The sequence below is a fragment of the Argentina silus genome (genome assembly GCF_951799395.1).
Source record: "Argentina silus genome assembly, chromosome: 2".
NCBI classification, from domain to species: Eukaryota; Metazoa; Chordata; class Actinopteri; order Argentiniformes; family Argentinidae; genus Argentina; species Argentina silus.
In genome coordinates, this window is record NC_139656.1 from 18,114,741 (window position 1) to 18,176,387 (window position 61,647).

A 61,647-nucleotide genomic window follows, 5' to 3' on the forward strand; every position below is an offset into this window, starting at 1 on the left:
TTGCCATGATTTAGAATGCTAGTGTTATGAGACAGTGTGTGCCCTCGTGGAACCTTTATTTGCTTTTGGAGACACTAACTGGTGATCGTTTTGAACCTCTTCAGACTGTTTATTCTGTCTGATAAGACTGCATTGCTGATCGCGTTGGCCACGGCCAAGCGTTTGAGTGAATTGGTCCTTCCTACATGCACTCAGTTTGCCTCTGGCGACCCTAAGGTTATGTTACGTGCTACTACCGCGTTCGTTCCCAAAGTCATCTCAATGACGTACCACAGCCAAGCTGCCATACGGCTCCCTTTCAATTCTCTGCCCTTCTCCTCTCCAGAGCAGAAGCATCTGAACATCCTCTGTCCTGAACATGTTTACATGGCCAGGAGGGCATCATTCCGGGTTTGTGTTTGTGATCAGATGTTTGTCTGCTTTGCGAACTCTGTAAAGGTTCTACACAACAACTCTCCCATTGGATTGTGGGGCCCATTGTTGAGGCTTACAACTGTCGAGCATTGCCCCACTTTTGGGCATCTGTGTGTACTCCATCAGTGGATGTGACTGCACCCTCTGTGGTGCACACTGTCCTTAGTACTGGTTTGGAGACTGGATGATGTAGATGGGGTACATTCTTGTATTCATACAGGTTTCTAGTTCGGACAAGGCAATCAGGGCGTTTTGCAGGGTCCCAGACTGAGAGTCCACTGAAAGAGTATAAGCACTACATTGACAGTGAATGGTAATATAAACTACAGGTTACGGATGTAACCCAGGTTCTCTGAAGGAGATGAGGGAGACTCTTCACACCATTGCGTGTCTCACTTTGAGCTTGTGAGGCTGGATAAAATGGGCATGCTTTCTAGGTTGTACCAGGTGTGATTGTATAGTGGTCTTCAGCGAATAGGCTGTCCCATAGTGAGGGGGTCTCCCTCATCTCCTTCTGAGAACATTCGTAACCTCTAGTTTATATTACCGTTCACTCTCAATATTGTGCTTATACAAACCGCTGGCCATTTATTATGAAAGACCATCATCACAAAACCTATTACAGGCAAGCAGTAAGTGGATAACGTCACTAATAAACCTGTCATTTTTATCTTCCCTTCCAATTGCATGTCTTTATATCTTGAGTGTCCTTCAAATTAAGTAAAAGCCAACACTTAAAATGGGACTGTAAGCAGACAGAAATGGCCAGAAATGGACAGAAGTATCGCAGCATGGATGGGCACAGGCAAGGTGCTATTAGGCTTGCATGAAACACACAGTGACAAGATAACCATCTCAATTAACCATGGGCTGGGATGATGCCGATCATACAGAAGCTCATTTAAAAGGAATTGGAAACATTTACATTAATGTTTCGGAGGAAAATAAGGCTTTAATGAGGTGTGATTGCTGGGTTGGACTGAGATGCATGGATGTAAGGACGTTTGCGTGATCTGGTGGCAGTACATTGCCTTTCATTATGCTGCTAAACAAGTTAGTTTCAGTTGCTTAATGTGGATGTCTCCTCTGATTGTGTGTCTGAGAATAAACTGTTTTATTGGAAAATGTTACTAGTAGCTCCACAAAGTTGATCTTGTTTGGACAAATTACTATGTTGTTATAATGACATATCTAACCAAACGACATACTATCTAGTCTGACCAACTTATCTCGTTATAATGGTGGTAAGTGGTTCGAACAAGATAGTTGTGTCTCATTCATTGATATGCAGAGCACATTATGGTTCCGTTGTGATTGTCAAGAAATTACCTGATTGGATAGATAGGGGCACACTTTCCCAAACCCATGAGCAAAAGCTTATTTTGTGAAAAAAAGAAAGAAAAAAAAATGGCTGTGTGGTCTAAGAAATTGATTAATATCATATCATGAGTCATACAGTCAACATTCAAGCCAAAATCTGATGTGAAGAATTGTTACAAAAAAAAATAAAAGTTCCATAATGTATCTTTAAATGAGGGGGGTAATGCCCTTTAAGACACACTTAAGAAAAAAATCTAAGACATGGACATCCACAGAATTAGACCCAGAGCGTTGAGAGGTATGTGGCGTGGATTACAGACAATTACGGATTATAAGGGGAGACCTGGCAGTTTGTGCGTTGATGCTTCACTTCCTGACGAGCTCAACTCCTTTTACGCTCAGTTTGAGGGAAGCAACAAGGAGTCCCCCACAAAGGCTTCCGCTACCCACGAGGACTTTGTGCTATAGATCACTGTGGCCGATGTAAGTAAAGCTTTTAAACGTGTCAACATCCAAAAAGCACATCGGTGGGGCTATAGTGGAGAGTCAGCATCTTCAAGTTCCTCTGTGTCCTCATCACTGAGGACCTAACATCGTCACACCACACTCATACAGTGATCAAGACAGCACATCAGTGCCTGTTTTTCGGCACCTGAGGAAATTTCAGCATGGCCCCCCCAGATCCCCACAAACTTCTATAGGTGCACTATTGAGAGTATCCTGTACCGTAAGGCTCTGCAGAGAAACGGCCCAGTTCATCAGGGGCCGTGAGCTCCCAGCCGTTCAGGACATCTATTCCAGGAGGTGGAAGAGGAAGGCCAGGTAGATTATAAAGGACAGCAGCCATCCCAGCCACACCCTGTTCTCTCTGTTACGATCTGGCAAACGGTACCGGAGTATCCAGTCCCGGACCAACAGGTTCCGAAATAGCTTCTACCCGCAGGCCATAACCCCCCCAGAACTATACCTCAGGCCTCCCTTCCCGGTACTATACTTCAGCCAGAGAGAGTAGAGTTCCACAACGGTTACTACTGTTCTACCCTAGCCAGTGCTAATTACCACAGTAGCAAGGCATTCATTGTTTAATGTCACAGGTTACCGCAATACCCAAATGATGCAGTACATGCAAATTAAGTAATTACTCTCTAATTAGCAACCCGAAAGTACACACTGTAAATGTAGGCCTAAACTACAGCAAGCCTCAAAAGGTACTGCACAGGCAGCACAGCACATTGGTTTAAGACAGTGAATGTCCAATACGAAGTAGGGAAGACCAGGGACAAATGTAACGGGTCAATTGTAACACCCTGCTTTTCTCCAATCAGAAACAAGTTAGAGAGATGAAACCCACTCAATACATGCAAAGTTATTTTTACTCCCTTCATGAAAACGTACAGTCAAATATCTCACCATCTGCAGGTTTTATTGGGAAAAGTTATTTTCAGGGGTAAATGTAACTTGTAATGTAGTTATTTCAGGTGTAAATGTAACTTTTTTGTTCTACAGTATTTTTCTTCTTCTTCTTTCTTTCTCCCGGTCTCCCCTACACACAGTACCAAGTAGGCAAACATAGATAGCACAGTCACACGTGGGAAAAGTGACAGGCTGGGAGAAAGCAAAGAGCTAGAGAGGACCATCATCAGACCTAACATCAGTAACATCTCAAATAGAACACAAGTGGGTTGTCTCTCTAAACAGCCAATTGAGTGTGCCGCCCCTATCAGTCTCTTTCTCTATCTCTCTCTCTCCATGGGTGATCATCCAGAGGTGTCCAGTACCACTTTTGACGACGATGGAACGAATAGCAGCACAAGGCAGTTGAGTGTACTGATCAGTGGCGTTATCTGCAAAACACTCACTCAAAATGCTCTACATTGACTTTCCATTTTCAGGATCTGTGTGCATGGCTGCCCTCTTCATAGCCTCCCCCATCGCCAGCATTCTCTCTCTCCAGGGTAAGCTCCAGTTTCTCTGTTGTATACCTCCGCTAGTCAATCCAATGGAAGGTCGTGGCAATGGCACTTTACTAGCTATATAGAGTCGTACGGCATGTAGGGTGTAGGATAGCCACATCAGCTATTTTTCCTCTTCACGAGGGCCACCAATTATGTAGGTACTTTGACTCCTTTGAGGTACAGTATATTGAGAATATTAGCATTACCTACTGTATGTATTTCCAGTGTGCATATCCCTCTATCCTGCATGGGTTAATAATTATCTCCAGCCAAAGACAGAGAAAACAACATACCACATCACAAAACAAATACCTCATATTCAAGTCTATATTTTAACATGTAGAACAGTCCTATGTTATACAAAAAATGCAATCTTTGCCATCATACATCATTGATGGAGTTTACGTACCATCCATTCAGCAACATATTCTAACTCTCTATCTAAGAGCAAGTAGCAGATTATTGTGGTGGGTTTGTTGACCCTCCACAACCCTCCAAATGTTGCTTGGTCATGTGATCAATAACGATGAGCCACAACTCTGACACTATCACACTGTAGGCAGAAACCAATTTCTGTTGGGAGCTCGCAAACCTAGATGCAATTTGATGAGGGGAAGATTTCTGAGAGTGGGTATGGCTGAATCATCTCCATCTTTCAAATTACAGGTTTGACGTCTGAGAGATTTAGTACTAGTGAGTGCTCTCTAACTTTTCCCCCTCTCTTCTATCTGCCATTTTTTGACATGACTAATGGTTGCTGTGAGGAATGCTTCCGCTGCAAAGAAAGAAAAAAACACCACTCTGTAACACAACCTCCTCTCACCTTTCCCACTTCAAATTCTTCCACCGGAACAGCAGTAATCCAAATTGTAAGATCCTCACTTGAAAAGATCAATGTTAATATCCCACCTGACATACAGTAATAATAAGGAACAAGAACACAGAGGTTCACATACTTTGGAAGCAGATGGAAGAAAAGGCTGGTACCTTTAGTGCAGTTCTGGCATTTAAAAAACAAAAAGCAACTGCATGTCTCTGACCTTTGTCTGCTGTACAGTATATGCATGATAAATAGAATCTCCCCAGATCTTACATCTGCATACTGTATCTACATAATACACATTTCAACCAATCGTCTCCAATTTCTAGCAAACATTATCCAACCTTAGATAGAGGTTACTGTATTTCATATTTTAACAATCAAATGGTCAATACACAGACATTTTAAAACAATTTGATGTGATGATGCTTTAAGTTCTCCCACATCTAAAGCGCCTGTGTCTCCAGCAAACCTGAGCACCTCTGCAGACAGCCCCTGCTATAATCTAGCAGAGCCCAGCTGTTCCAACAGAGCATGGCAAGGCCTTTATTACCCAAGGTTCATAGGGGGCCGCCAGCGGCCACCTAGATCTTTTCTTTATCGCCCTGGCCCAGTGGAGCATGGGTTTCAGGCACATGAGGCTGCAGGAGAGTGAGGGAAAGACGGAGAGAGAAATGGAGGAGAGATCCCAGGCAACTTTAAAACATTCCTTGAACGAATGAGAAAAGAAAATAACATTAAACCATCCTCAAACGATCTTCTGTATGTATGAAAATATGCCAGAGCAATGCATGGCTAAGGAAAAGGCCAGCACCTAAAGCAATTTTACGTTTTAAAACCCTCAACCCCAACTGCACATCTCAGCCTTTTGAAAAGCTAGATAAAGAACATCAGTGGCAGATATGGTCACAGATGCATCTTTAGAGGCTGGTGATAACTCAGGCTAAGTGTACTGAAGGAGCAGCATTTGTTCCATAAGCTCAAATCATTTTCTTGTTGTTGTCCTGCGGTCCTGCCAAAAAACCCTCCTTTCTAAATCTAGTTGTTAATCAGCATCATAGTCTTTTGTTCCCTATTTTTTTCCCTATGCACAAAGTCAATGTTTTTCAGTGTTATGCAGCCCCAGATGGCAGAGCAATGGCCCACCATTATATGAAATCTTAAATCCTTCAGAAGTCATTATGGTTGCTGCCCCCCTTACATCTCGTTCAATGCAATTTCATCTTGTTTTGCAGAATTGAGACAAAACTGTCATTGCAGGTAATTTCTAGTAGTAGTCATAATAATAATAATAATAATAATAATAATAATAATAATGATAATAGTTTATTTGAGTAGGGACAGATTCTGTACAATTAAACATTGACACATTGAGTAATCAAATGTCAGATGCCTTGCACCATCATGCTTTAGCTTGTGCTAATTTTCAGCATCAGTCAATGTAAACAAATCACCATACATGGGTATACAGTGCCCTGATTAAGTAATGGGACAGTGAAGCATTTTGTCTTCTTGAATTGGATCAATCTAAACAATTATTACGAGGTTAAAGGTAAGATTCTCAGCTTTTATTTGATGGTATTTGTGTACATATTGGTTTCACCATTCAGAAATTACAACACTTTTTAGACATAGCCCCCCTATGTTAGGCCACCAAAAGTGATGGGACAGATTTATCAAATGTCCAAATTAAGCACTCATGTTTAGTATTTGGTCGACAATGCAATAACTGCCTGATGTCTGCGATCCATTGACCCCACCAGATGCTTGGTATCTTCTCTGGTGCTCTGCCAGGCCTGTACTGCAGCCATCTTCAATTGTTGTTTGTTTTGAGGATGTTTTGCCTGAAGTCTCCTCTTCAGGAAATTAAATGCATGTTCAAAAGGATTTAAATCTGGAGACTGACTAGGCCAGTCAAAAAACGTTCCACTTTTTGCCTCTGAAATACTCCCTAGTTGCTATTGCAGTAGTGTTTGGTCATTGTCTTATTGTATGAAGAAGCTCCATCCAATGAATTTGGAGGCATTTGCTTGTACTCGAGCAGACAAGCCGTACACTTCAGAATACATTCTGCTGCTGCCGTCAGCAGTTACATCCTCAATTAAGTTTTAACCAGGTTTAGTGGCAGCTATACATGCCAAAACCAGAACACCCCCTTCACCATGTTTCACAGTTGAGGTGGTATGCTGTAAATCTTGAGCAGATCTTTTTTTCTCTTTCCACTTGCAATCACTCTGGTACATTATCACATTCATCGTATCTGTCCACAAGACCCTTTTCCAGACCTCTGCAGGCTTATGAGGTACTTTCTTAGCAAACTGTGACTTGACCATCCCTTTTGAGGATAACTAGTGGTTTGCACCTTGCAGTGAACTCTTTAGATCGGCTGGTGACGTATCCTGCAGATGGTAGTCTATACTTCCTGGAGAATGTTCCTGATCTGTGGGATAGTTGTTTTGGGGGTTTTCTTAATTATGGTGAGCATTCTTTGGTCATCCACTGTAGAAGTCTTCCTTGGCCTACCAGCCCATTTGTGATTGCAGGGCTCACCAGTTTTTTTTTCTTTTTAATGATGTTTCAAACTGTTGATTTTGGCAAGCCTAAAGTCTTGGCTATGTGAATGTTCACATTTGAATGTCATATTTGTGGGACAGGCATACAAACTCGATCATTGCATTAGTTCTGAAAAAAGAAAAAAAAAAAAAACGGCCCAAGCGCAACTTACTAGCGCCATCTAACAACCGAGCTCAGTGTGTGCACAAGCTCAGTTTTAGCTTGTCTCAATTCACTGCGACGCTCCGCAGAGGCACGAATGAAGCGCACCCAATTGCCGCATCGTCACACAAAACATATTTAGCTTTATCTGTAATTACATGCTCTGTGCCAAGAGAATACTTTATCCATAATTCTTCATGTACAATGTCATTACATTCAAGAAATTAATACATTTAATAACTGTAGTTGACTATTACTACAAAATAAACTCACAATCAGAGTGTCTCATGCAATGAAACTAACACCTCAGGGCATAGATGGATGATGGGATAGTCCAGTTTAGATAGATTTCTGTCATCTATGGGCCATGAGCATCGAGAGCCATGACATTATCCAGTGACAATTAACACAGCATGTCATAAAAAGCAAGTGACATTTTTATGGGTCAATCATAATGGCCAGCCATAGAGAATAACTCGTTGTGGCATATTTATTCCTGGGCCATCAAAGTAGCGAAGACACCTTTGCGAAGACACGGACTGAGGTCTTTTCCAAGAAACTCAATGCCTCTGCAGGGTTTTGACTTAAATCACAGACTGACTCGTTCACCCTCCAGCTCTGCCCATTTATGACGGCTGTCATATTTTAATGAGCGGGCCATGAACGCAAATAGACGACAAGCATATTCTGGGACAACAAATCATGGCTGATCTTCAGTTTAGCTTTAGTATCTAAGATGATCTAAGATGAAGACAGGCATCCCATGGTGCTCTATTATCCAGGGTGTTAAATGAGACTGGGGAAATAAGAGTGTATGAGGTGTCAGATGTAGTGTGGATCCCAGCAAACATGGAGTCTTTGGACCCCATGCTGAGTGTGTGAGAGCCTGGATTAGACCTTCCATTATAGCCTCTCCGGTTATCCTATCAGCCCTTCAGTGGGGGTCCCTCACCTCTCAGAGCTCGACAACAGCTCCTGTGAAGGGCTACGGACATGTTAAACGCTGCCAGGGGGACTTGGCAGTGATCCTGAAGCTTGGCGAAAAAACACTACAAATCTAGTCGTCTATTTTGTTCAATGTTTCCATCTTGTTGGTATGAGGTAAAAGAGTGTCACTTTGAAAAACACATCACACCTCTGAGGCTCTAATATTGAGGAACAAGAGGACATTCAATATGGCTTGATTAATGTAAGCATAACCATGGCAGTTTATGTTTAGATACATACAAGACAATTCAAATGTTTCCTCCGAACCACACCAGTTCAATATAATCACAAAGGTGTCATGAGGTAGGGGGTTTAGAATACTCAATGCTACCATGCTGCTGCTGAGTTTTAGCAGCAGAAACACTGGTCTGTGTAGGGCTATCTCTGCACATGGGGGATACACCAGCATCCCTGTCGCTTCTACGTCGTCGTCCCCCATGCGCGACTGGTGGAGTGAGGGACAGTTGGAGGTCATGGCAATTACTCTATGTTGTTCCATAGTGCACCGTGGGAGGCATACATAATTCATGGTGAGGCTTTCAAATTAAACTTGAAGCGCTATATGCATTTGCCATTACCAGAACCCACCGAATAAAAGTGGCCACAAAAGCAGTTTTGGCCAGAAAGCTGCACACAAGTGCAGAGACACTTAAAGCCACAGTAAACACAAAACACATATGGCCCATTGCCCCCCATACATCAGTCTTACACACGTACAGATTCAGACACACATCTCTCCTGACTATTAAGGAGCTGGTGGTGGACTTCAGGAAGAAAGGCCGGGAACAGGACCCTATCACCATCAACGGGTCCACAGTAGAGAGGGTTTAACAACTTTAAGTTCCTTGGCGTCCATATCTCCGACGACTTCACCTGGGACGAGCACACAAATCAGGTGGTGAAAAAGGCAAAGCAGCGCATCTTTCACCTCAGGCGGCTGAGGAAGGTTGGCATGGGGCCCAAGATCCTGCGGACCTTCTACAGGGGCACTACCGAGAGCATCCTGACGGGATGCATCACTGCCTGGCACAGCAACGGCACCGCCCTCAACCGCAAGGTGCTGCAGAAGGTGGTGCGGACAGCTGAGCGCATCAGTGCATGTGAGTTTCCCTCCATCCAGGACATATACAACAAGCGATGTGTCAGCAAAGCGCGGAGGATCATCAGAGACCCCAGGCACCCCAACCACAGCTTGTTTGAACTGTTGCCGTCCAAAAGACGGAGCCTCCTCCGGAGCCTCAGGGCCAAAACTCAGAGGCTCACCAACAGCTACTTCCCCCAGGCCATCAGGCTCATGAATAAGCCTACCCCAAACTCATGACTTTACCCCCATCACACCCACAGAATCGACTTACCAGCACACAGTCACTTTAAACAACCACCTCTTACACTAACGGTACAGTGCAATAATAATGACATTCCACTGACCCACTTTACTTTTTTACTTTTTACTATTTATATTGCAATTATGTCATGTCTATTGTCTTATGTGTCCAACAATCGTCACTGTCCAACTGTCTCACTTATCTTGTACTATGTGACTTATTGTCTTGTTGTCTTGTCCTTATTTATTGTCTTATTTGTCCTTATTTATTGTCTTATTGACTTATTATTTCATTGCACTACTCCGTATTTGTATTATTGTATTATTTGTATTATTTGTATTTTGTATGCTGCATTGTCATGGAACTGAGCCAAAGAATTTTACTCCCTGCACTCGTGTATGAGACGTAACAATAAACTTGAAAATCGAACTTGAAACTGTTAGGAAGTGTGATTTCAAGGTCGACCCATGGTCAAACACATCACAGCACCATTTCAGAGGCCATTAAAACCCTCTTACTCTCCTAAGCACTTGTTCCAGGCCTTCAACATAGATTCCTCTATCTACGACATGGCTCTCTAATGAACGCTATGATGATCTTGAGGAGTACCAGGATGAAGTGAACCCCAATATAGTTACCCTGATGGATGGCCTCTATAATGATTGACTCATTTCTCACAAAATGTAGTTATGCAATATGAAGAGCAAAGGCTTTGATGCATTCAAATTGGTTGAAAAAGAGATAAGACAAGTAATTGATGGTGACATGGTGGTACTGTACTTGATTTGCTTTTAGTATTTCAACGATACAATCCATCAGTGATCGATAATCCAGACCTCAGCTCAGGTGACAACACTTTGGAGGGTGAAGGAAGAGGAAGGTTAAATAAGATATGAGATAATATTTTTAAAAATGCATGAGTGCTGTTGTTATTCTCTTTTGTTTAATACTTTCATGTACTGTATGTCACCTACAGTCTGTCCTGATGAATACGTTTGAACATTTTCACCTTATATTAGATATCATTGTGGACTTATTCAAAATGCATCTATAAAATTTATTTTATTATTACTATTTTTCATGTAAGATGTCTTCCCATTTCATCTAATATGAGGAGCAATGGCTCACACCTAAACAATATAAATGGCACTCTTAAAAAATCTATCTATCTTCAGAATATTCACCTACAGTACATCCAATATGAGAGGAAATTCACATGATTGCCCACTTAGTGAAAGGAGAGTAAAAGCATAGTGAACACTCTGTAACATCCCCTACTGTGATTATGGGTAGAGAGACAGCCAATAAAAATAAACTATTTTTTCTCAATCTCATTGAAACCCTTATCCAAATATGATTAACTCAGCCACACTAAAGCGCTGGTGGCAATGAACGTCAATCTGATGAACGGAGGAGGAATATAAAACCGGTGAGCACTGCTTTGAGAAATGACGGACTTGCTTTGAGGACTTTTCCCCTCTCAGGACGAGCTACTCATTACTTCCCAGACCATGAAGATAGAGCACTCACCTTTTAACAAGCCCCAGTAAATGTCACACTTCAATTTGACAGGAGCACATTTTCAACTGAGGGGATTCCGGAGGGTGTCGGAAAAAAAAGCTGTCTGCAAATCATCCTTTTAATGCTAGCCATGAGCTATGATTCCCCTAAAATCATGGCAACCTGAGACAGCAATCCATTTGGTAAATTTTGATAGCAGTATAGAGGTCATCGATTAACCCTCTTCAATAACTCCACACTGTGAGAGGAAAATTGATCTCCAGGGGCACTGTCATCAGACTTTCCTGCAGTATCGGATGATGATGATAATACTGAAGAGTGACTGAAACAGTCAGAGGACAGGGGTGCACATTAAGAATGACAATGTTATGCCTCTGATAGCTGTGCTGATGTATCAGCTTAGGGTGTGAATGATTTGTCTGACCTTCCAAACCAACCTCTATTTTTGGATATAATGTCGATCACATGGTAATGGGGAGTTTGAGGTCATATGAGTCTAGTTTAATCTACGTAATATAAATGTACTAATAGTTGGTGGGGAGATTTAAAGGTCTTTCGATACACATACGGTAGGGTAGACTGCTTTACTTAGAGATCAGACCTCAAAGATGGAAAGACAGTAGTTGATGGGAACAACTAGAGCTCTTGTCATGATGTATGCTTTTTACAAAAAATATGTTGGCTTTTCATATGTGAGCTAATCTGTTCAGAGCAATGCAACAATTGAAGTGTGAAATTGCAAACCAATCATATGAACTGACTTGCTTAATGTAAACTGTGAACTTGAGAACTGGCCATTGAAACCACAGTCTTGAGGCTCTAACCAAAATATGAGGAGGAATATAACCTTTGAACCACTACATCTAAGTCAAAACAATATGCTCTAAGAAGATAAACATCTGTGTTTGAAGACATTACTGAAATTATTAATTCAAACTTCGTGTTTCCGATGGAAAAAATGACCTGATGACAACATTCTAGCAGTGGTTGCCTTAGAAACAGACAGTGCAAAGATATATCTTATATAGACATCTGAGTTATCCACACAAGGTCTCTCTCTGTTCTCTCACTGCTAATAAGCCTAGCCAGTTCACCCGTGTTCAGTTTATACCGAGCACATCCATTGTGCTACACACAGAGGCTTTGTAGGACAGATCTCCTGGAGAGATACAGATCAAAAGTGGGGCCAGTCGGGGTGAGGCGCTCTCTACTTGAACACCTTCCTTTGCCTTTTGGCAGACCTCGCACTGTCCAGCCAGATCAATTTCTCCCCTCAGCAGGCTGCTAAGAGAAAGAAAGGAGACTCTGCAGGATGGGAGCAGCTCAGACCAAGTTACCCACAGGACACCCTTATTTAACCAGGTATAAGGATTTTGCAAGTGGAAATATTGGTGGGGTCACCCCTCTGAACTCGACTTCATACTCCAGAACCTCTGTCTTTGAGTAATGACTATCTCTGGTGATGTGCTGCTCTTCAGTCGTTGAGTAAAAGGCAGGCCAGTCACTTATAGGATATGTGCATCTGCACACGATAATAGTTACCGGTTTAGTGTGTGTGCATGCACGTATGGCAATAGCAACCGGCAGAGAGCTACAAAAAGGAAGATCGCTTTGCTAGGTGGTAGGTTTGTTGGGGGTGGGGAGGTCGTATAACCAAACCTTCGGGTTCAACCCGAACGTTGCAGTTTCAACCCGAACGTTGCAGGTTCAAGTCGACTTACAATGACAAAAGACCTGTTATTAGATGTCAAGTCTATTCTTGACCTCTCATGTCAGATGACATACTCTTGTTTTGACAGAGGTAACAGTTTGCATAGCAGAGCAGCCTCATTATGACAAAGGTGTCATGACAGTGTAAAAACCTTCATACTTGTCTCATCTCATGATTACGACACTGTCATTTCCATGTTTTACTGATACTGTCATATAAACGACCAATACTGATAAAGTAATTACCATGTCACTTCAGAAAAGTTTCACATAATCAAATAATCTGCTTGCTTATTTCTCTGTGACCTCCTCTGGGGTTATATGGGCTATGTACAGTAGGACGTTGCACTGTGTGTGGTTTGGCGAGGGTATTCAGTTGGTTGGAAGCTGTCTGGACAATGCTTCTGCTAGTCTTGGTCCATTTGGCAGTCCACACACCACCAAGGGGAATAGTTGCTAAATCCTCAAATGCAGATAAATCCTAATCATTAGCCATGTGGCCCCTCCGATATTCGCTTGTTAAACCATGGCCTCACAAGGCCAACTGGCCATGTCACAAAAACAGGCTTTGCACAATCTGTGCCTTTCACAAAGAAATATTACATCGCGGACCACTGAACACACAGGGGACTCATACCATTGCCAACATGGAGTTTGTTGTAATACACAAGTCCACAAGTACAAGTCCTAAATATCCATAATATATATCTATGGAAATATATACAGTGTATATATATGTATATATCTGAGACCTTGGTTACAATATAGCAATCCTAAATATTGTGAAAATTTGAAATTTGCACTGGTAAAAACAGTAGAGAAGAGAAGACCATGGCAATCTCTGTTTGCATAGACCAACTGTGACTGGGAGATTTAAGGATTGTCTGTGTTAACACTCCTCAGGCTTTCATCAGTTATTCTACACAGGTTGCTGCTCTTTTGGGCTGACTTGGGGATGTTTACAAAAGAGATTTCACTTTGTTCTCTCTCTCTCTCTCTCTCTCTCTCTCTGTCTGTGCCATGAATAATTCTCTCCCGAGAGAGCGGAAATAAATAAATGGATCTACTATATGTTATGACCCGACAGTGAGAGTTATAGTTTCCATGTGTTGGAGTTTTTTGATACTTTTAATCCTCCCTAAGGCCAGACTAAAGGGCTTATACTAACTAACACTATTTTTGACTAATTCACTGACATTTTCCTGCAATCCACCACCCATTATCCCACCCATTGGAGAGGGTTCAGTTCGCAATTCAGTATGGAGTACCACCCGCACCACCCCTTTCACCTGCATGTCTGGTGTTGGTTGTGGCCAGGGTCTATGCTGTGTACTGCATGTGTAAAACTGTCATCACATCCCTAGATCACACTTGGTCAGGTCGTCCCACACATCAGCTCCATCAACTTCTTAACCCCTGACTCTTTTTTTGTGTAACGACATAGTGATGACTAAACAGTATCTGGTGATGTGACCCTCAGTCGTTGAGTGAAAGGTGAATGTCATATACAGTGGGCCAGTGTTTAATTCGAGCACACCAGCATCACACCTCAATGCTGCTGCTGCAGCAGACATACGGTGTGAAGTGCTGCCGAACGCCACCACAAGGTGGTGACAAAAGCTGTGAAGGATGTTTGAAAAGAGAATGGTTTGCCTTATCAGCTTGCCTTATCAGATAGATTGGCAAAACAAGTTTATTATAGCAGCTGATGAATTGCAGAGATGAAGAGTGGAAATGGTTTAAATATCACATTATTTTAACGAGCACCAAGCAATGGGACCAACTCCTATCTACTCTCATACCGTCATCAGACATTCTCTCACAGTGCAGAGAAACAGTCTGACATAAATAAGCGCAAGTCAGCTTTAATAATGTAAGGTATTGATTACAGAATGAAGTTAGGAATTTTCATGCGAGACAGGAGTAAGGATGTTGGGTTTCAGTGGGATTGAGACTGTATAGAAAAGTAGCCTACAGTTGTTATCATTAAAACCGTCATAATAGGGTGCGAACGTCCACATTTTCAGCAAGGGCAGCCTTCTCTCATTCACACAATGTAATAATAATGCATTAATTTGTTTTGGCGCTTTTTGAGGGATTTTTTGAAGGGGGAAAGTGTGCTGGATGAATTGTCACGCTTTTGTTTGTTAATCGAAAATTATTTTAGCTTGTTGTAAGCAGAGCTCAAGCATTCGCCTGAGTGCACCTGTCCGGACCCGATAAACAGCTCTGATCATGAGAGTGTTGCATATATTTGTCAGTATATCAATCCCAACTCATCCAAACCTGCACTACAATCTAGCAGGAGCCTATGCACACCACAACACAAAGTGATCGCATATGCAGTAGGCTTTAGGTGTAGCCTAACCAATGTGATATCTAGACTACCAGAGCACAAGTTGCTATCAGTATATTAAGGAGTGAATTAAGACAGAGTGACTTGTAAATACGTATGTTCTCTATGACAACTGCATTGTAACATGGCAACATACGTATGCTAACATTGGACAGATCACAGAACCATGCCAAACATCACTGCTGTGATCAGTGGGTCATGATGGGCAGTGAATTACAATATAGTGGGGCAAGGTGTGGAGTGGGGGAAGGTGAGAGAATTTGTCAGCAAATGTGTCACAATCATCTTCTGCTGTCCTATATAGGTTGTTATCGTTAAGCGTCACAATAGGCTCTGCCAAATTCATGCACACTTTATTGAAAAGCTGATATATAAGCAATTAAAAATTAGGCTAAATCAGCTAAAAGTTTATGCAGTCGATCTGTCTGAAAATTCATACAGTTGTGATGCGTTTGATGTTTTTAATGATAACAACCAGGCACGTCAGAAGAGGGGGGGGGGGCTCAATCATGCACACACACACACACACACACACACACACACACACACACACACACACACACACACACACACAGGAGCTGAATCAAAATGTCTAGATCATGAATGTCACACATATCAACAACTGTCCAAGGCTACAGCAGTTATATGACATCTACTGTATATGAAAGTACTTAATTTGTAGCCAACTATGATGCATGATATCCCTCACTACAATGACCTTCTCTGATAATGGTACAGTACATAGAAACTCCTGTTCTGCAACATAATCATCGGCATATGTAAATAAAGTCGTTGTAAACAAAGTATGACGGACAGTGGTGAAAAAGAACAGTCAAATACAGACAGTAGGCAACTACAAATGATTCATTGGATACGGGAAGTAAAACAGTGAAAATATAATTTGTTTTATTCTTGTTGTTGCACATGGCATGTAAACATTTTTGATTGATTCATAAAAGCGCTCATTACAATCATGTGAAATACGTTCAACGTGAACTTGCAGTGCCTGAGCGGAAGATTATTCACACGAACTGCACCTTTGCTTTGTGTGCACGCTGTGTCCATATAGCCAACTGCTGGACAGCTATGAGTTGATAATATGCAATTTCGCAGACACACATATTCCATGCCTGACATCATTTTATGAAGTGTCCATTAAGACATGATTTGTTCGAAATTAAGTTTTAACCAAGGACATAATTTGTCCTTTTCCAAATTGAAACAACAACTCATAAGCTACTCTTCACATAATTCATTCAAAACAATTAAATGTTTGTAAACACACTATAAAACACTGTAAGTATAACTATTATGCTCAACGATGCCTCCTGGTGGTTGTTTTGCAGAGGTGAATGACCTGAAATAAAACTGACTAGTGCCGTCATGGTTCACCTGCGACATCATCACACCGGCAGCTAACTTCTAAACTCTGGCCTACTGTAGCTCCATGGGCATTTTAGAAAAAACAACGTTGCATTAACATTGTTTTTTGGTTGTATCGTTAAATATTGTTCATGATGGTAAATGGTATGATGAAGCAATGTCTAAATCCATACATTGTATACATGGATGTTGATTCACTGTCTTATGCCAATGATAAAAGACGATGGAAAATAACTGTGGGACAATGTTAAAACCAAATGTGATATTTTAGTTTTTTAGTTTTAATAAATTAGCAAAAATTTCTAAAAACATGTTTTGGTTTTGTAATTACTGGGTATTGTGTGTAGATTGATAAGGGAACCATTTTTATTTCATCCATTTTGGAATAAGGCTGTAACATAACAAAATGTGAAAAAAGTGAAGGGGTCTGAATACTTTCCGAATGCACTATATACCCCACCAATATTAGACAACTATGCAGAAAACACTGAAGCTGTTGAAATATATCTGTAGAAGTCAGTTAAATCAAGCATTTGGTGAGGAATTTTACGTTACATCAATATTAGACTTATAACGTTGAATTTACGTAAATGGCAACATTTTAAAAATTACTACTACTACTGCTATTTTCAACTATGAGATCATCATCATCTATGAGTCAACTGCCAATGTTAAGAAAACGTTCATTTTTAACCCATGTGCAATCATGTAGCAAAATTAGAGATTAAGCATCAAATGACAACCTTAAGTCAACATTAAACAATAACTATCACATAACAATAATAATAACTGTTAATTCCAACCAACATGTGACTAACCAACAACTATCAAATAACAATGTCAATCCAACATTGCAAAAGCTACAGAACTCCATTTGCATTTTGACGTTTAAACAACTTTCATGAACAATACTCTCACCGTTGTACAACATCAGTTTGGTTAGTTTTTGACTGTTGCACAACTGTGACACAATATAAAATGACCATGGGGACTGTTCCATGTGTCACTTATTCTCAGAGTATCCCAGATGAGTCATTGTGACTCATAATCACTACAGTTGGCAGGCACAGATCTCAGAAGTGTAGTAGCCTATCCTACATGAAATAGCTTGAAGATTAGTGCAACAACTACCATTTTTACACTCAATCTCTTTCCTGTTGATCACAAGTTGTTGTGTTACAAGTCATTATACTGTAGGCGTAAGGGTGATTGGAAAGTCATTGCTGTGTGTTTTTCTGTGCTGGTGTAACAACCCCGTCATTGTCATTGTCACCCTGTCACCGTGCACCGACCCCAGGCCAGTGACCCTGGGACACTTTGCATGGACGGGAACACTTGGCGAGAGCTCATCGATTTTCAGGTGATGTTTCAGGACATTGATTCAGGGTGAGTGGGCTTCACAGCATGTCCCTGCAGATCGAGGAGGAAGGGGGGGGGGGGGGTTGCTGAGAACAGGTCGCACAGAGGACAGCTGGATGAACTGCTCCCCCACAGCCCAAAATGCCAAAGAGGTACTTAGGCCCTGTCCAGAAACAACCCCGTCCAGCTCCTTTGCCCCAGACATTTGTGTAGATCTGACAAGACTAGGTGTACATGAAAGATGGTTATCTTGCCTATACCTATCCAATCTTTTAAGATATACTCAAGGGAGCAGGGGCTAGGGCTTGTTTCTGTACAGGGTCTTTATGGTCTACATAGCACAGAGTAGGTGTTTTATAGTGGATATATATGTGTATTTTAAACTATAGTAAGCTAAGTATTTTAAACCACACTATACCACCGCAGCAAAACATGGGAACAAACTTCAGTAGCTTCTCTGCACCACTCAACCACTCAATATTATTAATTTACTTTATGATATGTTTTTTTCCCTACTAAGTGGCATGTCTTATCATCCTAAAGCCAAAGGTGAATCATTCAGTCCTGTTGGGTTACACACACTCTGCTGATTTGCAGAAAAACTGCAGTCTTGTCATATAAATGATAGCCCACTCTGTGATATGCTGCAACATGGTATCATTGCAAAATGTCCTAGTCTAGGTAATGTCCTATTTCATGAAAATAGAATAGACTTCTAGATAAATAAATAAAATTAGCAACGACTTACGTGGCGGTTAGGCAGTATTAGGCATTAACTTGGAGTGGTTAAGGTAAGGACTAGGGTTAGGGTAGGGCATTGACTGTGAGTGGTTAGAGTTAGGAAGAGCTTTGAAGTGGTAAGGGTAAGTTGTCAGGGGAAGGTATTAGCAAACATTAGCAACCAGAATTAGCAAACAAACCCACTAAAAGCACTTTAGTCAAAATTGTCCCAAAGCCGATTCAAACCTGCAACTTTTGTGTTGCAAGTCTTGATTATACGCCTTCCACCATCCCCAACCTACTACCTATCAAAGCATTCTTCCCTTTGTATCACAGCCATGATAAGTACGTCTTGTAATCTGACAAATATGATTTTTCCTTTTCTATCATAGCTATGATAATTACGTTTTACAATGTGACGAATAGGAAAAGTGCTTGAACGTCAAAGTGTGCACATCCAGATTATGATACAGGGCTGGGTATGCTGTAACTATAAGACCTAACACCAGCCAATACTGATTATTACCTTGAGCTCAGATGTCTGGAATAAGCCATAACGGGTGCATTATAACACAAAATGTAGGTCAGTCTACTGTAGACTTATTCATATATTTCTTAGCAGACATAGAGCTTCAGCTAGATGTATTATGTAGTATGTATCTATTTTGATATTGCTGTTTGCTGCTGATATCCAGGCCAGAGAATTGTTGTGGCCACCCGGGCCAGGGAAAGCACATTGGTGTATATGTCAAGTTCCAGTGCAATCCTATGGGTATGTTTTTGGGGTCATGAACTCCTGTGAAATTAAATACAAATCCTACTTACTACCAGCTCTTTTATGATGTGCCCCTGTGACCGGGCCATGAACCTGGGTATGAAGTACTCAGAGGGACTTAATGACATGGAGCATCCTGATTATACACACAGTACAGAAAACAACATTACAAAAATAAACATGAAACGATTTGCGCTGTGCAATCAGTCTGGGTTTTAACTTAAGCGTCTGGCCAACGTCAACCTAATTGTTTTTACATTCAGACTATTCAGAAGGTAATACAAACATTAAAACTGATATTGAATAATCAGATGAACTGTATTTCGTTCTCTGGGAGACATCGTTAGATCATAATGAGCAACGCATAAGAATAATCTAAATACCAGAAAAACAAATTAAATTTTCATTATTGTGTTATTGAACTCAATATGGTAACTGCTCCATGCTGCTATATGCAGCCTCTCCCCCAAGAAGGCTCATTTGTCCTGGCTCACACAGTTCGGGGATGGAGAGGCAAAATGGCTGACCACTCCAAGATGAAGAGTGTGCCACTGCAAAGCTGCCGTTCCCTAATGACGGCCTGATTAACGGTGCGATGGCGGAGCAAGCGGTGGGGCCAGGGACGGCGGTAGGAGACAAGCAATGGCAGCAGCTTGGTGACTTATGGCATTATATTTTTAAATTGGCCTCTCGAATGTCTCTGATAAATCAACACACAGGTCATTAAATGGTTCATTATCCTCCTAATATGATTCATTGGCGGTGGCAGTGGAGAAACACAGAACGCGCCCACGGGCAGTGCCACCGATCCACCAGGCATGTTGAGGCTGTCTGTCAAACTGATTTATGGACTGAAGCAGCCATGGACGCCACACACAGAGGTCAGATAGGGCATCGGCTATGCAACACATCTTTTTTAAAGATGACCCCCCCCCCCCCCCCCCCCAACCCTACACCTCACATGCACATCCCTCTCTCCTAACCCATTGTAACATTGTAAATCTGGAGAATGCTATTGAGTGCACTGCTGCCCTCTTTGTCTTTGCAGTGTCTCTAATGGTTTAATCAGTGTCTGCTCTGAGACTGTATATGGCAGTGTTTTTCGGGGGGTTTTAATTTTTTTTACAAACTATGCTGTGTGTTCATATTTACATCACTATCACAATTCTCAGGGGAATGACTTCTACTGTCCTTCATGTGCCTGTTCAAATGATAGCATCATTAGAGTAATTTGGCTGAAGCCAAATAGCCAATTACTGAATCTTTGTACTCCCCATCAGAAACCTCCGTCCCAGACTTACCAATATATAAATTCAAGGCTTGATGTACTGCCAGTTGTGAATAGATAGTTTGTGTAATATCAAATCGAAACTTCGACTCAGTTATGGCTCAAAGTAGTGAGTTAATAAGTATATAATTGTTCCCATTGGTGTGTGTGTGTGTATGTGTGTGAAAAAAAATTAAGGATTCAGTCTTGGTGCTTGAAAAGCTTGGTGCTTATGAAAAGACCTCTGGTATACTGACCAAACCCTAAATCCACAGTATATATCCACATGAATCATTACTCAGCACATTTTGAGTCTCAGTGGAGGAAAAAAAGAGAAAGAAAAAGGTGAGAGAAGTGCAAAATGTGTGGAAACAGCAACTCCAGAGTATAGGACACTGAGCACATCAAAATGAGTGACAGTGTGGATGGGTCGATCAACACTTGAAAATTACATCCTCTGTATCTCTCACCAGGGCGAATGAGCCTCCAACAACAGGACTGCATCCCCTGCCAGAGTCTCTCTTGCTCCCCGCTGAAGGTGGGAAAAGTAGTGTAAAGTAATGTACCATCACGACTATATGGTGACGATGATGATTTCCATAGCATTGTCGCCATGTGTTACCCCCTCTTTAAAGAGAGATTGAGGAGAGGAGAAAATGGAAAATACATATTTTAAATGCAAATGTCTGCATCTGTGGTTTTTTTGCTTTGTTTTAACATCAGGCGTAATGCGCAGGGGGGCTCCTCGTTTGGGCGGAGCAGAGAGAGAGGAGTGACAGAGTGTGTGATGTATGTAATTAAACCCTCTGTAACCCCAGCATCAGTCACATCTGAAACCATGCAGTAACAGCTGATCATGCCACGTTGGGAGTGACAGAGAGAGAGAATCTTCTAGTAACAATGTGACCGTACGTTTGAGTTCTGCTACAGAGGCGAGAGAGGTGCCCAGGTTTGGACTGTGATTAAGTACATCGTTGTTAAGAGACAGGGCTTATTCAGAGAGCACTATAGACATCGAAATGCATGGCATATGGATCTCCCACCGGATTTAGGCTCTCTGGTCACTTCTGTTTAAATTCATGTGGGCTCTTATACTGTGTACGTAGTGAGGCACAGATATATTACATTTATTAGAAGAAGCCATGTTGCCATGATAAGAAATGATACTGAGCACCCAGTCCAACATCAAACCTACATCAAAAGACCCAGAAGAGAATGGTTAGAATACAGGTATAGTTCTATTCTATACATTGTATCCCTATATGTCCATTCTGTCATCTTATCTTTCACAATACAGGCAGGAAAGTATAGCTACTGCATTAGCCCCAACTGATCACTGATGTTATAGTAGGCTTAACTTATAGGCTTAACTACCATGGCTCAAAATGTTTGATGGTGTAAGATGGAGTTCCGCTACCTTGGTTTGTGGTGATATTGGATGGATCTCTATCAAAATGATCATGGAGTGGTGAATAGTTAACAGTGACTGTCCATAGCTGCCAGCTCTGTTGCCATACATTATCTTGTGGTTTGTGTTAGATATAAAGTACCTTGAGACATCAAAATGTAAACTACACACATGGTTATATTGTTTATTTTGGAGGACACAGATTTAGCTTGTCATATGCAAGCACAGTTTTCATATTATAAAAGACGACAGCAGTTATGCAAAACATGTCACACTGTTTCCCCACAGTCTCAACATTCATTATTTGATCTATTTCAGACAGGGGCTCTGAGCATCATTCAGCATATTAAGAGGCTGAAAGTACTGCTTGCTTTGCATGTGACAGTATATTCCAATCAGAGCAATAACCCTTATCTGTCACTCACACATATCACACACAAATATGCACACATGCGCATGGACACACACACACACACAATTATGAGCATTTTGTTTTCGTTGTTTTGCACAAACATTGAAATGTATATTTAGTAACAACATTGCCGCCTAGTGGCAATATTATTAGCCACGTTTTTTTTAAGAGGTTTGAAACAGCAGTGTCTGTTTTGCTAGATTCTCCAAGGTTAATTACTGTATGTCTTTGCAGATACAATGGACAGATATTAGAATGATATTTGTTTGTTTGTTTGTTTGTTTGTGAAGTTGAGATACATTCAGTTGTGTGTGGATTGCTAGTGTTTGTGTTTGAAGAAAAGAAGAGATAAAACAAACTATTGTAACAAGCAATACAGGGCTTCAAGCTGTTCAAAAACTCTCTTTTAATCTATTATACTTTACTTTATACAATCTCGTTCACCCTCCTAATCTTTAATTCGCCTTTATAGATAACCTTTTATATTTTAATCTCAATGGAAAATAGCAGGTGCTGTCTTTGCACCAAGATAAACACTTAGTCAATCTGGCCCATATGGAAACATAACTAATGATTAAAATCACACTTTGCCCCACAGATCAATGTCTCTAATACAGGCTTTTCCTGTGGATAATGTTTGTCCGTGGCCATGGTGCTAGGAGGAAGAGGGCATAAGGCGAGGGAGAAATTGTGGTTACATTTTATTAAGTAATAGAGTGTGTAATGTGCCAGCCACACAGTGATACAGAAGAGGCACAGTAAGCCCTGTGTCACTGACTCTAAATTACTCCTCTGGAACAGAAATACAATCTTCTTTGGAGCATTTAGTCATATTGGAGGAGAGAGAGTGTGTCTGCTGTACAATATTGCCTTATCGCCAAGGCTTTCTTCCTGAAAAAAAAGCAGGAGTTAGCCACCAACAAACAGATATAGCTTTTCACAGCACATGGTGGTGAATGTGAGATAGATTTAACTTTGGGCCAGTATGCAGGGTTATCAGTTTCATTCACACTAAAATAGATCCACTGCTTTGTCAGGTCAGAAGGGCTTAATCTTGTATCTCTCCCAGGGTGAGGGGTTCTCTTGCACTGTCCTGAAGCCATGTCAGAGATGGAGCATCTCAATCAGCTATTGGCAACACTGGAAGCGCAAATACTGTTTCACCATGGGAAGTCCTACTTTAAAAAAAAAAAAAAAGGCCTACTTAATTTTGACAATGCTAGGCATAAAATGTGTGTGTGTGCATGCGTGTGCGCTTGTGTGTCTGTCTCTGACTTTGTGATGTTGAATGCAAGCTCAAAACAGGACATGGGATTGGAAGTTTGCATCTTCCAGTTTTTCAGCAGTGAGCAATTTATTATAGTCTTGATATGTACATATACCGTTAGAATAAAATAATAACAGATGGTGCTGAATGAATTCAATAAAATATGAAAACATGACTGAGAGATACTTTTCATATCTTTCTGCATTAAAAAAATATGTAAGCCATTCCCGAAGGGATGCCAATTTTCAAGTGTTTGAGTGAAAATTAAATCAACTGCCCAGTGTCCAAAACAGTCACTCTCTAGAAGAGAAATCACAAATGGCTTCCCATACTCAGCTCCCACACATCTCTCTCTTCATCATTGCATTCAGGGCCTCAATACAATCTAATCTGCATTAGCTCTTTTCAAATAAAGGTTTGGGTACTACATCAGGTAGACTCCCCTCACTGGTAAATTAATTATCAGGGTTTAGCAATCACGAGGCTGACATTCCTAATGCTGCTTCACCTGAATTCCAGGGTTTGTGTTACATCTTGTCCCTGGTGCATCTAAAATATAGCAACCCGTCTGTATAACAATACAGGCCAATTGCTGCCAAATTTGACAGGGGATCACTGGATGATCACTTCTTAAACTAGGGTCTGTTTCAATTATCTACCCTTCACCCAGAAGTGTGCACTCACTTCACCTAATACATTTAAAATGGTGGTTGCACACACAGAATATAAACGGCTTAAGCACAGCACACATTACAAATGACACACAAGGATAAAATACAGGTATATTGCAAGTGTATCACAAGTGTTTAAAAGAGTAGGCAGAGAGACGCACAGTAAGCCTTCTCCTGGCTTGCATGCAAACCCAGACACCTCCAGGTCTAATTACGGTGATGAGAGGATCACAGCTCCTTCTCTTGTACATACTGTCTGTGTGCTGGTACACAGTGGACACCGGTAAGGGCACCAGGTCATCTGCACCGCCAGGTCATCTGCTACAGCCCAATCGCCTGCCTGCCTCCTGGCATGAGCAATGCACATCAGCCAGGAGACTGTGATCCAGCTGAACACACCAATTAAAAAGCAAAAAAGATGAAATGGTTAGTGCTTATTAGGCAGACCAAGGTGCTTTTCAGCGGGGCCGACGTGGCGCTGTGACTCTGTGTCCCCTGCTCCCCGACTCCCAGAGGAATGGGCTTTGGCGAGCCCCATTAGAGCGGACAGGACCCATGCAGATGCAGGAGATAAATGATCTGACACACGGCACTCTGTCATAGTGATAAATAAACATGGAAGCATCTTCTCACTGTTTAGCGTGGCTGGGAGCGTGGTGGACAATCCTAGCAGGAAGCCTGGCTCATGAATAAGCCATGAGTGTGGCAGTGACATCGCCACAGCGAGGCTGAGCTAACATGTCCACCTAAAGGGAAACACCAAGGGAACTGAAGAGGGGTATGTGGAGGAGATAGACTGCAGGCCTCGGGCCCAAAGTGTGTTTGGTAAAGAATTACTCATTATACTGTACAGTAGCTTGTTGATGGCTTCCAAGTAATATCCATTGAACATCAGTGTGTGTGTGTGTGTGTGTGTGTGTGTGTGTGTCTGTCTGTGTATGTGTATGTGTATGTGTGTGTGTGTGTGTGTGTATATGAGCAAGAATGAGGCAGTGCCTGACAATACAGCTTATGAAAGACCTAAGCTTGCTGTGTGTTTGTGAGATAGACATACACAGAGAAGCAGGATCAGTAGCATGTGAAATCAAAAACGCCTAAAAGAGTTTGTGTATGTCTCAGCTGGAGAGCCAAGCTGAGCTATAGGTCTGGAGAGCCAAGCTGAGCTATAGGTGTACTTCCACTTGTCCCACTGTGTGGCTTGTTTGAAAGACAATCATGTCGCTCTCAGTGGCACATAAACATGTGGGGAGTGATACCCACTCCTGCTAACACACCTTGTTCTTGAGCTCCCACATGGCGTCACACCCTAGTGAAGATAACACTGTCAAAACAGCGTCTCAATAAAGTTGATTCAATTTGGGTGCTTTCGCTCTGTGGAGAAGGCAGGGGGTTAAAAGCTACAGCAGAAAGGGGGAGAAAGATTTGATTTAGGGAATGTGTGATCAGTGTGGCGGGTAGAAGAGGAAAAGTGCTATGCTTCTGAGGGGAAGAGGGAGGAGGTGGAAGCGGAGTGAGAGGAGGAGGGACAGGATGAGGAGGAGGGAGAAGAGGAGAAAATAAGGGAGAAGAGGGGGAGGTAGAAGAGGAGGAGAATGGGGAGGAGGAGGGTGAGGAGGGGGAATATGAAGAGGTGGAGGACAGTCCCCCTCACCTAGGAGAAGTTGTATTCACATCATGGGGCACTGTGACATATATAAATGGACTCACTGAGGTATAGAGCTGCAGAGTCTGTGGACCAGAGGATCATGGTGACACAACAGGACACTACCATGACCTTGTGGATAGACCATGTTTGTTTTCCCTAAGACATTTTTCGAAAGAGAGAAAATACACAGGAGGGAATCTGGGAGACAAGAAAATAATAGAATAGAATAGAAAGACATTGTTGTCCAGACAGTAAGAGCCAATGGGCCTCATTTATTGTTGTTGGTATATATATAGGCTCTAGGCTATTATATGATGATTTACACCAAAAAGTAATAACGGATGTTCACAATTTAATTGTGTCAAGTTATTGCATAACTCTTTATCAGTAGCCTATTGATATACGTAGCCTATGTTGTGAACTCAAATACAATGATATGATGTTGAATCAAAGTTGTTAAAATTACAATTTATTTATTTATTAGCCTATCATCATGGACTGTGTGTTCTGCTGAGGATGCCCATCAACAGATATGTATGTTTTATGATGTAATGTGACTTGAAATTGATTCATGCTGAAAGCTTCCTGAATTTGTTCTTACGCACGACTTAAGAGCAAATCCATGCGTACGCATGATTGATAAATGAGGCCCAATGACAGGTGGAGAAGGACAAATATTTTCTATTGTTTTCTATTGTTTTCTATTATGTTAATGTTTCCAGTATTTGTGTACTTAAGCTTATAACCCGGAGGGATGTAGTGGTAGAAAACAAAAATTGGGTCAATGCTGGACACCCAAAAAAATTATGAACATCCAATGTTCATAAAAGGTGGGTAAACGCTATTCACCATTTAAAAAGTTGTGTAAACTGCATTAACATGCATTTACCTTACACTATATCCCTGCTTATCATGCAAGAGAAAAGTAACAAGTTCAAACTCTGACAGATACCATTCACCCATTGAAGCAACTGCAGGAACTGTAAGGATAGCCCTACAAAACAATTCCGATTGTATTAAAGGTTGAAGTGTGGGGGTTGCCTCATTCAGCAGGGCTCTCTATTATTATACCACCATCAACGCAGTTGAAAAGATATTTGGGATCTGTCTCCACTGTGAGTGAAATAGTGTGGCGGTGTCTGATCCTGTCCTCATTGATCGGGGTTCTGCTTTTGAAAGTTGGCCATTAGTATGCAGGGCCAACCTCCAGACACAGAGCAGAGTGTGTTTGTGAGATGCTGCTGCAGGAGTCACTGATGCTTCCCCCAGCACAACAAGTCACCTTTAATGAGGGCTGACTACTTTTTGGTACAAACATAAACACTGTTTTATCCACACACACACACACACACACACACACACCACCACCACCACCACACACCACCACCACCACCACACACACACACACACACACCACCACCACCACCACCACACACACACACACACCACCCCCACCACCACACACACACCACCACCACCACCACACACACACACACACACCACCCCCACTCTTAACAGCCTTCACCACCTATGTTAGGCTAGTAGTGGAGTAGTAGAGTAGTGGAGACTGAACGATGAAAAGTGGAACTATTGACTATCTGCAGAAAAGAGGGGCTTGATTTGTTTTAATTTGGGGGGTTTGGCTTCACATCTCCTCTGTCTGATCACTGAATCAGCCATCCTTAATGCTTAGCATCATTTGATTAAGCTACCTGGTCTCTTTGTGATATAGTAGTGATGGACATCAAATATACATTACTTTTTTTGCATTCAACCCTTCATTTTTTCAGCATTTAATGTATTATTGTTAGGTGCAGGTAAGGGTTTGGTTATGGTTAGGGTAAGGGTTAGGTTATTGTTAGGGTAAGGGTTACCTTAAAATCCTCAAAACTCGAACACTGACCCTAATAGGGGAAAACAATACAATCATTTTACAATGTGGGGCAATCTGGGATTCTAACAGCAACAAAGCTTTTTTTGGTAAACAGCTGATTCATAGACAGAGCTATGGATGCAGACTGATAGATTTAACCATGTTTTGAATCTATGCAGTGTTTGCAAAACAAACTTATATGTTAGGTTCCAATGGGGAAAGACAGTTGAACAAAGCTCATGAGTCATTTCTCTCTCTCCCCCTCTCTCTCTCTCTCTCTCTCTCTCTCTCTCTCTCTCTCTCTCTCTCTCTCTCTCTCTCTCTCTCTCTCTCTCTCTCTCTCTCTCTCTCTCTCTCTCTCTCTCTCTCCTCTCTTTCTCTGTTACTGATTGTTCCAAATTGCTGCCCGACATGGGCTACTCTTCCCACTGCTGCCTCACTCTATTCGTCTACCCAGCAATACTGTAAGACTGTGGTTTCTACAAACCCCATCTGCCTTTGTCAAGACCTAGCCATCCCCCAAAGGTCCTAAAACCCTCATCCTTGTGGAGCTGACATTCCATTCAACTCTGCCCAGCCGTAAGCATTCTGCCACAATCAATGTCAATTGTTGTTAGCAGTGTGGAATACCAGCATCACATTACGAACATTATTGCCATAATAGGGACTAGAGGGCAGTGGTTTTAATACAAAAGAGCTCTGGTGTCCCCATCATACCACCACTGAGTGTAGCACATGTAAACACGCCTTGGAGCTGAATGCATATGCTTCCTCCCCCCGAGAGTGTTGATGATATTTATCACTATTCAGCCTTGTCAGGTCGCTCATTGTCACATGATTAGACATTTTGTACTTATTAGCCTTCAGTATGTAAATCCACTAGGCAATTAATGTCTTCAGATGGATCATCTGACAAAATAGTGCAGAGGAGTTTTTTGTAGCTAATTGCTTGTGCAAGTGTGCTGACATTGTTTTCTCTTGCAGAATAGATTTGAGTGACTGTGTGTGTCCTCCCCCTGACTCTCATTACTTTTGAGGATGGGGTTTTATTGCAGGCTCAGGGCAAAATGTGTGGTATTCTGATGCCCATCTTGATCATCTGGGACATGGCTTGAGTCCAGTCAAGGTGCAGAGCAACCTGCCATTCAATGCCCTCACTCCATACTATTTCCAGCCGAGTCTCTTATGGGATACGTGTGTCTGCAGACGATGGTAGTTACCAGCTTAACATTTAGTTAGGAGATTGTTGACTATTTATTGTGTAAATATTAGGGCTGTCAACGTTTCCGCGTTAACGCTCGCGATTAATCTGGAATCCTTAAAGCGTTAAAAACAAAATTAGCGCAAATTAATCATATTTCCAAGTTTCACCCCAACTTCCTCCCGTAATTCCAGCATGGATGTTTGCCTGGCTGAATTACTGAAAGGCGTGGCAAACACAGATAACGATGACTGAGGAGACATCCCCCGGTGTGCTGAACAGCAAATTTATTTTTAAAAAGCTTAGAGATGGAAGTTTAGATAAGACAAAAGTTGTGTGCGCATATTGCAGTGATGAACTGTCTTTCCACCGAAGCACAACCAGTCTTAAGTACCATCTTCGGGCAAAGCACATCTTTGCTGATGTTAGCAAAGATGCCAACACTGAGAGAGGATCAAGACGTGTTCGTCAAACTATACTGGCTGACTGCAGCCAGGGCAAGTCTGTCAACAAAGTGACAACAACTAAGCTAACCAATGCAATCGCTAAATGGATTGCCATGGACTGCAGGCCCATCAACATTGTTGAAGACCAGGGGTTCAAGGCATGACATTTACATTTAAATTTATATTTATGGCATTTAGCAGACGCCTTTATCCAAAGCGACTAACAACAAATACATTTGTTTAAGTAAGTGAATCATCTATCCAACAGTCATCATAAGACAAAGTAATCAATGCTCACACCAGGGGCCATTGGCAGTCGTAATGCCAGAAGGCTTTTTTTCTTCTTTTTTTTTAACAGGGGGGAAGTGGGGGTGAAGTCTCAAGGGTTGGGGTTAGGGTTAATACAGGGGGGGTAGTGGGGGTGAAGAGATCTTTAGGAAGGACTGTTAAGATGTAGCCTGAAGAGATGGGTTGCAGTCCTGACAGTGGTGGGAAGCTCATTCCACCAGCGGGGCGCCAGGACAGTGAAAAGCCGTGATTATCCAGATCGCCTCAGACGACCCATCATACAAGCCACCTTGGAGGGGAACTATTGTCACAAGAATTCATGAATTGTATGGCAGTGAAAAGGCAACAAAAGCAGAGCAGTTGGCACAAGCTACATTTATTGCACTGACTGGAGACCACTGGACATCAGTAAGCAACCATAACTACCTCAGTGTAACAGCACACCTAATCGATGACAAATGGAAACTGCACTCGTTCGCTTTAGGTGTGGCGAAAACAGAGGAAAGGCATTTTGTTGAAGCATGCCCTACTCAGTTTCTTGAAGTTGCAAAGGAGTGGAAGATAATGGACAAGGTCACCACGATAGGAACAGATTGTGCTCGCAATATGATCACGACAGCAAGGATTCTACCATTCGAGCATATGCCCTGTGTACCACACATTATACAGAGGGTAATCACAGTGGCTCTCTGTGACAGCGGGTTTGACGATGTTTTAGCCAAGTGCCGTAAAATAGTCAGACACTTCAAACACAGTCCTGCAAACACAGCAGAGCTGAAAGCTCAGCAAGCCTCTCATGGGCAAGAAAAGGAGTCACTCATGCAGGATGTACCCATGCGCTGGAATTCAACTCTCAAAATCATAAAGCGGGTCCAACACAACAAAGACCCACTGAAGGCAACGCTGGCACAGCAGAAGCACAATTAGCCATGCCAACCTCAGCTGAATATGACAGGCTGGCAAAGTTGGAAACACTGCTGGAGCCCTGCAGGAAAAGTGATTTCCCTATCCTCTCCAAATTTAATTTTCTGACAAATACAATTAATATAATAGTCACTTTGTTATTGTATTTTAGAAATAATTTTAGGCCTGTCCCCTAAATGGGTGTTATGAGAATGAGAAGTGTAGTCATTAATTCTGTTGGTCTTGTGTGTTTGTAGGTATGTCACTGAGTTCCTGGGTGGTGACAAATATGTGTCCTGCTCTGTGGTGCTGCCTTCACTCTGCCACCTCTTGCGTACGATGAAGGTCTCAGATGTTGACCCTGCCTATATAGTGTGCTTCAAGGCTGCATTCACAGAGGACCTCAACTGACAAAAGGAGAATATAAACCTGTCATGGCTAAAGGTAGCAACAGCTCTAGATCCCAGATTCAAGGACCCTCAGGTGCCTGCCCAGAGCAGAGAGGGAAGAGGTGTGGCAAAAGCTGAGGGAGATGCTGAAGGACAGAGAACCTGCATCACAGCCCTCCACAGAGGAAATGGAACCAGAGCCACCAAAGAAGAAGATGGCCCTCCTACTGATGCGGTCAGAGTCAGAGTTTGATGATGAGGCACTGTCCACAGACAAAACTCTAGACAGGTATCGGGCAGAGCCCAGTGTCAGCATAGAGGCATGTCCACTACAGTGGTGGTCGGCACACACAGGTGCCCATGGTAAGCTGGCCCATATTGCACAAAGGTACTTGGCTACACTTGCCTCAACAGTGCCATGTGAGAGATTGTTTTCTTTGGCAGACCACATTGTGCACATTGTGTCAGCTCTGTCATCTGAAAATGTCAACAAGCTAGTCTGCCTGAGCAACTGGTTAAAAGAAAAGTAAACTTTCTGAACTGGTTGAATGGAGTCATGTCACACAAGTTCACACTGTTTCAAGTAATCTTATTGAACTAAGAGTGTGAAAAGGGACTGTTCACTTTGTTTCTTCAAAGACACTATGGCATTCAATGTCTTAAGTAGGCCTACTCACTGTAGCATTCATTTGGGGGAGATGTTACTTTGCAAACAATTTACAGGCAAGCTGTTTAGATTCACTTTGTAGCAGACGTTACTTTGTAACTGTTCTTTATGTGGTTGTCTGCTTATTCAGAAATAATCAAAACTGTTGTTGTAACTGATGTTAATAAAGTAAAAAAAAACTCTGATTCCTCTAACCAGTTTGTTATGCATTTCTTTATTCCAACACCACACATATATTTGTTTTATCTCCCACAAAACATACAAGTAAATACTAGTATTTTAAACTTGTGATTAATCGTGATTAATGCCTATTTTTGTGATTCATTCATTTAAATGTTTTAATCGATACCACAGCACTTGGGTTACACAAGCTTTACAAATAGTGTTGTCCACAAATATCATAACAACATGTGATAAATCTACTACTGGTCTCCATCTGCCTTTTAGCTAAATCATTCTGGCTCTAAAGATCACTGGGGTCAATACACAATGTCCTTCCTGTGTGTCTTTTGGCCTCCAGTTAAGCTGTGCACGTAGTGCCTTATTAGCTTATTAAAGGGCTGATGAAGATTGTCTCCTTTTGTGTGTGTGTGTGTGTGTGTGTGTGTGTGAGTGGGTGGGTGGGTGTGTGTGCGCATGTGAATGTGCGTACCTGTGTGTTTGTCTGTGTCTGTACACTTACATTCATTACCCCAGGACCACACAGGTCCACACTGATACAGACTTTCCCCTGACCCTCTCTTGCTCATGCTCATGCCTGTCCGCCTCCAAAATCCCCCCAAAATGACCTCTGCACAATCTGTGCATAGCAGACAAAACAGATCCTGGCCAATTGAATCTATTTATGTCAATGAGTTTGTTTCTCTCTCCCCATGCTCAGTCTGCGTTGTTAAATCAAACACGTAAGCCTCAACCTCTACCTCAGCATCACCATGTCAACGGTCATGGGAAAATGTTATAGGTACTCAATCACCTCTCTCTCTCTCATCAATATGAAAATAAAACACAGACAAGGGTCAAACAGCTCAGAAGACAGAATTAACAGTGGAGCAAATCATGTTCTCCAGCGATATAATGTATTGTAACAGGCGTGCTTTGAATTGGTCACTGTATCTGCATGTGTGTATGGCAGAGGAGGATGTAGGCTGGAGGTGGGGGAGTGAGGATTTAATGCTGCAGCAGCAGATCCCTCCACCTGCCAACCACTCATCTGGCCTGTAGCTGTTTGTTGTTTGATGTGTCTCTCTCTCCTCTACTGGATGTTTTTGTGGGCTGGTGGAACATTACGACCAGACTATATGCATGTTGTTGGAGAACTCCTACATAGCTGCTCGCTCTCCTCAGGGAGAGGAAATGAGAGAAAAAGATAAACAGGGGGAAGAGTCCAAGAAAATATAGAGATTTTGAGAACAATACAGGAGATATAGAGACAGAACATATAGAGATATAGAATATACTGTATAAAGATTTTTAAAAAAGAGAGATCAGGAGAGACTAAGTGGGGGACACAAATCAGAGGCTGTGGTTGAAACAGAAATGTTTAACTGGTCTAATACCATACCCCTTGATTAACAAATAGAACAAATAGGGTTGTTAATCAAGGGGTATGGTTAATCAGACAAACCAAGACTTGTGGTAATGAAATGCTTTAATGGACAAATGTTCTCTCTCTATCTCCCACTCCCACCCTAACCCTAACCCTCTGTTTCTCGACCAAAGAGAAATGTCTAAGTAAGGCTAAAGTTTCATGATAATAGCAGGGGGCAAAGTCACATTGAAATGAACTTGGTAGGCTATTTAATCACAACCAAATCTAAAATGGCAGTGGCTTTCTGTGCAAACATTATTGAATCAGATTTGCCCCTCAGGAAAAGGAGGGAAACAAGTGAATGAATGAAAGCTTGAAAGAAAATTGCTATCACCTAGTATATTGAAAGTAATAAAATGTCCAGATCTCACTGAACATGGCCTTTCATTAACAAAGGTCTATTTATTGTTAATGTTATCATCATTTGGTTTTTCTTTTATAAAAGAAGAAACATTTTTTATTGTGGCTCACACAATTAATGGCTCACACAATTAATCCTTCATATCCCACATGATGTGCATGTTTTTAATTTGAATGTAAACATTGTCCAATAGCGAATAGCCCCCTATAGACACACACACACACACACACACACACACACACACACACACACACAAACACACACTACTGAGCTTGAATAAGTGACTTTGCTGAAAATGGACTGGTGGATGAATAGCAACCTCAAAGCAGTGTAAACCATGCACATGTAACTGTCTATTCACAATAGCTATTTGTCTCACTTGTGTCACTGAAGCCCTCAATGACCTGTGAATGGATGGGATCCTCTCATCCTGCTGACTCTGAAAGATATTACATTACTTACCTGTCCAATATGGTGTTGAGTTTGGTCTGGAGATTCACAATGTTAAAATTGTAAGTTATTTATATTCATAAGCTTTTTGGACAATATGAATAACCTCAAGTATAATATTACCTTGACCCTCATTGGCTAAAATGACAAAGGATTTTGCATACGGCTAATAGAGGTACTGTCTCTGTATCATACTGAGATTCCTCCATATTTGCATTGGATTGTAGCTGTGATGAGCTACGACAGGAAACACTGTTGGTGTGTATAAAGAGTTGACCACAGCAGGCTGCAAAATACCCCATGTCCACTTCGTCAGGGAACCTGCAATCCAGTGTTAAACGCAGCCTGGTGAGTCTTCTTTTTTAAATCTCAGTCTCTCTTTTTTATCCTCTGTAATTCCCATTAACATCGCTGTGAGTAATGAGTCTTAGAAGATTAAACATCTTTATCCCCCTCACACACTCAAGAGTAATTATCTCAGCCAGGGAATGATGTTATCTTCTGGAGGGATGAGAAAACAAACATTACTATTAACGTGTACACACACACACACACACACACACACACACACACACACACACACACACACACACACACAAACGCAATCCTCAAGCTATATGTCCCACAAGTCTTTTAAGTGTAATTCCCAGTCTAGTTGGTGGATGAGGGGGTGCTGGAAAGGGCTGACAATATAGTTTCACAAAGCATTCTCTAAGGAATTGCTCAAATTAATTCATTAATTGCATAACTTGTGTGTGTGAGAGAGAGCAAGAGACAGAGTGAGCGAGAGAGAGAGAGAGAGAGAGAGAGAGAGAGAGTTGATGAACCAGTGATACAATATGGTTATCTGGTTATCTGGTTAATAGTTATGTAACATGGTAGTGAGTAGCTACAGAAATAGTAACTTGGACTGACGAGACCCATCCCATGCGACAAGAGAAAAATATTACTACATCTATGGAGTTATGGAAGGAACCCTTTAGAAGACTTTGGGATGTGCTGCATGTGAGAGAATATGAGATTGTCTATATCTCACGTCCCACAGGTGTGATCAGCCCACTCACAGGTGCTGATTGAAAATAGAAGGTGACTTCATCTGATTTATGCTCTGTAGGTGTTATGCAGAGAAGTGTAAATAACTTCTTCAGAAACACTTCAGTGAACATTGAGGCATGCCATTTTGGGAAATCAAGCTTTAAAGTTGGACTGAAATTATTTGTGTATGCTTTTGTTATGTCAGAGTAACAACAAACTGGGGGCGCTTAGTGGCGTAGCACACTAATGCGCTTACCACGTAATCGCAAGGTTCCTGGTTCGATTACGACCCTCGACCTATCTTACATGTCATCCCTCCTCTCTCTCCAATCCTTCCTGTCAATCTCTACGGTCTCTATCCCATTAAAGCAGAAATGCCCTAAAAAAACATGTTAAAAAAAATTAATTAAAAAAAATCACATTTCCAAGTTCACTTTCAAATTAAAGTTGATTAAATCAGCATTTGGATGAAATCTTACAACTCAGGTCATAAAAAAGCTACAAATGCGTCCGAGCGGACGTGAAAGGGACCATTTATACTGGCAGTTCGATACGAAAGGCAACACGCCTCATAAGGTTGAGGGTGGTGGAGGTTTTAGCACCCCGATTTAAAATTTCAGTGTTGGTAGTTTGAATCGTGGTGGGGAATTTGTTTTTTGCTAATTCTTGTTGCTGATGCTTATGTTTGCTAATGCCTTTCCCTGGAAACTTACCCTAACCTTAACCAGTCAAAGTTAATGCCTAATATTGCCTAACCACCACATTTGTCACATTTGTAGCTTTTCAAACAAACCGGATTGTAAGATTTCATACTAATTGTGTGTTCTGCTTTTTGTATGAACTAATACAAATGTATTGTTGGTCATTTAGTGATGTCAATTTTAGTGCAGCACAATGCAGCTTAAAAGTCGAAAGTTTAAAAGTAAACAAAATTAGCAAGACTAGAAAATGTATTTTTGTTTTCCTATTTATCTATCTAGAGTATTTTCTAAGTCTCATTCTCACTATACAGAGAGGTAACCCATCCCACCCCAAAAAAACCCAGACATTGGACCTAGTTGTTCTGTTCCACACAATAGCAGGGAAGTTATTTAGAACTAGGCATATGGGTACCCATGCCCTCCCCACAGACCCACCCCAGCTCGTCCTCTCACTAAGCCACTACTTTCAGAGTGAAGGATGGCATCTGTGTTTTGTCTCCATCTGTTCTTCCACTCGTTCTCCACGGGGAACACGATTGGGACATTGGAGGCTCGGTACACTCCTGCTTATCCAGCCGTCTGAAACACAACACGGCTCCCTTCGCAGCGCCGGTGAGGAGTAGACACACTCCCTGTAGTGAGACGCTTCCATTTGTGATGCCATGATTCCTATAGGAAGACCAAACAATGCTCTACACCTGTTGGACAGGTTTCTTCCATTTGATTGTGGCTTGTCCAGGATCTGGGGCCCAACTCTGATGAATATGCAGTACGGCAGGTTAGCCAGTCAATCAAGCCCTAAGCGACTCTGGCTGACAGTGGCGCTGTTGGCTTTTTAAGGGGCCTCAGATTAATTCCACTTGTCATGTAGCATATTGGGTTTGTTTTCTCCAAACACTCTTTGTTTTCTCTTCTGGTTCCACCCATTCATAACAATTACAGTGCTTTCTTCCCTTCGGTTGCGAGAGGTGCCACTTCACAAATTACAGATGGATGGTTACAGATGTATTGCGAAACTGACCTGAAAAGAGCAAATGTCTCCCCAAGGAAGTACATTTCACACCATAAAAAAACAAAAACATACTGTGTTTAATCATGTGTACAGTTACATAGCCTGAACCTTTTTTTACAGAATGTGTGAGAACCACAGAGCACTGAATTGTTCAAAGACGTCCACCTAAAAAGACTGCTCACCCTGACCGTGAAGAAGCATAAACAAGCCACCATCTGGGGGCCACGACGAACCGGTACACTCCACCAGATGCACTAAAACAGCTGGCTTGGCTTGTTGTCACAGATGAAGTCCCCTTGCCATAACGTTTTCATCTCAGAGTTCTACATATGAATCAGGCTGCCACATGAGTGGTTCCCACCAACGAGTGGAGAAAGCTGGAAGTGTTCCAGCTAAAATCTGGTGATTTTCCAGCAAAAGGGATCCTGTTTTTGTACTATTTTCAGAGAACACAAGGAGGCTTTTAGATGAGGTTTATACATCTTAGTGGATCTTTTAGTTCTTCAAAATAACAGGTGATGAAGAAGAGTGTTTTCACAGAACTGTCTGTGGATATAAATACACAGATGGCACTGCTAGTGATATTTCTGTACACTGGGAGTGGTACACCTGGGGGCTATTGCTCTGTCACTTTACTTTACTTTATTAAGTTTAGTTTTACAGGGACAATGTCACCTAGCATCTCTCTAGTTTAGCAGCACCTTGAGTGTGTTCTCCAAAAACGGACAATTTAGCATACTCTGCACCTGATTCGTTATTGCTTTGTCAAATCAATCATGCGTTTAGCAGATAGGCACGGAAAGTTCACAGTTACGTTCTTTGTACCGTTTACCCAATAATTGTGCCATTCTTCTTCTTTTGTTGTGAATGCCTTAATGTGCGTGACAGTGCATTATTTGCCGCCAATAGGCCGAAAGATTAGATCAAAGCAACAAAAATGGAAATGGAATAGATCAACGAAAAAGTGCCCTGGATCTAATGGAATTACAGTAAAGCAAAACGGAATGAGTTTGATCTGTTTAGTTTAGTTTATAGAGGGCAATTCTCATGATGTGTATTACACAATATATCATTTTAAAATAATATAACAGAGAAAATCACACCAGTTATTTGAGAGTGCTTTGAGAGTGTTGTCCTAGCAGTTGACTTCATCATCACAGTAGTCTATCTCTCACTTTGTCAGAGAAAGGCCTTACACTACAAAAGTGGAAAAACCTTTTCAATCTTCTATGAACTAACGGAGTTCGTTAAATGAACTGTATTGTTCTAGGGGAGGAATGGGATCATTCAGTGGCTAGATAATGTGTCACGCTTTTGTTTGTTAATAGGAAACGATTTCAGCTTGTTGTAACCACAAGTTGCTATGATTGGGGGGAGGTGTCTAAAATGTTGTGAGAGGGGTGTTGCATATCACATACTGTATAGTGAGAGAGAGCAGCGTAATGCGAGAGTAAGGTGAACACCTTGCATTTTGGCTATTTGTTCAGATTCCGACAATGACAGAAGATGTCGTTGTCTCCGTCCCCCCATCTCCGTCTCTTGATGTACCAAGCAAAAATGTTGCCTATCCAGGGATGTAGGAAGTATATTTCGCGAGGGGGTGCTGTCTAAAATGTAGTAGCTGTGCCCCCTCTTTCTACTCAGAGAAAATGTTGCATATCACCTGTTAAACAAGCAATTCTGGTGACTTTTGATGGAAGAATAACGTGGTGGTTAGTGCGAGTGAAAAGCATGACATGATAAACGTCATGTAAGGTAAATGACACGAGTGCATCTGTCTGGACCCGATAAACATCTCTGATCACAAGAGTGTTGCATAAATTTGTCAGTATATCAATCCCAAATAATCCAAACCTGCACTACATTCTAGCAGGCACCTATGTCAACGTGAGCTTTTGTCCCAATTCCGACAACGACAGAAGATGTGCCCCTGCCCCTTTACCAAAAATGCTGCCTATCGCCTGTTAAACGAGTAATTCTGGTGACTTTGATGGGAGAATAACATACTGTAGTGCTTAGTGCGAGTGAAAAGCGTAGAATCCAACAGCAGTTACACAATTTAACCAGTAGCCTAGAAGATGCACATATACTTCCACATATTGTCACACACATTAATTAATTAAATAAAAAATAAAAACACACCTACTACCTGGGGTGTGGCCGCTGTGGGAATGTGTGGTGTTCAAATAACTCATACTGTACGGGCAGTAAAATAGTGAAAATATAGTTTGTTTTATTCTCGTCATTGCACTATTATTTCACTATGAGTTAATACTCCTTTTCCAAATGTGAGGTGTTCAAACATATCCACCATGCTCAACGATGCCTCCTGGTGGTTGTTTTGATGAGGTGAATGACCTGAAAAAATAACTCACCAGTGCCGTCCCGACATTGTCACTCCGGCTCTAAACTTCTGCCAACTGTACGAGAACACACTACAGAGGCGGGAGAAGCACTGGAAATAGATATATTTTTGGCTCCAATCTCACAACCGCTACAGCAGATTCAAATCTTGAATCAATTTCCCTAATAAGGTCTCCACAGAGTAGGTCTCTTTTTGCAGTTCCTTTCAATTGAATGGCCAGTGCTCCACTCACATTCCTGTATGATATAATTTCCATGGGATATAATTTCATCTATACTCACACAGTCAATTCTGCAAGTCTTGGAGCATCAAAAGAGCCTTTAAAGCCATAAAATTCCTTATGCTAACTGATTGTCAGGTATCTTTCCTATTGTAGACCAAAGAGAGAGGGATTTAGTCAAAGAGTGCATGATTTAAAAATGGCCTCAGAGGATTCTTTTCTTTAGAGAGTTGTAATTAATTGTGGATCATCTTCACAAGAGGGTTAGAATAAACTCGACTGCACACAGCTAAGTTAGACCCTGAAAAGTCCAGTCCCACATTCACCTCTTTGATCCCATAATGCTGAATACAACTTAAACACAACATTACTCTTTTAGAATAATCTTCAGAAGACATTACCCATGCTGTATATGTCTTATGTTCTGCCAGATAAAAGGTCTCTTGTGTGAAACTGTATTATCTATGATTTGCTTGACAGGCTCCACTCAAATGTCTACCCTTGAAACGGCCCATTGATTCAGTCTGAAGTTTGCTTCACTCTAGCTTCACATTCAACCCAGGTCTCCTTTCTATTTCTTTCGGGATGCAGACAGCCCATACTGTATATCTCCTTCGCAAAACATCAAACGCCTCATAGCAACACGTTAACTTTGGCAACAACATTACTTTAACATGACTTCTGACTTTAACCTCCAGGTAAAGTTAAAAAGAACAGGTAAGTGCTTTCCAGTTTGCTTTAATTACATTATTTATTTATTTTTAAATCAGACACTCCTGATATCTATCATAGCTGATGTTGACTTGTAACAAAATACATCACCAAACAGTTTGAGTCAACTTTTACACAGTGGTGAGAATTTGTGCTTTGCTATTTTACAGTAATGTTTGGTGTACTGAAACCAAATGACAAGAAAAACACACAGGTATCTCCTGGGCTCAATTATTTGCCTTTGATATAAAAAAAAAAAAAAAGGTTAGCAAATTAACCAAAACTAGATTAGTTTTGCTCAGAGTGTGCCACTGTGGTACTAACTCTAAAACTCCAGATATTTCTGAGCGTTTACGAATGAAGCTTCTGGAGTCACAGACGGACTATTTTGTTCCTGATGAAATAATAAGATGAATAAATTCACAATTAACGCAGGGAGCGGTGTGGCACATAAAGCAAGTTATTAAGAATGCAAGAATAAACTAATTTCAACGTCGGGCCTCTATCCTTTGGGCCCCATCAAAGTAGCAGGAGGCATCATGAGCCCTGTTAATTTGACAAGTGTTAATCTGTCTCTGAAGTTGAGTAAAAAGGACATGCTGGATAAATTAAAGTTTTCTCTTGCCTCTGTACTCATAAGCTGTCTGATCTGTGTCAACAAAATGGAGCAGTTCAGATATGTGGAGGGGAAGGTACTGTGTCTTGATAACGAGCGAGGGCATTCATGAATTCCTTGGTTCTGTTGAGGCTATGCACTGCTATTAGGGATGAATGTTTTTTTGTGTGTTATTACTCTCTCTGCATTTGCTTGTGGAAATTGCTTTAATTGCACAGTGGAGTGGGGTCAGAGACAATGATATCCGGGTCATGTTTGGCAATATTGCTCTTTTTGGAGCCATTATCACGTAGATGGCAGAAGCAATGGGGGTGCTGAGTGGAAGCATTGTCCCGCAGATACCTGGTGACCCACTAATGGTGTGTGTTGGAAAGTCGGATGTTGGCTGCATGTCTGATGAGGACGGAGACAGGACCGAGGGGCTGTGGGGGAAATGAGAGGGATTGGGGATGAGAGGACCATCGAGACTCATCTAAGTGGTAGTCTTTTCTTGCTGTGGGAGTTTGTTTCGTCTTCCTGTCTTTTCTACTCCTCAAGGGGTTGAGGGATGAGATGGGATGTGGTGACTGAGAGCATAGTTTTGTATGGTCAAATGGTTTGATTGCTGGCTCCTTCGATCTCCCTTTATTACCCTCTACCCCTCTCTCTCCCTCTTTCAACCTATTCTCTCCCTCCCTTTCTTCTCTCTGTATTTATGTGAAGGCAATAGTAGGGCAGCTGGTGTTATGTACAGTACTTTCATAGCTTCCATAGCTTCCATAACTAAAATGCTACATCTGTTGTACTCAGCAGTGTTTATAACCCCAAAATGTTGACGGGGCCACTGTCAAAACATACCCTATTAGAAGAATATATTTTAAGATTAAGACTAAGAAATATGTTGAACTCTTTCGCAGGGGCGCAATCATGCAACTTCTATTTCCAACATGTTAGCTTTCTGTTCAGCTATGACCACTTGCTATGTGACTACTTTGGCCAGTCCAATTTGCACACAGTAGACCCCGGGGGAAAGCAATAGTAAAGATGTGGCAGACATCTAAACAATAAACAAGCCGCCTCAGGCAACACTGTCTTTCTCTGGCTGCAGCACCTTTTTGAACCAGAAGGAACTGTGGGGTCGGTGGAGCTCGCCCCTTGAGCTTGCCTTTGACTCAACGGAGAGGCATAACAGGACTGGCCCTACTACCATAAAAAAACTGAGCCAGCCAACCAGCCAGCTGCAAAAAACAGCAAATTTCAGGCACTTCAGAGCGTCCATACTCCAAAATAATCTACACATTAACCAAAGATTTAAAAACAAAATGTATTTGATTAACGGTAGTATATGAAGATACAATTGGTTGACTTGGGGGGAGAGAGAGAGAGAGGTGGGGGGAGTCAGAGAGGGGGAAATAGAGAGGGAGAGAGGGTAGAGGGAGTGAGACAAAGTTAAACAAGCCCAAGTCAGCTCAAAAGAGCAGCAGCCTGTGTTGAGTAACTGATTTGGTTAAGTGAGAACCAGGCAGCAGGCAGCACAGTGTCAGGCTTTATTCTTCATTCTTTATTATGATCCCAATTAGCCACCTAAGCGACCACTAGTCTTCCTGAAGTCCACAAAAAGACAGTGTTAACTGGAGTGTTAACAGAGACCATCCCTAAATCTCCCTCTGGGTGAAATGACCAATATTATATATACTTTCTCCTCTTTCCTTAGCTGACAATGTATCCTGCATCTGTCAGTCTACTTTCATATGTGTGTAATATATATTTTTTCTCTGTAGACTTCCTGGACTAACCCACTTCTTTCATCTGTATGGTAGAACAGTGCATCTCTACTTTGGTATACAGTGCAGTGAAAAAGTATTCACCCCCCTGCACAATTTTCAAATGTTGTTACCTCAGAGCCTGAAATTGAATGCAAACATTTCTTCAACAATTTACTCAATACATTGAATTGAATCATTTAAGTGCAAAATTGAGTCAGTTGAGTTCAAACTTTGAATCTATAACCTTGTCTTTGCAGGGTCCCTCATTTGAATAGGAATCAATGACACACTGTTGATCAGGTTGTCACTACAAACCGAGCGAATGGACAGGAACAAAACTGCTCAGGAAGTTTTACCCTAAATCTATTTTAAATCCGTAATTGTATTTGCGACAATTAAGTCAAGTGATACAACAACAAAAGTGGCTGGGAATGTGTTTCTTTGGTTTTACTACAAAGCATTATGTAGTGACAGCCTAATCAACACAGTGTGTAATTTATTCATATTCAAATCAGGGACCCTATAAAGAGTATTTGAGCTAATTTTAGGAAAACCACTACAAGGGGGGTAAGTCCTTTTAAAAAAAAATATATATATTGACATTTAAAAAAAAAGTGTTCACTTTGTAAGTGTCCAGTAGGCTTTGTAGATTCGTTGGAAAAACAACTTCTTCAATTTTAGGCTCTGAGGTGACAACATTTGAAAATTGTGCAGGGGGCAAATACTTTTTCATGGCACTGTATGAGCTGCTTCTCCTAGCAGTCTTCTCCTGTGTGCAAACATTCAGCTTGGTAGGAGTGAGGGAATCATTACTCTTGATATCCACTTGTTTCCCCACCTGCTTTCAGTAAATGGGTAACAGCAGACTCATACATTTGGAGAACACATGTTCTCTCCAATTTATTCATAGGAACCTTTCCTCACTGTTTCTCTGCATCTCTATCCTTACAATTAGATAATGAAAAATCTCCCGATGAAAGGTATATTGTCTGAGTGAACAATGTGATTCCCACTGTGTTTATAGGGATAGTTCACTATTTTACACCTTATAGTCAGATGCTTCCTTACCCTGAAAGTAGTCTATGGGCCAGGAGAAACTGTAATCCAAGGTTCATATTTGTTTGAATTGCCACTACTAACTTCAGCTAACTTTAGCCACCGCTAACAAAAAAACAAGTGGAGTGCATAGACTACGTTCAAAATTGCCTGGCCAAATAAACTCAAATTAACTCTGACTTGGTTGGAAGTTATTTTGTGGTTATTTGGCTCAAATTGCAAAGTTAGACTACTTATTAAGGTTTACTTTTCCCATAGACCAAACCAGATTTTAAATTACTCATCCTCTGAACAAGTCCCTTGATATTAGCATTACGTCAGTGGTGTGAGAGAGGAGAGAGATGATGCCTGTTCTATTATATTGGTGGCATTAGAAGGAGACTGGCAAGGGGCACCATGGCAAGAGCTGAAAATTACCGTGGTTAATCCAGCACAGTGGAGTGGGACCCCCAACCTGAGCAGGTTGAGTATGACAGATGGTATAAGATATTGCTGTCATTAAAGCAGATAAACTGCTGCGAATCACCCACCAAGACTGTACAAAGTCCGTTGATCTGCTTCAACACGCGTGTACATGCTAATTCCAGCCGCCCCTGACTGAAAATACGGTAGAAAAAAAGGCCTCAAAGAGTTAACACAGGAATGTATTGAGTTGAAACCTTATGGTGTAAATATTAGTCCATCTGTTTACTAAGGTTGAGATTCTACGTAGAATTGCTGTATGTACCTTGTAAATATCTAACACATCAGCAGGACACAGCAAAGAGTGGGATCCTATCCACATACTTTTAATTATTATTATTATTTTTTTTTTTTTTTTTACAATTTATTAACTCTTTTTAAAGGAGCTGTGATGTTACATTTTGGGTAGAATTTTGGGATGGTCTCTTGTTGAGAGTTACATTAACAGCCCACATTCCAGCCATTCTCCCAGTAAGGGATTTCAAATAAAGCTTTCGAAAAGGAACTTTGAAAGGCTCGAGCCATCCATTTTGGCCTTCGGATAATTGGCCACCATCTGTGACACATCTAACATACTCCTCTCTTCTCATACTAAGCTGTCTCTCACCGTATTCTACTCTCCCTTTTTACTGATCAGGTAGAGAAAGGGGGCCTGTGTGATGGCATATGAATAACTTATAGTGTATTTTTTCCAGTTAAATCTACGTCCACGTCAAAGCCACTGGCTCTATTTCATGTTAGCATTATGCACTGCCAAATTATGTGTGGGTTCAGTTGAAGCCAGTTAATCTGCAGATGGTGGTGGTGGATCAATTGAGGACTAACTTTGTGTTGTGAAACAAAGCTTCTGGACCTAGTTTGGCCACTGATTGTGTATTTCAGCACATAATGGTTACTTTATGCCAGGAGCTTGACTGGCAAACAGTGAAAACAGTCATTGTTTTTAAATTGTGGCTGTAGCTATAGGCTCTAGGCTTGTGTTTGTCACATACAAACTAAATGGATCAAAGAGAGATAAACTAATGCTACTATATCATCTCTTTGTACAGAAAATGTCTCTTCATTTTGTAGGTACTCCATCACGTAAGTCTAAATACCCACATAAGAACAAACTGTAACTCTCAACATACTAGTACCTCAATCTCATCATACAATCTTTCTGAATGTGTCTATGAAAAACTTCCAGTGTCAGTATGTAATGATTGGGAATAGTCTGGATATGGTATGCTGACACAGGAGAAAAGTAATGGACAAAAAATAGTCCTCCTACACTTCTTAACTTCCTTTTATTTACTTCACAAGGACCTTGGTTGAAGCCCCATATCCATTGTGCTGATGTCTGGCAATTTTCTACTAATGTTCACTCATACAGATGCAATTAGTAGCTCAGAAGGATTTAATGTGTGACCCACCAATTGTCCCAAGGAGGAAGAGAGAAAACAAACAAGAAAACATACACCTGCAACTGCACTAAAGAAAGGTTTTTTGGCTCTTGTACCACAATGACAAAAATGTAAACACACACTCACATGCATACATGCACACACCAGGGAGTGCAATCAGACTTAGCTCATACATTCTGACAGCCAGAGCAAAAAAATGTTTGGCCTGCTATCTACAAGTGAGGTCATGCAAGGACAAGAGGCAACAGCGAGGACAGCAGACAAAATCAGAACACAGGTGTTTTTCTTTCTTTCTTTTCCTTTTTTCCTTCTTCCTTTGTTCTATCTGCAAAGCTTCTGTCTTTTAACTGCCTTCCCTTAGATACATTTCCCTCTCCTTCAATACTCCTGGCTAGCTTCCATCACTGTTAAGGCTGTACCTAGTTAGGTGCCGTGGGTTGTGAGCAAAGATTTCCCATTTCTGTCATAAATCCAATTGAGCCTCTCTTACATACAAACAAACACACACACACACACACACACACACACACCACAATAATTCAGTGGAAAGGGAAATGAGAGGCACAACAGGAGAAGTGTAGGCAAGACAGAGTCATGAGGAGTCAGGTGGAAGTACCCTGACACAGCAAATTAACAGCCAACTGGAAGTAATTCTTAATTAACAGAATTTGAATTAATTTCCAGAAGTTAAACTTTTTCTTCCTTTACAGAAAGTCAAAGGAATGTCTCAAAATTCAATCCCCCAATTATAAACCAGCATTATTCAAAATGACCTCATGTATCAAACATTGTATGATGTGTCGTTGTTGTTTTTGTAAAGTGAACCTCTGGCATCAAAGGTCATATTTGCATAGAGGCAAAGGGAAGGAGAGGGGAAATGAGGACGACGGTTGTGTATTCTGACAAAAGTTTGGGATGAATAATGTGAAGCCTAAAGCCATGCTGTATCTACCCCTCATGCCATGGTAGGCATAGAACCAGTAAATGTGGTTGCTTTGAGGACAAGCCCTCTCAGAATGATGGTTGCCTGTTCTGGTGGTGGACACTCACAGCTCTGAAGGACACCACTTCAAACGGATCACTCTCTACTGTCCTGTCGCCTAGAGCTGTTGCTTTGGTCCTCCCAGATCCTGACACACTTATTGAAGATAAAACGATTGTCACAAAAGGACCTTCCAACTCTCTCTCCTTCCTCTCTCCATTTGACATCTATAGTAGGTGCTGAGGCGTCAAGAAAAAATCAATGATAACCCCCTGTGTAGTTTCTCAAAGTAAAACTGTACGCTTCGTTTATTAATATCTTTCTTATTCTGGCTGTAGGGGACGTATCAATTGATCTTTCTGACTGGTATTCTGTGATCACATGCTTCTGTAATCACATGCTGTCAACAAATGACATTCACTTCAAGTGCATTTTCTCTATGCAAAACTCAATACAAGAGATGACAAACAAATGTCCCTAGGAGGGATGTCAAAATGTAGATTCAAGTGGCCTGGGGTGGTCCAGTGGTCTAGCACCACGGCCTACAGGTGCTAGGGTTTGAATCCAGCCCATGCCCTGCTGACGCCCTCTCCTCCTTACCTTCCTGTCTTTCTCTACTCTATCTCCAATAAAAACTGAAACATGCGAGTGTGGGACTACCACACTCCAAAAAATAACCTTTAAAAAAATTTAGATTCAAAGTTAGTGAGACTGGGAGGCGGTTGCATCTGGTGAATTTTCCCATTGCCACAGATTACATCGACAAAAAGAAGGAGAGTCATCACACCACTGAGATTCTGGATTCAGAGATTAATTCAAAGTGAATGTCAGTGTTCATTTCAACAAAACATTTGTTTCATATAGAATATCAGTCCTGTCAAATGCCAACCTAGCTAGACTTTTACCTATTCCTGCACTCAAAACCCTGTTGGTTTTTCACCATTGGACAGATGCCTTCATTGAAATAATTACTACCTGCACCATGTAATTCAGTTTTGGATTTAGTGGAATAAATTGGGCTAGTCAGGTCAAAATGAGCCACCTCATACGAGGCAGTAAAACATGTTGTATTTCAGTGGGGCATGCTGGATTATGTAATTAATCAAACTGCCTGTGGTTTAATGAGGTTTTACCAGCCTTTTAATCCCTTGGGAATTAATCAACTGGAATTAAACAATTGAGTGTCTTATAAAAGGTGAAGCCTTAAGCCCAGAAAACCAATAACTATCCCTACCCGTCTTCCCCCTAGATCAGTCCCATGCCAAGTGCACAAAAAAAAATATTAGCCGAGAATAGGAGATAAGTGTACATAAATTCAGATTTTATTTGCTGTTGTTTTTTTAATTGAGCGCTTTCTGCAAATGGGTTAAAGGAATGACCAGATCGAACAGGTGAAAGACTAACTCAAAATTAGACAATGTGCATTTACCCCAACCATGAAAAATATATCACAAAAACTGGTAGAGACAATTTCAAGCAATGCGTCATTTACAATTTTCAAGAACACTGGCGGGAAAAAAACTTTCAGTGAAGGTCAACATTGTAAGTGTTACTGTGAAAATGGACACCAATCCCAAGCATGATCAGGTTTAATAGACTCAAGTCTCGACAACATCAGTATATTAAAATAAGAAGTGTATTAAAAAGCCACATAAAAAAAGCATTTAAAAATACACATTCCGTTCATATCCACTTGCTAGCCAGTGAAGCAACATTTAGAGAGCCTTGAGGAATAAATAAAGTAAAACTATGTTTGTGCATGTTGGTCATATAAAGAGGTCAGTACAAGAAGGTGCCAAAACTGCCCATGCCGTTTCTCCTAAATTGATTGTCCAGGATAGAGACGAACATCTCTTGGGAGAGCAGATTCTCGTCTGCCTGCGTGACTCCCAGCTCCTTCATCCTGGTCTTCTGTTGGTGGTGCTTCTTGGCCGACGTGGCCACCAGCTCCCTCTTGATGGCGTCGTTGCCCTCGGTAAACTCTTCAGACACAGCGTAATAGTCTGACGAGGAGACGGGTTCTTTGGCGGGGCATTTGTCCACCACGATGAGGGGAATGTCCGAGTCCACCTGTGGCGTTTTCACCTCTGCCATCTCTCCCAACATCTCGTCTTTACCCTCCTCCATCTCATCAACTGGCTCACCTGGAAAATAAAGTCATATTAGTTATTGGAAGACAGACTTTGCACCATTCAGATGAAACTATGGTATTAATCATTCACAATTCACATTGGTAGTGGATGAGGTGTTTTAACCCCTATACAATGTGAAGCGCAGAGCACATGGCGGAAAAACACTTTATAACTCCAATCCATTATGAGAGTTATCATTATAACTGCAATACAGAAATCTGTTAGCTATTTCATGTCAAAACATATTGCAGTTACATCCCTTCTTATATACCACTACTGCTACCTTATAACATTGTGAGAGCAGTCATATTTGTATGAAAAAACCATACCTTCTTGTGAAACATTAAACTGCTATCAATATGAAATGTTGTTTGCTTGACGGGTTGGAAATGAACTGAAGTTCAGAGCAAATTTTAAAAAATGTACAACTCAAGTTCAGAGCAAAATTATACTGACAGCTAACGCTAATAAGTGTTAGCTCCTGTGAGCTGAACCAAGTAACAGTGCAACACAACTACTGTACCACAACTCTAAAATCATCTTTGCCCCTTTTTTTCCAATCATAATTATTATTTATTCATTTTCATCTGAGAGAGTGAGTTACAAAAAATTTTTTATTAAGCTTTTTATCCCTAAACTCTACAAGGGAAACAACGCAATACAATGGACATCTTTAATGCTAACAATGCAACTGATGACAACAATTGGGCAACTTGTGGCCTAGCGGTGCGTGTCTCTGCCTGGTTGCCTTTCAAATTAATGTTCTACATTAGATTATTTCTTGTGTCCTTTTTCACCCCCAGTTCAAGCCACACCATCTCCTGCTGAGCCTCATGCTTTTCATTTGAAGCTGCGGTCTGAGGTTGAGCACATTTCCAAGTCATACACTTTCCTCTGTAATAATCTCACTTATGGAGTCATAGTACATCCATACAAGTAGGAATCACTGAGAGGTAAGAGGGTCATTAAGGACAACTTATGACTTTGGTTTTCATACTGCACATCAAATTAAATGTGTAAGTTTTAATTGCCAAACAGCAAAATACTATTCAGGTAGGGCTGTGACAGTCATGGATAATCGTTATAACCGCCATAACCATCTGAAGTAACATGGCTAACGTAATAAGAAAAAATATATATATTTCAATTATATTATGGTGGGAACACATTTAGCAGCCAAATATTACCATATTCATGTCAGTGTTGCAGCGCAGCACATTTGTCTGGGTGTCGCCAGTGACGTTCCACTTTACCAGCGTATGACTGAATAACTAATGCAAGTATTTATTCAACAGAAAGCAAGAACATCTGGCATAAAAGAAAGTACTGTGAGACATGTGAACGTGAAAATCTAATTAGCGCATTACTCACTCCCTTTGGGAGGTGATGGAGACAATTTGATAGATAGACGGCTTAGGGTAGGAAAACAATTGTTTATAGTTATTACTTTACATTCCTACTAAAGGGTATATTTATATGAAAAAACATATATATTTTTTAAATGGTTGAGTCTTTTTTTTTTTTCTTCACGGTCGCCCAGCATATAACCATGTAAACAACGGTCACCATCACATCATTCAGGGGTGCCACCAGAGCATACATGTGAAGAAGTGACACTAAAAATTGCAGTAAGACTATATTCGATATGCTTGACACCACAAAAGGTATTGTTTACGGGCCCATTCCATACTTTCTTGACCTGTACCCGTGGTTGTCTAGCTAACAAAGCCTGTACCTGTAGCAAAGTCCTGGACAGCCTCGCCCTGCGCAGCTCCGTCTCTGGGTTTGACCAGGATCACACCGTATCCTTCGTTATTGTGGATCACATTGTTCACCATGGTGATCTTGGGAATAATGTCCAGCTCATCTGCAAAGTCCTGTGGGGAAGAAAGGGATGGAGGAGTTTGAGAACAAGAAGCAGGCAGAAACACAAAGCAAGTCACATCTCTCTCCTGCTTAAGTCATACACACAGGTATGTGAAAAAATAGCAAGCACGCACACAAAGAATTCACCTGGAGGTGAAAAAAAAGGGAAAAAAGTCCATCTTGTGTGTGTGTATTTCTCTAATAAATCAGTTTAGGTTGAGGGGAGATCCACCCCTCCCCCACATGCCCGTAGAATGGTTGCTGTTGTCATGTATATCATCTTTTCCGACCAGGTAAGACTATTTTGCAGAAAGTTGTTGCCTATGCTATCATGTAGCATTGAATAAAATGGAAGATAACCTGAAGGAAAAACTGAACTCTTTTGGAGCTCTGCCCAAGAAAAGTATTTGATTGGTTTAAAGTCTCGAGGCATCGTTCGTTTCCACCCCTTTGTAGCTATTTTCTGCAAAGGATTTTCCCAGGCTTTCCGAACTGATCGAACGAGGACAGCCTGGTCTCAACAAGGTTATGATTATAGTAACTCCACTGAGGCGGCAGTGGAATGTTTAACTCTGTAATACAGTTGAAAGCTCAATTAAACTATGGAATATGATACTGTTGTGGATTAAGCTTCAATGTGAACGCATACATATCCTAACATTTAAATGTCTAAAAGCCGATATCCAGCTTTCAGCAAGGTAAGATGACAGAAATCACTAGAGATGCTAGTGCTGGGTGCAGTTAGAGCAGGATAGTAGTATAGTCATTTCCCACTCTCTCACCTTGATCAAGATCCCCTCTTTGCAGTGATGAATTCCATTCCCCACCAGACTGCAAACACTGCCAGGGTAAATCTCCACACCGGCTCCCTACATCACATAATATCAGCATGTAGAAACACACACACTGCACAGACTTAGACGTGCGCGCACAGACAGACAGACTCAGCCTTGCTAGTCTTGGCAGATTTGCATTCTGTTATTGTTGATATCTGTAAATAGGAAGTCAACTCAGTGTTCATCATGATGTCATCTTGCAGTCTATCTTTAATAGCTAGATCTGGCTGTGGACTGTTTCCCTACCCTTTGAAGTGTGCACTTGTACACTCCCCCTCATGGATTTAATGAAAGGACTGGTGTAGCCAACTCACTATCGTCTATGCTTAAACCAATGCAGTGCTTTCAAATGCATGGGGCGGGGGGGGAAGTGAACAGGTGCACACTTCAGACAGCAGGGTCATGATGAGAGCGTGACCCTTTACCGCCTCTCACCTTTGACCCGTAGAGGTCACACATGTTCATGGTCAGCTGGGCTGACGTTCGCACAATGACACCCGTCGTCTCACACTGAAGGACACAGTTCTCCATCTCCAGCTTTCCCTGACGCACACCTGGAGAGGAGGAAAGAAAGAGCAAGAAAGGAGAGGATAAAGAGGGAGAGAAAGAGAGAGAGAGAGAGAGAGGAGGAAGTCAAACAAGCAAGCCACACAAGATGTATGAGGCCAAGGCTAGGAGGCCAATGCAAGACCTGAGCATTTAGAATGGCAATGCTCAGCCCATTTCACCCTCACAGTAATTGATATATGGCTATTCTCAGCTGTTTAACAGTGCCAGCAACTTAGGGTGAATTATTAATGATAGCCATTGAATGAGCTGGCAGTGGGGGGCAGGGTAGATGGAGAGGCATCCCATTGAAAGAGGCACCATTCCGAGAGGCCTAGTGTACTTACAGAGTATGCCTTCGATAGCATCGTGTTGGATGAACTTGACGTTGGAGATCTTCACGTCAGCTCCGGTGGACTCCACGAAAGAGTCGCCCTTGCTCTTCTTCTCAATCACTACCTCGTCAGGTAGGCCAAAACCTTTAGAGACAGAAGAGTCGTTAAATAAGTCTGACAAGTGCAGTCAAAATGTTACATCAGAAATAACAGGTCATAGCTGGTGGCCCCTAGAGAGCTATAGCTACATTTCAACAGTCCCTCCAATGGTCTACATAGCCAAAACTTGTTGAGTTCAAACCCTTTATCCAACCTTGCAGTGGTGGTATACAGGGAACATGCCAAGTAGGGATGAAAAGCTATTCCAGTGTACCGGTAGCGCTAGCCAGACTACCACACCAAGGGCAGCAGAATGTGATGGACAGTGTTCTGACGGCATGGGGTTCATTATTCCCTGTTCCTTGACAGATGGTCTTGAGACAGGTGTTCCAGAGGTAACTCTAACAATGCAACCCCAAGACTTTGTTCAGTTCAGCAGCTCTGGCTGAGTTTCACATGCCATTGTAAATGCCAGAGGCAGAATATCGATTGCTAAGGTCATAGCCAGCCTGCTACACACTTCCAGGACAGAAATACCCTTCTCAGACTGGCCCCAGGGCTTTGTAATGACTGACAACAATGTGCTGCTTGCAGATGAGAGAAATAAAATAGTTTTGTACAGATGACAAATCCTATCTGTTCTTAACCAGTGTTGAATAACAACCTTTCTGCTAATAAACTGACACTGCATTCATGACAGGAATATCATATGAATTTTCTCATCTTTGATATACAGTAACTACAGCCTATATCCAAAAAAGCTAAAGCCCGTGCCCCTCTAAATATCAAAGGCTCTTCGGTTTGGGAGGGGATAGTTCTATTATGGTAATTCCGCTGGTTGGTCTAATTGAGTGACTCTTCTCCTGTCATTTTGCGGTGCCAAAGGTAGTGTCTTATTTTTTCCGCCCTCTTTATCTTGGCTTTCAGGTGTTTCACAGGCACCCCGGGGGGTGGGGGGCACACATAGAACAGATAGACACACTTTTTTAAAAGCCTTCACAATCTCAACCCTCTGCTCTCTCTCAGACTCGGCAGGTCTCCCATTTGCATAAAGAGACTGACACGGCCCCTCGACTATGACCCCTACTCTTCACATTGCACACTCCTGCATTCTTTATGCATTCATATTCATATGCGCAAAATTAAAACATGGAGTTAGCTGAATATGTGTTCAATGGCATTATTTTGCAGGTGAGCAGTGTGCATTAGGTTATGTAAAAATACAATTCCCTACCTCCATTTGTAGCACCTACTCAATTCCTCTCTATTTGGTGATAGAATTCACCAGAACCAACCACCTCCCAGCACCACATTTAAATGGAGAGTGACAGTGAGACTAATATACAGTAAGGGATGGGACAGTAACCGGTTTCACTAAATATACACATTGTGACTACCGTCTCCACACGCTTTCTGTGGAGAGATTGCCGCGGGACCTGAAAACTAACAGAGTGTGTGTGTGTGGGGGGGGGGGGATGTGAGGTTGAAGGGGCAGGTCTTGTGCTCATACTGACACCTCCTCCGTTCTGATGGACCAACCAGGGAGGGAGAAACAGACCTACAAAGTCTAGTAAGAAAATCCAAGGAAACACTTAAATGAGTCAAAAATAAAAAACTTTCCAAAATAAAACTTCTCGATAAATTAACAATTAAATGCAAGTTTATAGAGATAGGTTTTTAGGAAAGACTTGAAAGAAGACAGTTTGCTAGCCTTATTTGAAGGAGCAGGGTGTAAGTTTGTCAGAACTCTGCCAACCTCTGGCCACTGTGGCAAAATTCAGTTCCGAACAACAACATCCTCTGGAATATATATATATATATATATATATATAAACCCCCGAAATTGACTTGAATTAGAATGCAATTAGCTGTTGTATTTCTGCATGTGAGCACGATTTGAAGAGGCAGCCACCAGAGGCAGAAAGGCGAAAATCCCCTAGAGTCCCCTAGAAGACCCCTGGCCAGTGACAACATGTTTGTATACAAACCAAGTATCAGGTAGGACACTCCATTTTAGAAAGAGTTTTTGGGGGATAAAAACAATGTTCGTAAATGAAATATTTCTTTCAAGCGACCTCATTCTCTGGTCGCTACCGATTAAACATCATTTAAATTATATCTGTTACAATAACAACATTTTTCAATGCAAAATCATGTGGTGGAGGGACTTCATATATGTTTTAGCATCAAATTGAAGATGTTCAGCATATTTGAATGAACACCAAGATAATACCACACATACAGTAGATATTTTTGGGCAAGGTTATTACACCATGACATTTTCATACCAGCAGCTAATGGTAACAGCTATAGTACAAATACCATAAACTATAAAGAAGTGATAGTCATACATAGATGATGAAGGCTAGATAGGCGATGTCTAGATAGGTGTAGAATTACCTTCCACTACTATGGAGTCAGGTATACTGATGGAGCTTGTGACAATGTAGTGGCCTTGAACAATGATGACCACATCTCCCTCGAAGCAGGCATTCACAGCCAGCACTGGGTCACTGTGAAACTAGATCAGACATAAAGAGAGTTCTAGTACACAGTATCTTCTCTTGTAACAAAACAGACACTCGCACACGTACACATATGTTCCCTGCCTCAACGGTCTCAGAGGAATACAAAGATACAAGAGCAGAGGCGCTCGAGCAAACATAAAGTAGTACACACAGCTTCGACAAATCCTGGAGGAATAGAGCTCCATACAGGAACAAGAGAGATCAAACAAAGAATGAGAGAAAAAGGCGCCTCAAAAAAGCTCCACAAATCACTGGGTGTTAGGCCAGTACATGGTTGTGTAGGCTACATGGTTAGAGAGAACATAATAACCAATGAGGTTTTTCATATCGGGCCATTACTCATTAAACAACCCATTTCAAATGGAATCTCATGCAACTCTAATGAAAAGAAGCCCTTATCTTTTAATCTAAAAAGATCGTCGTTTGACTATGGATTCATTGTGATGTGCCCTCAAAGAGGTATTAGTATAGAACATTTCCTATTGTGATTTTTTTGTGAGTATTATATTTTCTTCACTGATTGCCGATACCAAGGTGGAAGAAGAAAAACAATGCATATTCAAGTTATTGATGTCCCTCTTCAAAATGTATTGCTGTACATCTTCAAAATGGGGGAGCTGCAATACTTGTAGGAATTCACTTAAAAGTATTTAGAACATCAAACAAATCATTTTCAGTTTCAGCCAAGTCTTAGCTCAGCATGGGGCATGCGGTTCACTTATGTTCAGCTAGGAAGAACTTTGTGCACCACCCAAAAAGCCAAGATAAGAGAAAAGCTGTGGCAAAAACTATCGGCGTACCTGTACTTCAAAGTCCTCCCCGGAGAATTCAGGACACAGCTTGTCAGTCATGAGGCTCTGGAGTTGGCTGACTGTGGTGGAGACAGACACAACGTGGACCACGCGGCCGCCCAAGGCTCGAAGCCCTTTGGCCCTGCACGACTGCTGCCCTGAGTTCACCTTGTAGCCCAGCACATACCTGCAGAATGAAGAGCAGTTGTAGTTTAGTAAGTTGCACACAGTTAAAAACAACAGTTTGTGCAGGAATAGCAAAAAAAGCTGGTGTTCTATAGATTAGAACACCATGGAACAGTATAGGACAGAGGAGAATGGACCAACTCACACTTCCACATAGGATAGTCCTACTCGCCACTTCCGAAGGTAGTCAAACATGCACTCAGTAACTATACATTTGATTGTAAACTACACATTTGATTGTAAAATTCTGCTTTAAGAAGAGCCCCCTTGAGAACCAAACCAACTTAATCTGTCAAGCAACTACACACACACAGCAGTGGCACTGATGGCTCCTCTCTTCCACAACCCCCCCCCCCCCCGGCTACCTGAGCAGTGGGTTCTCGATGATCCTGAGCTTGCGCTTGAGGGCCTCCATCTGCTCGTACATCCTAAGGCCCTCCACCATGGACACATTGTCCAGCTCTGACTCTGAGTCGCTGCTGATGCCGTTCCTCAGGCTGGAGAACTCCTGGAACTTTTCGGAGCAGCGTGCCAAAAGAAAGTGGTACTCCACCACTAGGCCGGCAGGCACCCGATCCTCCAGGATATCATAAAACCTGCAAGACAGGCCAGAGACAAGACACACAGAGGGGAATAAATGTGCATTCCCTATCAAAGAAAGACACATATCATAAAATGATCCTGAAGAAAGGTTTTATAAAAAAATAAAAAATAAACAGTTCAGCAACATTGTAGGATTAGTTTGGAATGGGTTGTGTTCATTCCAATGAGTGAAGAGCTCAGTGCACATTGTTGTTCAATGGGCTAAATCTGCCTCTTGAACATTTTCATTACCATTACTACAAGTACGAATCATACAAGTTATTCTCAAATGTCAAGTGTCTCATGCTAGTAATAGCATAAGCAAGGCCACCTGCCAAGCAAAGAGGATATGCTGACCTCATAGTGCAGTGCTTTACCCTGGTGAATGATGACGAATCTGCAAAAAGTGGAATCTTAAGTGGTTTATAAGATAAACAATAATGTCCAAAACTGCTTGATTATCACTTAAAAATGAAGTATTACACTATATGTGATGTGCAGGGACATGCATGTAGAAACTGTAATGAATAAGTCTATGGTAGAAACTAGCAGCTGATTGGACTTTAGCAGGGATTTAAGGGGGGTGCTTTCTGCTTAAGGCAAACATAATATAACATAACTCTCCTGTGTCTGGTTTTGCCTTATAAATCCACATTTGACTCCCATTCAAAGCTGTGTATAACATCTCCAGTGTCTCCACCAGTGAACATACACCCAACAACAGTGGGAGTACAGCAGCACTCAGTCCTCTAGTGCATAGTGCCATCTAGTGGCCAAGTAGTAATCTGCACCCTCCGACTACAACTGCCTTGAGCATATCAGCCATTAGATATGGAGCTTGCTCCTATGTGCCTGAACCGCAGTGATTTGCAATGCTCCACAGGTTTCTATGCCATATGGACGTCTTGATAGCAGCTTAAAAAGAATGGGGTTCAACCTACCCGTGTCATTGGCAGATCTGAACGAATACCAGCTAACATGAGAAAATGCCAATCTAACCCACTCACCTACTCCCACTTCCTCCCCCCTTCCCTTCCAAACCCACTATCACCCCCTTCCATACGTACAGCCTAAGGCGAGGCTCGACGCATCTGACAAAGTAGTCAAAGTCGTCATCCTCATCCTCCTCATCCCACTTTCTCCAGATATGCTTGTAGAAAAACCTAAAGATAAAGGGAGAGAAAAATCAGCAGACCACAAAGAGATTTCAGAGTATGCAGCAGAACTGGTTGCACCAGAATATAGGCCTACCCTACATTCTCAGGGTACCTTCCTGAGTCACACCATGAAATTTGAACACACTCCTTCCTCTTATCTCTTAGTAGGCTATCTCTATGTCACTATGACAACCAGTCTATTTCAATTCAACCAAAAGACAAAACTTGATTTAAAAAAAAAAAAAAAAAGTTGCTTTAGGGCAAACATTAAGAGGCGTTAGCGAGTCAATTAAAGACTCATGTCAGGCACACCCAAATGATGAAAGCCCCGCTCCTATTCTTATTACAAGTAGGCCTGTTTTGATTCACTTTATGGGGGAGGGGGGCATCTAAATCAGTTTTTCTGAACTTTCTTTGATGCGTCTTTGGAGGAAAGAGACACAGCCATTTGGGTAAAATCTTTGTCTCCATCCGTATCTTATACCTGAGGTGCTCCAAGGCAAGAGCAGTCTGGTCAAAGTCTCCAGACTCATCAAACACAGCATGAAGCTCTTGCAGCGGCACTTTGTGCAGTGTGGCCTCTAGGAGCACTCTCATGGCATCTTCTGTCAACTCGCAGCCTCTTGTCTCACACTGCAGTGGCACAACCAGCTTAACTTTGGCTTTCAGCTCCTTGTAATCCACATCCTCCACCTGCAATCATATAGACACAAGTATAGGTTTGAAGGTGTAATCAGCCTATTCTAAATAATTGAATGGGTGGCCTTTCTCTGAAACTTGTTCAATGCATTGGTGGATAAGGTAAGACCCCTCAACCGATATGTAATGTAAAACTTGAGCACTTACAAAAACACTATAAAAGACCTACAGTAAATCCAATCCATTATCATAATTACCTACCATTATTATAGCAGAACTATTTCAATTTAGTATCATTCCTAAGCATCTAATAAACCAGTGTGTGAATTGTTTTATTTATTTTTTTAAACATTTTGAATAACTATTTTTAATGATTTATTTTCCAGAGCCTCTTTTTCTCTTGGAAATACAGTGGGTGTGTTTCCATAAGTCATTAATAGTCATGTTCCACTGCCTCAGCCTTTCACGAGAACCAAAACAAACCCTGGCAAAGTCAGCCAGAGATTTTTAGCCATGTATGAACCTGAGTCTGAACCTGAATGGGAACACCTCGGAAATGCTAAACCACTGCAACAGGGAGAGCCCCGCATGTATCCCAATGGTAAGTAGTGGCTAATTGAAAATGTTTGCAAGCTTGCAGATGTCAGCTTTCAAATCAATCTGTGTTTCGATAACCAGCTTGCTAACTAGGCTACTTCAGAACTATGAATCATGTATGGATGCACATTTACTTTTACTGCATTAATCGTCCCCATTGCTACATCCTTAGAACTAAGGGTGATTGGCTATTCAAACGAAGCCCATTTCAATTGCTGACATCAAGACAGGGGCCAATACCACACCTTCAAGAAACAGCTTGAAAAAGGGAGTGGGGTTTTCCAAATGTAAGCTTTGTAAAACGACACAGAACATACATTTCACATTTTCAGTGCTTATTCAACATATCACTGTGCAAAAGACAGGAAAATTAGCATTTACATTGGAGTGGGCCTTTAACATATACCAGGACTCTAGGTTCAGATACCAAAGAAGTTTGCTGCACATCCACAGTTCATATGTTCCAACACATGCAGTGCACAGAACACAGCTATTTTGGACCTGTCTCTCTTGTTCGGAGAGCTTTCAAGTATATATATTAATAAAAATAAATAAAAAAAACAATAAAAAAAAAAACACTCACCTCTACTAACACATCAAACACATCCGTGCACCACAGTGCCTGCCAGTCACAGGGCTCCAGAATCTTCTCCAGGTAGTCAGCTGTGAAGGCCTTCACCTCTGAAGTTTTACAATCACCTGTTGAGAAAAGTCCACACAGACAGTCTAAGACTCAATGTTTGATGTAATCATTTAATTTTCTGTAGGAATGTGGATGGAATATTCCCTGACCACTGGGAATCGACCTGTCTCAACAGACTATATGACATCACGCACATAATCATACAAGCATAGCTATGTCAATCAAATACTGTTTGCAGAAATCTGTTTTTGTTAGTAACTGATGTGAGACGCCGGTGATGTTACATACCAAGCATGTAGTCTTGATAGGCTTTGAACCTCTCATAATAAAGCAGTTGATTGGTCTGAAAAGTGTCAGGTAGGGATGCACCCCCTATGCGTTCAGCACGTTGCAGTTGAGTACCACCAGGATTATCAGTGTCGAAATAGTCTGTGCCACTGTCGTCGTCGCCATCCTCCTCATTTTGAAAAAGTCCTAGAAGAGACAGCAAAGACAGCAACCAACAATAACGCAATACTTTTAGCATTTTCTTCGGTAACTAGTTCGGTCGTTGGCTGGTTAGTACTTGCACTGACTACTGCTAATGGCATAAAATAAACAATGAAGAAAATATTATAGATTATGGCATTGCAAACATCGTTGTTTAGCTAACTATTAGCTAATTTAGCTAACATACATAATTACAGACCGCGAAGTCCAAGAAAGCATTACTTAGAAAACAACAAACCTTGTTTTACACTGACACCCACTTGTTGCAAATCTAAATCTCTGACCTCCTCTCCAATTTCGAAGTTTGATTCCAAATCTACTTTGTCTTGTCCACTTTCGTTTGTAGAAACAACTTTCGAGATCAGTGCATCGACTTCAATTTCTCCTTCTTCCTGTTGCTCCTGAGATGAACAAACTACTTCTTCAGCCATTATACAGCTTTTAGCCTAATACGAAGCTAGCATATAAAAATACTGAGTAGGGAAATAATGCGGGAGCTTGTCAACTCAGCTTTGCCTTGCTGTGCTTTTGAAATGACAAACAATTTCACTAAAACATTGCAAGTCCCACTCCCTAAAAGCGTAATTTCAAAATTCCCCGGCTCATGAAGCCTCAGCCAATGAGCAGAGACGTTGGCTTGTTTTTCTACGTCTGGGGCGGTTCCCAGCTAAATGCAAGGTTCATTCCGTAGAACTTCCACATGGAAGTAGTGCAAATAATATTTTTGGTTTATGATAACACAGTAGGTCTTCGAGACACAAGAGGAAGTCAATATTATCCATAACACTACTGTCTTGCTCATATTCACATCAATGAATGATATGAATCAATGAATGATACAATGTAGCAGTCTTACCATTGCAGGTTTTTAACGTGATCAACCCAACGTGATCTTCCTAAGCATGCTACTGTACCGTTTCATTTATGTGAATACTGATCTGATATGTGGGTAGGTGAAGGAATGCAATGCTGCCTTTACTGTTTAAACCTATGGCAGTTCAGTAACCATCACAACGTGGAGGAGGAGGAAGGGTTTACTGGTAAACCTTTGGTGCATCTCAATAGTCCAAATCGCTTCCTCTCCTCTTCTTTGATGTAGGAGACAGTAATGGCCAGTTGTTCATATTATTTTCCAGTAGATGTCAGCATAAGCTTTTCGAGCTGAGTTTGTTGAAGAGTATTATGTTCAAGCCCCAATGTCAATACAAAAATAAATACAAAATATACAAAATATGTTGTCATACAAAAATAAAAGCAACCTAAAGGATGCCACATCAAATGTGAATATACATGCCTATGAACATATCCAAACTGCATATTGTGGTTATAGCAACCCTTGATCAATTACTTTCTGAGGGAGAATACTCTGGTTATAGCATGGGCATCCTATTCTGATTCAGCCAACTAAGACTATATCATTGTCAAGCTAACAACAATACTAAACTGTAGTAGTTGGTTAGTTTGAACTAAAACAAATACAGGTATAGGAAGAAGCTATGACTGTATGATAAGGCCCATGAATAAATAAAATGTCTTCTGCTCAGCCACCCGATGAAGAATTGAAGTAGAGCATGAGTAAGATGTCAGATGATTTGCATACTCTATGTAACCCTAACCAATATGTGCTGAGTTGTAAGTTAATCTTTGAAGAAACCATAAGCAGGTCTATGAAATATGTGAATAAATTATGGATTCAAATATGAATTCCTATTGAAAA

General features: G+C 41.5%; 1 protein-coding gene across 1 annotated transcript; it reads right to left on the reverse strand.

Annotated features, from left to right (window-relative positions):
* Nucleotides 1–47,782: 47,782 nt before the first annotated feature.
* shcbp1 (SHC SH2-domain binding protein 1) lies at nucleotides 47,783–60,435 on the reverse strand. The gene is made up of 13 exons (XM_083690177.1): nucleotides 60,169–60,435; nucleotides 59,730–59,915; nucleotides 59,382–59,497; nucleotides 58,047–58,255; nucleotides 57,473–57,568; nucleotides 56,189–56,419; nucleotides 55,647–55,824; nucleotides 54,719–54,839; nucleotides 52,232–52,363; nucleotides 51,774–51,892; nucleotides 51,285–51,371; nucleotides 50,372–50,513; nucleotides 47,783–48,648 (listed from the first exon to the last, which is right to left on the reverse strand). The coding sequence occupies exons 1-13, from the start codon at nucleotides 60,359–60,361 to the stop codon at nucleotides 48,284–48,286; spliced, it is 2,175 nt and encodes a 724-aa protein (XP_083546303.1). The 5' UTR covers nucleotides 60,362–60,435; the 3' UTR covers nucleotides 47,783–48,283.
* Nucleotides 60,436–61,647: the final 1,212 nt, after the last annotated feature.

Bases quoted from the DNA above. Each gene is read 5' to 3' on its own strand.
- shcbp1 (XM_083690177.1), bottom strand. From the start codon at position 60,361: ATGGCTGAAGAAGTAGTTTGTTCATCTCAGGAGCAACAGGAAGAAGGA. The intron at 50,514-51,284 runs GTGAGAGAGTGG...TCTTCCCCACAG, and splicing joins AAGAGGGGATCTTGATCAAG to GACTTTGCAGATGAGCTGGA. The intron at 48,649-50,371 runs GTACAGGCTTTG...TTTATTTTCCAG, and splicing joins TGTCCAGGACTTTGCTACAG to GTGAGCCAGTTGATGAGATG.